This window comes from Macaca thibetana, chromosome 18 (genome assembly GCF_024542745.1).
Source record: "Macaca thibetana thibetana isolate TM-01 chromosome 18, ASM2454274v1, whole genome shotgun sequence".
NCBI classification, from domain to species: domain Eukaryota; kingdom Metazoa; phylum Chordata; class Mammalia; order Primates; family Cercopithecidae; genus Macaca; species Macaca thibetana.
In genome coordinates this window covers 20,870,076-20,941,694 of record NC_065595.1, presented here as the reverse complement: position 1 = coordinate 20,941,694, position 71,619 = coordinate 20,870,076, and the positions used below count along the sequence as shown (strand labels likewise).

The following is a 71,619-nucleotide window of genomic DNA, read 5'->3' as shown; positions in this document are numbered from 1 at the left end:
TACTCAGAGGCCCATGTAAAGTCCTTTTGGATAGTTTTAAAGCCTTGAATCTTTAAGAACAAGAAATAGTCCATCTCCTTTGCTCAAAGCACTCAGGCTGTGATTACAGTTGACAGGCGATTCCTCCCTTTTGTCTGGGCTTCTCTCATCCTTTACTCCTCTCTTTGCCTTGCAACACGAGTGGTTGTTACTGTAACAACATAATTGCTGCTCTGATTCCACTACTGAAATAAACAGAAATGAAAAGGAAATAGAGAGCTTCAAATTGTGTTCTCTTCCACCTGGCAGTTTCCCAAAATGCCTCAGCTAGAGACAGCCCAAATGGACAGGCTGGGGGTTGAACCTGAATTAAGAAATGAAAATAAAAAAACAGGCCCAGAGCAGATTGTAGAGGAAACTCCTTTCTTCCTGCTTAACTCCTGGGGATGGAAGGAGAGGAGAAAGGCGAATAATGTGAAAAACATTTTGAATTCAGTAGTGAAGAATTGGTAGCATGCCGGTCCGATGCTGTTTGTAGATGTGCTGTTTGTCTGGACAGTGTCTTGAAAATTAGAGTTAGTCACAGACATTTAAACACCCAAAGATTTCATATAAAAATCCAGGTTGCAAGCTTTTGCAAAATCAGAAGATCTGCTACTGGGCCTGCTTTCCCAGAAGACAATCAGTGCTGGTGCTGCCCCTGTAAATGGGGGACGCATTTGCAACTTTGCCACATTCCTCACCACACCCTAGTGCACACTTCTGCCTGCTCTGTTTACAGTACCTGCCTGCTCCCTCTAGACATTTGAATTTATGATCCCAGTTTACTATTCTGTATGTCAGGGGAAAGGGGACTGCTCCATGATTTGTTCAATGATACTGTTTAAATTCCTGTTGATGCTTATGATTCTCTACTGTGTGTGCAATTTTTTTTTCTTTTTTTTGAGACAGAGTTTTACTCTTGTTGCCCAGGCTGGAGTGCAGTGGCACAATCTCAGCTTACTACAACCTCCGCCTCCTGGGTTCAAGTGAGTCTCCTTTGTCAGCCTCCTGAGTAGCTGGGATTACAGGTGCTCACCACCATGTCCAGTTAACTTTTTGTATTTTTAGTAGAGACAGGGCTGGTCTCTACTCCAGGCCAGGCTGGTCTCAAACTCCTGATCTCAGATGATCATTCTCTTGATCATCTTGATCTCTTGATCATCTGGGAATCCCACCTTGGCGTTCCCAAAGTGCTGGGATTACAGGGGTGAGCCACCACACTCAGATGTGTAACATCTTACAAGGCATTTTGCCCATGTAATGTTTGCTCCTCCAGATGATTTTGAAGATTCACTCCTTCCCAGGCTGGTCACTGAGATAAGGATGGAAGCCTGTTAAAAAAGAGGTGAGACTGCTGGGCAACGCAACTCACTCTGAAATGCTACTGGTGAGCAGTTCTCAATCAGCGAGCAGAGCCTGGGTGGAACTTCGTGGAGTGTTGGGAGCAGACCATCTGCTTGCGAGATTCACTGGCCAAGAGTTCTCACTGTATCTTGAAACGAACTAAAAAGCAGTTCTTGCATAGAATCATGCTATGTGTGGCCCAAACCGCATCTGATCTCCCTTTGCTCTGTTTCGCCTAATTTTGAGGCACTTTATGTGTTTGTGAGATAACTGAAGGCACAGTTCTCATAAAATGAACAACCATTATGTAGAGATTTTAACTTGGCAAATAGAAGTTTTCACTAGTCTCCTGATAATTAGCTCAAGAGAGAGATTTAACTTGCATGAAGGCTTCAAGCGATTTCATATGATTTTTTTTTTATCATATGGGGTCTCGCTATGTTGCCCAGGCTGGAGTACAGTGGCTATTCACGGGCACCCCATCATCATTCACTAAGCCTCAAACTCCTGAGATCAAGCCATCATCGTCCCAACTACGCAGGAGACCAAGGAAGGATGATTTTTGATAGGTTTAAAATAAAATTTAAAAAAGAGTTACACGGAGAACTTCTTTGTCAAGTTTGAAGACAACAATAAATGTCTCTCTGTCTCTCCTAATTCTGCTCTCCTTGCTGAGGGGCTGGATCCTGAGCTTCATGTTTGACTTATTCCTGCTCCTCCAGGCCCTGAGAGCTGACTTTCTTCATTTTAAGTTGGCCAAAGGCAAAAGTTGCAATCCCAACCACTGCAACCTAAACAAGAAGCCAGGTATTCTTTAAACTGAAAGAACATTTGTTACAGGCAGAAATGCAAGTCAGGTGACCACAGGATTCCAACTGTGTCCCTGGTGGGTCATCAAGGTAACCCAAGCCCTGCCCCATGGGTATTGGTTTCCAGGGCATAATCCAAAAAAGGAAATCCAAAGAGGTTACCCAGTTGGTGAAGTAACCTCTGGATTGGTTTCTTTACACCTGAACCAGGATTTTTCAGTTGGTTTTCCAGTTTCTGCTGAACCAGAAGGTTGACAGTCATAACCTTTATTTATTAAATTCAGGGCTGAGATATAATATTCCTCTGATTGTGCCCTCTCAAGAGTTCAAAATGAACCTCATCACCTGAATCTTTTTCTTGAGGAGGTTGGAGTAGTCCTCCTACCATACTTTCTCTTTCATCACCACCTCCCCAAAATGAGTTACACTCTCCCTTTTTTCATTGAAATTTCGACCACTCAACCCAGCAACCCCATTACTGGGTGTATACCCAAAGGAATATAAATCATTCTACCAAAAAGACACATGCACTCATATGTTCATGGTAGCACTATTCATAATAGCCAAGACATGGAATTAACCTAAATGCCCATCCACAGTGGACTGGATAAAGAAAATGTGATACATATACACCATGGAATACTATGCTGCCAGAAAAAATGAAATAATGTCTTTTACAGCAACATGGATGCAGCTGGAAGCCATTATCCTAAGTAAAGTAGCAGGGGAATAGGAAACCAAATACCGCATGTTCTCACTTATAAATGGGAGCTAAACACTGAAGGCACGTGGACACAAAGAGGGGAAGAGCAAGCACTGGGGCCTACCTGAGGGGGGAGAATGGATGGAGAGTGAGGGCTGAAAGACTACCTGTTGGGTAGTATGCTCATGCTCACTACCCGGGTGATGAAATCATTTATACCCCAAACCCAAATGACATGCAATTTACCCATTAATAAATCTATATATGTACCCTTGAACCTAAAATAAAAGTTGAGAAAAGAAAAGAAAAAACAGAGAGATTCATTTTATACTGTGCCCGGTTTCTTCCAATGGTAACATTTTGCAAAATTATACTACCACCACAGCCAGATACTGAACAATTTCAACACTGCAGGATCCCTGGTGTGGCCCTATTAGAACTACACTCATTCTGGAGTCCATCACCCCCCTTTACTCTGTCCTCCATTTCTAAAATTTGTCATTCAAAAAATATTATATAACTGGAATCATATAGATTACATATCTTTTGTGATTGGCTGCTTTTTACTCAGCATAATTCCTGGTAATTCATTTAAATTGTTGCAGGTATCAATAGTTGGGACTTTTTATTCTAAATAGCATTCCATACTTTGCATGTTCTACAATTTGTTAAACCATTCACCTGTTGAAGGATATCTGGGCCGATGCCAGTTTTTGGCTATTACAAATTAAGCTGCTATGAATATGCAAAAATTATATATGAACATAAATTTCCATTTCTCTGGGATAAATGCCACAGAGTGTGAGTGCGGGGTTGTATGGTAATTACATATTTAGTTTTATTTTTAAAAACCTGCCACTCTGTTTTCCAGAGTGGCTGTATTTTCCATTCCCACCCATACTGTATGAGTAGTCCAGTTACTCATCCCTTGCCAGCATTTGATGTTGTCACTATTTTTTGTTTTAGCCACTCTAAAAGGATACAAGATAAAACACACATAATATTACTCATATTCCTGTATATTAACAAAAACATACAGAAACTGAAATTAAAAGCACAATATCATTTACAATATCATTTTCAACCACTCCAAAGAAAACGAAATACTTGGCAATTCACTACACAAAAATGCATATCTCATTGCAATTTTCATTTTCATTTTCCTGATGGCAAATGGTGTTGAGCATCTTTTTACCTGCTTATTTATCATCTGTATATTCTCATGGGTGAAATGTCTGTTCATATCTTACCCATTTTCTAATTAGACTGTTTTTTTAAAAATTGTTGAATTATATATATATACATATGTGTGTGTGTGTGTCTGTGTATATATATATATATATATATTTTTTTTTTTTTTTTTTTGAGACGGAGTTTTGCTCTTGTTGCCCAGGTTGGAGTGCAATGGTGCAATCTTGGCTCACCACAACCTCCGCCTCCTGGGTTCGAGCGATTCTCCTGCCTCAGCCTCCCGAGTAGATGGTATTACAGGCATGCACCAACATGCCCAGCTAATTTTGTATTTTCAGTAGAGATGGGGTTTCTCCATGTTGGTCAGGCTGGTCTCGAACTCCTGATCTCAGGTGATCCGCTCGCCTCAGCCTCCCAAAGTGCTGGGATTACAGGTGTGAGCCCCCGTGCCCGGCCTCTTTGTATATTTTTGATACCAGTCTTTTCTTGAAGATGTGATTTGCAAGTCTTTTATCTCAGTCTAAACCTTGTGTCTTCAATGTCTTCACATAGGCTTTTTCAGAGCAAAAGTTTTTAATTTTGATGCAGTTCAGTCTATCAATCCTTTCACAGAGCACCCTTCTGGTGTCAAGTCTAAGAATTATTTCTGTCTCTAGATTCCAAGGGTTAATACTTATGGAATTTTTCCTAAAAGTTTATAGTTTTATACCATTTTGAGTTAATTTTTGTGTAAGGAGGGAGACTTAGGTTGAGATTCATTTTATTGCTCATTGTTCCAGCACTGTTTATTTAAAAGGCTAACATTTATTCATTAATTTGCTTTTGTACTTTGTCGAAATTCAGTGAGTGTATCTGTAGGTCTATTTCTGAGTTCTCTGTTCAATTCACTTTGTCTATGTGTCATTCCTCTGCCAATACCACACTGTCTTGATTACTATAGCTATGTATTGGGTAGAGTGACCCTCCCACTTTATTCTTATTTGTCAAGATAGTTTTAGTTATTCTAGGGTCTGTGCCTTTCTGCATAAAATTTAGAATAAGCTTATTTATGTCTACAAAAAGTGTTGCTGGAATTTTTATGGGAATTGCATTAAACCTATAGATTAATTTGAGGAAAATTGACACCCTTACTATGTTGAGTCTTCCAATTCCTGAACATGGTATGTCTCTCCATTTATTTAGGTCTTTTCAATTTCTTTCATCAACATTTTGTAATTTCAGTATGCAGATCCTGTATTTGTTTTGTTAAGTACATACCTAAGTATTTAATTGTATTTGGAGTGATCATAAATAATATTGTGTTTTTTATTTCAGTTTCCATATGTTCTTTGTTAATAAACACAAATGCGATTCATTTTTGTGTGTTTATCTTGTATTCTACAATTTTGTTGAACTCATTCTCCATTTGATAAGGCACTGCTGTAAAAAAATCTACAGTTACCGCCAATCATTTAGCTTGTTGTTGATACGGTGGATCTCACTGATTGATTTTCAAATGTTGAATAAGTTTTTCACACCTGGAATAAACCCCACCTGATCAGGTGCATATCTGATTGCCTCCTTTGGAGAGGCTGATCAGAAACTCCAAACTGGTGTTTATTCTAAGTTCTAAGAGATTTTTAATAGTTTCCTTGAGATTTTCTATGTAGACATGTTATCTGTAAATGAAGAAAACCTTATTTTTTCTTTCTGATTTGTATGTACATTTATTTTCTCAGTTTCTTGCAGTGGCTGAAACTTCCAGTGCTGTGTCGAATAGTAGTGGTGAAAGTAGACATCCTCACCTTGTTCATGATCTTAGGGGGAAAGTATACAGTCTTTCACCATTAAGTATGATGGTAACTGTAGATTTTTTTTTTACAGCGGTGCTTTACCAAATGGAGATAATGCCCCTCTGTTCTTAATTTGCTGGGACTTTTTTTAAAACACCATAAATAGGTGTTAGATTTTGTCAAATGCTTTTTTGCATCAATTAATATGATCACATGATTCTTCTAATTTAGCTTGTTGATATGGTGGATCACAATGACTGATTTTCAAACGTTAGATAAGTCTTGCATACCTGGAATAAACCCCATCTGATCATAGTGCATAATTCTTTTTATACATTGTTGGATTCAGCTTTCTAATATTGTATTGAGGATTTTTGCATCTACACTTATGAGAGATATTGATTTGCAGTTTCCTTCCCTCCCTCCCTCCTCCCTCCCTCCCTCCCTCTCTGTCTTCCTTCCTTCCTTTTTCTCTCTTTCTTTTCTTTTCTTCTTTCTTTCTTTCTTTCTTTCTTTCTTTCTTTCTTTCTTTCTTTCTTTCTTTCTTTCTCTCTCTCTCTCTCTCTCTTTGTTGTTTGGTTTTGGTATTAGGATCATATTGACCTCATAAAGGAGTTAAAAGTACTCTGTTCTCTTTTATTTTCTGGTAGATATTATGTAAAAATGGTGTTTATTCTTCTTTAAATGTTTGATAGAATTCTCCCGTAAAACCATCTGGGTCTGGGGATCTCTTTTTTGTTGGGAGCTTTTGAATTTTTGATTCGATTTCTTTTTCTTTTTCTTTTTTTTGAGACAGAGTCTCGCTCTGTCGCCCAGGCTGGAGTGCGGTGGCGCGATCTCGGCTCACTGCAAGCTCCACCTTCCGTGCTCCCGCCATTCTCCTGCCTTAGCCTCCTGAGTAGCTGGGACTACAGGCGGGTCACCACGCCCGACTAATTTTTTTGTATTTTTAGTAGAGACAGGTTTCACCGTGTTAGCCGGAATGGTTTCGATCTGACCTCGTGATCCGCCCGCCTCGGCCTCCCAAAGTGCTGGGATTACAGGCGCGCCGGGCCAAATTCAATTTCTTCAATGGTTATAAGACTATTTCAAGTGGTTTGAGTTTCAGTAGTTTGTGGATTTTAAGGAATTGGTCCATTTCTTATAAGTTGTCAAATTGTGAACTAAAGTTGTTTGTAGCATTCTCTTATTACCTTAATGTCTGCAGAATCTGTAGTGACACCCCTTACTTGATATCCCTTATCTGTTAGTGATATTCCTATATCCCTTATCTATAGTGATATTCCTACAAATTTGAAGAACCACTGTTTTAGGCACTTCAGGCTGCTAAAGCAAAATGCTTTAGACTGGGTAATTTATTGCTTACAGTCCTTGAGTGTGGAAAGCCCAAGATCAAGATCAAGGTGATGGCAAATGTGGTGTCTGGTAAGGGCCTGTTCCTCCTAGAATGCACCTTCCTGCTGCATCTTCACATGGTGGAAGGACCAAACTCATCCCCTTCAGCTTCTTTTATAAAAGCACAGTCCTATCCATGAGGGTGGGGGCCTCATTATTTCCCAAAGGCCCAACCTCTTGATGTTGTTACGTTGGGGGAGGGTGACACATGTAGACCATAGCAACCAACATTTTGTTTCACTGGTTTTCTCCATCTTCCTATTTCCAATCTCATTGATTACTGCTCTTATGTTGATGATTTCCTTCTTTCTCCCTTCTGCATTTTACAGAAAGCCCCTTACCTTCAGAGGTGCATTTTTGCTCAGGTTTCCTGAGATCTGCTGCTGCCTAATATCTCCTATGTTTCCTTGGGAAACTTTCCCTCGGTGTGGCTTCCAAGTAAACTCTGCCTCACCCTCACTAAATCTCACAGCACTTGCACTCAAAATATAAATGTTTACACATTAGGTGGATCCCTTCACATTCAGAGGTGTATTTTTTGCTGGCAATTTTTGAGATCTGCTACCACTGGGCCATCTTTCTATCTTCTATCTATGTGAAAGGAAAATATCTTGGGCTCTCAAGATTACTAAACTAAAGGGAAGAGTCAAGCTGGGAACTGCTGAGGGCCAACCTGCCTCCCCTTCTATTCGAAGTCACCCTCTGCTCACTGAGATAAGTGTATATCTGATTGCCTCCCTTGGAGAGGCTCATCAGAAACTCAAAAGAATGCAACCCTGTCTCTCATCTGCCTACAACATGGAGGTCCCTTCCCCACTTCCAGCTGTCCTGCCTTTCCAGACAGAACCAATGTTCATCTTACATATGTTAATTGATGTCTCTTGTCTCCCTAATATGTATAAAACAAAACTGTGTTCTGACCACCTTAAGCACATGTTGTCAGGACCTCATGAGGCTGTGTCACAGGCACTCGTCCTCAACCTTGGCAAAACACGCTTTCTAAAATAACTGAGCGCTGTCTTAGATTTTTGGGGCTCACATCTACATATCTTCCATGATAATCTTGGCTATTTGGGGCTGCACTATAAGTTTTCTATTAATGTTCAAGTCATAACTATCTTCCAGTTTCACTGAGGTTGGTGTTTGAAGGTTTTGTTTCTCTTGCATATTATCTAGGAAGGGAAAAGAAGAGAAGGAAAGATGCAGTCTCAAAAATTATGTTTTTAACAGAAACCTTTCTTATGAGATCCTTTAAAAAAGAGGATAAGAAAGATGTGCCTTTGGCTTTTCCAGTAACAAAGGGAGTGGACACCATTTTAGTATAAATAGAAATCTTACCTGGAACCTCCAAGATGATCTAATTTAGTATTTCAGAACAACTCTTAAGGCAGACAGATAATATTATGCAAATTATAAGATTAGTAACTTGAGGTATATAATTAAAGAACTAGCTCAAGGGCACCTGTCTTATAAAATTAATTCTTTCAACTCCAAGGCAAATTCTAGTTTACTATACAACAGCTGTCTGCTACAAATACCCCAGAGTCAAAAAGATAATTCCCTTCCTGAGACCATTAATATCTGTTCTAGGAAGCAAGTGAATGAAAAAAGCAAATCTTTAACATATCTTTTCCTACCTGGGATCCTTAAGTGTCACTAGCGTCTCAGCCACCCATGTGCTATTGGAGAGTGGCCATAAAAATTACTGAACTGCAAAGAATTTTCCCACCAGATGTCTTACACACCTAAAATTCTACTATTAAAGAATGATTCCTTTGGGTTGGTCACTGTGTCCCCAGAAATTTAAAATGCAACTATTTTTAGATGGGTGATATATTAGGATACTTATTAATACCTTGGTATTCAGTGCTAGGTATTAGAGACTAACCTAAGTGGAAATCCCACAGTATATAATGTCTAACGGAAGGACTAAATTTATCCATTTGCTGTGTTTTGAAGGCTCCAGGAAGGGGATAGTATGAATCAAATACTTTTGACTGTGCAGGCACTTAAAATCCTACTCTTGGCTGGGTGTGGTGGCTCACACCTGTAATCCCAGCACTTTGGGAGGCCAAGGTGGGCAAATTGCCTGAGCTCAGGAGTTCAAAACCAGCCTGGGCAACATGGTGAGACCGCATCTCTACTAAAAGTACAAAAAAACAGTCATGGTGGCACACGCTTGTAATCCCAGTTACTTGGGAGGCTGAGGCACGAGAATTGCTTGAACCCAGCAGGCGGAGGTTGCAGTGAGCAGAGATCAGGCACTCCAGCCTGGGCAACGGAGCTAGACTTTGTATCTGAGAAGAAGAAACAAAGAGAGAAAGAAAGAAAGAGAGAGAGAGCGAGAGAGAGAGAGAAAGAAGGAAAGAAAGAAGAGAGAGAAAGAAAGGAAGGAACGAAGAAAGGAAGGGAAAGAGAGAAAGAGAGAGAGAGAGAAAGAAGGAAGGAAGGAAGGAAGGAAGGAAGGAAGGAAGGAAGGAAGGAAGGAAGGAAAAGAAGATTCTACTCTTAGTTGAATTTTTTAAAAAGTGATTAGATTTGAATTAAGAATTGCCCTACTCTAGAGCTCATTTTATTGAAGAAAAAAAGTATTTGTTCATGAGAGTTTCAAAGGTGAAGTCAATCACACTTTGAATAAATTAACTTAAAACCAATTTCTTCCTGATGAGAATTATGGAGCAGCATGAAAACATGGAGGCATAAACTTTCTTAGCCTCCTGATTTTTAAGGTGGCTTTACTGATATAAAAAGCCCGTGGTTGAGTTGACTTCACCTGAGTGGGAATGTGAGTGGAAAAGGAGGAGCTTTTCATCTAAGTGAAGTTCAAGAACTTGGGGGGACTCAGAAGGAAACATAATTTTCTGGCTGAAGCCCTTATTGCTGACGATTGCAAGAGGGATCGAGACATTCTACTAGAAGCGTCTACTGCACACTCAGCAGATGAAGTTCTCAAGATAGCCATCAGATGGCAGCCTCAGCCAAATTTCTGAAGTAAATTTGTTGACCGCATCAGAATTTTGCAGCTGGGAGATATTACAGGTCCTATAATCCAGCCCCTTTATTTCCCAGCCAAGGAACTCTAGCTGGTGTGAAGTCTAGTCTTGCTTAAAGTCACATATCAAGTCAGTAGCAGAACTAGGGTTCCTACTATCTCCCAACAAGGAATCCAGTAATCTCCCTGCGATGGTGATCTGAAAGAAGTGTTCCCTCACCACCCCCCCAAAAAAAGGTATAGAAAAAAAAAAAAAAGAGCTGCCATTTGAGTGCTCAGCCAGCCATTTGAGTTTGAGTACAAAGTCTTACAGGCTAAAATTTGAGCCTTGAGCAGATTTTTGGTCAACTATCAGGCAGTCAAGTTAACTGAGGACCCATTTGCTCAAAAAAAAAAAAAAAAAAAAAAAAAAAAAAAAAGTTGTGTAGGAGGAGATGGGAGGGGTAGGAAGGGGTGGGTCAGGGATAGAAGAAAACCAAGGAGATGTTGGCCGCAGTCATGCACGCCTGTAATCCCAGCACTTTGGGAGGCCGAGGTGGACTGATCACTTAAGGTCAGGAGTTCGAGACCAGCCTGGCCAAAATGGTGAAAGCCCAACTCTGCTAAAACACAAAAAAATTGGCCGGGCGTGATGGCGGGCGCCTGTAATCCCAGCTACTCAGGAGGCTGCAGTGAGCAGAGATCGTGCTACTGCACTACAGTCTGGACGACAGAGCGAGATTTCCTCTCTCAAAAACAAACAAACAAACAACAACAATAATAAAAGCAAAGAGAGACCCCTGGAGGAGATGAGCTTTGAATGAAGACTAGAAAGATGCAATGAGAAGAGAAAAAGCATCCTTCAGAGGAAACATAGTGTGTGCCCAGATAAAGAAGGAAAAACAAACCCGGCATTTCAGCAGGGCTGACCTCTGCAAGTGAAAAGTAAGCGAAGCCTCCCTTGAGGCCAAGCCTCTCTTCTCATACCTGCTCCTCACAGGACCTCCAACCCAAGCCCCATCACTCACTGAGCTATCACTGGCCAAAAAGCAGCTCTAGCCAGTCTTTGCTATTACAGAGTGCATTTAAGTAATTATTCTCTTTCCCAGGATGGCTGGCATTTTAGGCTTGTCTCCAATTTTGGATAAAAAGGCATTGTCCACATCGAGCAATAGTATAGAGGTCAATTGTATGACCTTCGATGCTGTGAAGGTCAGCTGTTCAGAGCAGAGGATCTCTGTTACTAAGAAGATAAATGGGAAACAAGACGGATGAGTGAATCTTGTGGATGAGACTTGAAGGTAGAAAAGGCATTGAGGTTTGAAATTGCAGAATTTTGTGGATGTATTTATCACTGCACTTAGGCTAGTGGACACTCAATATCTGTTAGCTGATCAATATATCTTTATTGACTCTAAATAGGCTGAACTGGTAAGGGAGCAACATGATGAAAATGATACTTAGGAAAAATTTTCCGATGTGAGTATCTGCCTGCAATGTGTGTAAACAGCAAGAACCCGGTGGGAACACTAATTTTGTCTTGTTTTTAACAGCTTTATTGAGAAATAATTCACATACTCATCATTCACCCAAAGTGCACCATCCGGTGATTTTCAGTGTGTTCACAGATACGTGCAACCATCACCACAGTCCATTTTAGAACATTTTAATCACTTCAAGAAGAAACTCCGTATTTTCTACTTCCTATCCCCTCTGTGTCCCCATGTGTCTGTATCCCATCATGAAGCAACCATAAATCTACTTTCTGTCTCTATAGATTTCCCTATTGTGGACTTTCATATGAATTTCCATTCATATAGTGTGTGGTTTTTGGTGACTGACTCCTTTCATTTAACAATGTTTTCAAAGTCTACACATGTTGTAGCATGTTATCAGTACTCATTCCTTTTCATGGCAGAATAATATTCCATCATATGGATGTACCACATTTTATCAGGTCATCTGCTGATGAGCATTGAGTTGCTCCCACCTTTTCACTATTATGAATCCTGCTATTATAAACATTCATGTGCACGTTTCTGTGTGACCATACAGTTTTCATTTCTCTTGGGTGTATCTTACCTGGGAGTGGAGTTGCTGGGTCATGGAGTAATTCTGTGTCACTCATTGGCAGAACTGCCAGAATGTTTTCTGAGGTGGCTGGCCCATTTTATATCACCATCAACAGTATATGAGGGTTCCAATTTTCCACATTCTCACCAATACTTCTTGCTACCTTTTTTATTCTAGCCATCCTAATGTGTGTGTCATGGTATCTCACTGTGATTTTGTTTTGCATTTCTCTGGTGACTAATTATGTCAAGTATTTTTTTCTTGTGCTTATTGGTTATTTATAGATCTTCTTTGAGAAATATCTATACAGGTCCTTTGCCCATTATAAAACTGGGTTACTGATCCTTTTATTATTGAGTTGCAAGTGTTATTTATACGTGCTAGAAACGAGTTCCTTATCTGATATATGATTTGCAAATTTTTCATCCATCCTGTGGGTTGTCCTTTCACTTTGTTAATGGTGTCCTCTGAAGCACACATGTGTGAAATTTCAAAGAAATCCATTTTATCTATTTTTTCTTTTGTTGCCTTTTTTTGGTATCATATTTAAGACTCTTTTGCCATAATCCATGATCATGAAAAAATTTACCCCATGTCTTCTTCTAAGAGCGTTATAGCTTTTTACTCTTACATTTAGGTAGTTTGTCTATTTTGAGTTAATTTTTGTATGTGGTGTGAGGTAAAGGTCCAGCCTCATTCTCTTCATGTGTATATCCAGTTGTTCCAATTGAAAGGACCATTGTTTCCTCATTTAATGGCACTGGCACCCTTTTTGAAAATCAATTGGCCACAGATGTTTGGGCTTATGTATGGATTCTATTCTTTCAGTTGATCTATGTGACAGTTCTTATACCAGTATCACACTATCTTGATTACTATTGCTTTGTAGTAAGTTTTGAAATCAGGCACTGTGAATCCTCTTGATTCTTTTTCAGTATTATTTTTGGATATGCTGGGTTCCTTAAAATTCCACATAGATTTTGGAATCAGCTTGTTAATTTGTACAGGGAAGTTATCTGGGATTCTAATAGGGATCATGTTGAACCTGCAGATCAGTTCGGGACTATCACTCTCCTAACAATGTTGTCTTCTGATCCTTGCACATGGGATGTTTTTCTATTTATTTAGATCTTTTACTTCTTTTAACAAAGTTTTGTAGTTCACGGTGTAAGTTTTGAACTTTTTGTTATATGTATTCCTATTCTATTCTTTTTGGTGTTATTGTGGTTGGAATTGTTTCCCTTATTTCGTTTTTGGATTGCTCATTGCAGTTACGTAGAAATGCAATTGAATTTTGCATATTGATCTCGTATCCTGTAACCTAGCTGAACTCATTTATTTGTTCTAAAGTTCAAAGCCTCAAAGTGAAAAAGTACGTGGCAGTCCAGTGAAAATCAGAGTGCACTGATGTCATTTGTATAGAGAATGAGGAGAGAAAGAAGGTAGAGTGTGAATGCCAGTCACAAGCCTGGAAAGATAGATGAGGTCAAATTTGGGAGAAGCTCAGATGTCATCCTTAGGAGCTTGGCTCTTCTTCTATAGGCCATAATAAATTGTTTTTAAGGAGGGGAATCGTTTGAGACAACTAATTGTGACTACAGTGTGAAAGATAGATTGAAACAATTGAGGAATAAGGAGACCAATGTGGAGGCTGTATTTTTATAGCTCCAAAGCTTAGCAAAAGAGAGCCAGGCTCTTTGGAAGCAACAGACTGAAGGGGTTCTTTGAAAATAAAATTTAGCCAGGCGCAGTGGCTCATGCCTGTAATTCCAGCACTTTGGGAAGCCAAGGCAGGCAAATCACTTGAGGTTAGGAGTTCTAGACCAGCCTGACCAACAAGGTGAAACCCTGTCTGTACTAAAAATACCAAAAATAGTCAGGTGTGGTGTCACATTCCTGTAATCCCAGCTACTCAGGAGGCTGAGGCAGCAGAATTACTTGAACTTGGGAAATGGAGGTTGCAGTGAGCTGAGATCATACCATTGCACTCCAGTCTGGGTGACAGAGTGAGATTCTGTCTGAGAGAGGGAGAGAGAGAGAGAGAGGCGGGGTGGGAGGCCTCAATTAATTAAGAAAGAAATACCATAAAATGGGCCTAGATGCAGGAAGTGCCGCCATAACAGAAGCACTGCATGCCACGGGAGGCCATGCAGCATGAGTGAGATGATAAAGCCTCGAACTGGGAAACTGGCAGGGAGAGGAAAAGCACAGGCAGGTGAATACAGGAGACATTCTGAAGTAAAGCTGATGGGGCTAAGTACTTGACTGCATATAAGGGTTGAAAGAAAGGAATTGGATTTAGGGATGGTTGATAGTGACCCTAAAAATTAGGATCAAAACAGAGCCCGGGTAGTAGTCCAGAGCTAGTATGGTGTTCCACAGTGTCATCAACCTGGATCTGGATCTTTTTTTTTTTTTGACGGAGTCTCGCTCTGTTGCCTAGGCTGGAGTGCAGTGGCGCCATCTCGGCTCACTGCAACCTCTGCCTACTGGGTTTAAGCGATTCTCCTGCCTCAGCCTCCGGAGTAGCTGGGATTACAGGCATGCACCACCACACCCGCCTAATTTTTGTATTTTTAGTAGAGATGCGGTTTCACCATGTTGACCAGGCTGATCTTGAGCTCCTGACCTCAGGTGATACACTCACCTTGGCCTCCCAAAGTGCTAGGATTACAGGCATGAGCCAACATGCCCAGCCTATCTCTTCTTTTTTTTTTTTTCGAGACAGAGTCTCATTCTGTCACCTAGGCTAGAATGCAGTGGTGCAACTTCTGCCTCCCAGGTTCAAGCAATTCTCCTGCCTCAGGCTTCCCAGTAGCTGGGATGACAGGCGCCCTCCACCACACCCAGCTAATTTTTGTGTTTTTAGTAGAGATGGGGTTTCACCATCTTGGCCAGGCTAGTCTCGAACACCTAACCTCAAGTGATCTGCCCGCTTCGGCCTCCCAAATTGCTGGGATTACAAGCGTGAGCCACTGCTCCCAGCCAGGGACCTGGATCTCTTCTATGCTGTTGCTCAACATCCTCACAGTGTGGCTTCATGGCATGAAGATGGCTGCCCCAGCACCTGCATCACGCCTGCCTCAGAGCCAACAGACTGCAGGGGAGGGCATAAGAAGGATTTTCCCTTACATGACATAGGTCATTATTTAATCACATCTAATGGAAAGGGAAGCTGGGAAATGTCTTTATTCAAGACATCCAAGTGATCAGCTAAAATTTGGAAGATATATGGCTGAGAAATAAGGTAGAAAGGAAATTTGGATATAACTTACCTCGAGGGGTTAAGAATTACTCTGAAAAATAATTATTATCATATCCATTGGATGCATATAAATGCTGAAAGAGGAACAAGGGTTTTAAGGAGCTTTTAGGAGCCTACGGAGCAAAAAATAAGAGTTTATTTGAACACATTTGTTTTGGGATAGCTTCTGGAATGTTCAGGTGGAGAAAACCAGTAGGCATTTGGAAATTTATGTACAGTTGGGTCCTTATTTCCCCTCCTTAGGCCATGCTGCTTGAGTGTTGGGACTTTATCATTACAGGCCCACCATGGGGTGGGTGTGTGTGTGTGTGTGTGTGTGTGTGTGTGTGTGTGTATGTGTGTGTGTGTTTTAAGACAGAGTCTTGTTGTAAGACAGAGTCTTGCTGTGTTGCCCAGACTGGAGCGCAGTGGCGTGATCTCGGTTCACTGCAATTCAAGAGATTCTCCTGCCTCAGACTCCTGAGTAGCTGGGATTACAGTGCCCGCCACCATGCCCAGCTAGGCCCACCATGTTTTGTAACAGTCTGCAGATTAGATAAAGACAGCAGGAAGTTAAGATGGTATGAGAAAGAACACAACTAGAGACTCATTTTAAAAAAATATCTCTGGAGGGACTACAGCATCCAGCCACTGTTAGGATTGGAAAAAACATTTTGCAGAGAACTTTGGACAGGAAGACATCCTTGTATGCAATTCATTCAGAACCCACTAACATAAATACACACACTTATACTAAGCACAGAGCAGAGGAACGCTGCTTCTCAAATGAGCTGTCACGTTTTCAGTGTCTATGTTGAAGTAACCAGGGAGCAGAGATCTTAGAGACCTAGTGCTCCAGTGAGGTTTGTTGACAGTACCCTGTTTAAGGTCCCACGAACAGGCAATGTCATAGTCATGACTGGGCCACAGATCTCCTGACTCCCAGGCAGAGGAGCTGCCACTGCACCTGCCATTAAAAAGCTGACAGGCGCAGGGTGCTGGGGAACCCAGCAGTCTCCGCCTCTGCCAGGGTTGGGGGAGACGTGGCCAAGGATCTAGATGATTTAATCCAGTTTACCAAAGGGATTTTATAGTGAGCAATTAAGGCGTGGTAAAGGCATTAATCACTAATGAGTCATTAACTCTGCCCACTATTGTACAGTTAACAAGCGGAGGCCAGATTATTAGAACTTGTCCCCAATAAAAGGGACGACAAGGTCACAGAGAGCACCATCCGCCTCCACAAGGGTCGGGTGCTCCCGTCTGGCGCTGCGGGCTCTCGCCTTTCCCAGGAGGGCAAGAAGGCACCAAGGGGGAGTGCGGAGCTCCGTCTACCCGAGCACAGAAGTGCAGCTTTTAATTACTTTAACTGTATTTTAATAAATGAATTTTAAATTTTATCTTCCCTGACAGTCTTTCCCTGCCCACCTTCTAGAGGCTTGGATTCCATTCATGTAACAAGATTCTGCTGGCGAAAAGAAGCTCTTGGGATGGAGGCTGGAGAAGCTGACTGGGCGAGGCTGGGAGTGGGGCTGGGAGCCTGGGGTGAGGGGCGGAGCTGGAAGGGGTGGATGACGGGGAGAGCATCTCATCAAATGCTGAAACCGCCAGGGCTCTCGGGTCCGCACCCAGGGTGCCCTCACCGTACGCCGACCCTGTGGGGAACGCGCTCTCTGGCTCTCTGGAAGCTGAGTTGGGGGTCCTGGACTCTCTTGCCGCCCCCAACCCCCGCTTCCTGCGCGTGGGCTCCGGCGGTCTGCGCAAAGACTTTGAACTAGCCGGTGAATTTGGACTAGAGAGGGAGGAATTGACCTTCCCTCTACCCTCACCAGATTCTAGATTAACTGGGGCGGCGTGGGGGACAGATAGGGATTGTCTCCACTAGTTTGACAATTCCCATTCCCCAAACATTAAATATATATTTAGGATAAATAAATTCAGCAGGGTGGTCCCAGTTTAATTGCTGACCTCTGGTCAAAGCCCTCCCCTCTTGGGGGTTCTCTTCTAGTCCCTCCACCCCATCCCACCCTCACCAGCCCGGATCACCCTCCTGAGGAGCGCAGATGGGGGCTCAGACCGGCAGGGGATAGAACTGGGTTCGGAACTAGGAAATCCACTAGGGATACACAGCCTGGACCCGTCCAGGGCCGCAGCGCCGAACCCCAGCACCCAGAGCGAGGGCGCCTCCGCGATCCTATGGTTGTTCTCTTAATGTCGAGCCTCTGGAACCCAGGAATCCAGAGTGGCCGAACCCTCAGTCCCCTGCGTCCGTGCAGGAAAGAAATTGGGTTGTGAGCATCGCCAACAGAAGCCGGGAGCCATGGCGCGCACTATGGACACGCCGCCCTCGCGCACAGAGAATGCTCCAGAAAAGGAAAAACGCAAAACTTAAAATGCTCCGACAGGCGCGGTGGCTCACGCCTGTAATCCCAACGCTTTGGGATTTCGAGGCGAGAGGGTCGCTTAAGGCCAGAAGTTGGAGGTCAGCCTGGCACACATAGTGGACCCTCGTCTCTACAAAAAAGTGAAAACAAAAATCATTAGCCGGGCGTGGTGGCGCGCGCCTGTGGTCCCAGCTACTCCAGAGGCTGAGGCAGAAGGATTGCTTGAGGCTGGGAAGTCGAGGCTGCAATGAGCTATGATTGCGCCACTGCACTCCAGTCTCGGCGCCGAGCGAGACCCTGTCTGTAACAAAACAAAACAAAACAAAACAAAAACTGCCGTGGGGCTGGCTGATGGTGGCCACGATCACCGGGGAGGTTCGCTCCCGGCAGGCTCCAGCTCTCTGGGTCAGCGGAGGTTCCCTGAGGCTCAAAGAGCTGTCAGCAACTCACCTCCCGAACAGTGTCTGACTCCGCCCTTCTCTCCGCGCGGTCCAATCCGCGGCGTCCTTCCCCGCCCCGCCCTCGTTGTCTGAGAGCCCCGCCCAACCTGGTTCACAGGAGCGGAAGAGGATCCGGGTCTACAGACCCGCTTGCTTTCCTCCTAGGGCCGGGCAGAGCAGACATTGTCGGGGTTTGGGAAGGAAGCATCTCCAGACCTTTTGAATTGACTGAAACCAATCGAGGCTTGCCCTAGGTCTGTTCTTGGAGCAGCACGGTGCCTTTTCTTCTGGAACCTCGTGAGACCCATGTGGTTCTTGTTTTCCTTCTATGGGCACTGGTGGCATCGCCTGAGCCAAACCTGCAAACTCATTAGGGAAGATTCAAGAACCATTGAATGTGATTCTTGGGAAAGTGATGCAGGCTTCCCTCGGGGTCCCCGAAAGCCTCATGCCCGACAGAGCCAACAGTTTACTTTTGGAAGCTTGTGCCCCAACTTCGGCCAGCGCCTCTGCAAAGAGTATTCTCTAGCCATGGGCTTGAACTGAGAGGCCCCAAGTATTTCAGGGCCGTCGGGGTTTTAATGCTCTTTATCACAAGCTGCTCACCTCCAGTCAGAGTTAAGTACTGGATTCCCGCCCCATCTGCACCCCTACTCCTGGAGCTGGCAGTGAATCTCCCACCCTCAGAGCTGCCCTGCGGGGCTTGGGGACGGGGGAACCCTGGGGCAGATGCTGTGTGCAGATCTCTCCAGGAGGCTCGGGAAAGCACAGCTAGTGCCCACCGCCCAGGATCTCTGTTCCCAATATGGCCTAATGAGCTGTGGTAGAATTGATATAAGGAGCACTTATCAGCAATGTTTTCCCAACACGCACTGTGATGGACACTTCTGGTTATTTCAGTCCTAAACACTTAGAAACAGTGTAAACTGGGACAACCTCTCCGTGCCTCAGTCTCCTTATTTATAAAATGGGGCTGATTGTATCTTCTTGGCAGAATTGTGGTGGGGCTTAACTGAGCCAGTAGACCGTAAACCTCTCAGAAGAGTGCTGGCACATAGTAAGCCTTCAATGATCATTAGCTATTGATATTTTTGTGATCATTTTCCCAGGGCTTGTCTCTGAAATCTGGGTATGGCTCACTCTGTTGATGCCTGGAGAGATGGTTTAGAAGAAAATCTTTTATCGTCTGAAACTAAACAGTAGAAGATGAAGTGGAAGTAGCAGAAAAACATAGGGAAAGAACTGAAAAACAGCACAGAGGAGACGAAATGGATAATCTTGGCAATGATCTAAGGGAAGTGAAGAAGATGTTGATGGTGGCATGCTCAAGGTCACAGGTGCCCAAGACTGCGGTAAGAAGGAGGACAGGGCAAGTGTGGTACTCACTTGGAGCCCACGAAGTGGGAAGTTCTGTAAATAAATCATCCTTCGGGAATGAAAGGATGAAACAAATGATAGGCCAAACACTCATTCTGGTTTTTTTTTGTTTTGTTTTCTTGCTAAGAGGTGATAGCACATGGGCTACTCCATTCGTCTCTCGCAAGGAGGCATACTTGTGAGGGAAAGTGCAGATAGTACTCCCTACCTCTTGGGGGAAATAATTTATTCAGTAAATTTTTACTCATCAGCCTACTGTGTGCAAGGCACCAGCTGGAGGTCTAGGGGTACACAGCCCTGATTATGCAATAGCCTCTCAGAACCCCCAGAGAAAGGACTGGAAACTATGATGAGGCTTCCCCTACTTTCAGCTCCAGTGTGGTCATCCTTTTCCCAAGTCGGTTTCAGGAACCGGAGAACAGTCAGGGAATTTCGGGGAAAGGGGGACCGTGATTACGATCCATATTTCGTCATGCCAGGGTCTTGGTACTTTACACAGTCTTTACGGGTACAGACAGTAGCCAGTTGACGCCAATTAAGGCTCTGGCGGCATCATCCCGAAAGCCCGCTTAGGGACGGGGGTTGTGGGGTAGACGGGGGTGGGGTGGGGTGGGGTGTGGCGAGGACCTGTTGGCAGGCATCCAGGTTCTGCTGGCCGTGGCCCAGCTTCCAGTGTCACCGGTGGATATCGAGCACGCTCAGACGGAAGTCCGGGACTGTCCTTCTTCCAAGAGTCTCAGGAGCTTGTGAAGCGGGCTGAGATTTCGGGATTCCTTCCTCGCCCTAGAACCGGCGCCAAAGAACTGCAGATACTGTCCAGGGCACGCTCGCAAGAACTAGTCCTCGGGGCGGTGCCGCAGGGCGCTCCAGGACACTCTCCGAGCACGGCACCTCACCAGACTCGCCTTTTGCCGAACTCTGGGTTGGCGAGTGTGGAGCGAGTTGGGGAGGTTAGAGTCTCGCGGCTCCGAAAAGGAAAAGCATCTCTTTGTCTCAGTGCTTGTACCGCTAGTCACCAGTCCTGGGTGTTAGGGACTGGCACCGAACCGGAGATCTACCTGGTGAGCTGAGAGGAGCCCTTAGGAGAGCGGGGACGCCAGGGGCCGGGGGACACTTCCTCGCGTCCTAGGGAAATTGGTCTTGACGCTTTCTATTAAAGTCAGACTTCAAAGTATCAGCTGCCGCTGGACTATGGGGCTAGCGGGGGAACTGGGAACGCGCTAGTGGCTGAACCTTAGCCCCTGCCACTTCGGACCCCACGCGCGCACATCCGCTCCAGGGAAGGGCGCCTCGGGTCTAGGCCGCCGAAGCTTTCCGAATGGGGACGATTCTCTGGTGCAGCGAAGTGTCCCTAGAATTTTCACGGGAGAACCCTGAGCTTCTTCTCAGTCGTCCTCTTTCCCTAACGCACCCTGTCCATCAGCGCGCCCTCCTCCCGAACCCCCATATTCACTCCTCTCCCCAAGTCCTAAGCGTGCTTAAACAGAGTCGAAACAAAACAAGCATGCCTTTAATTCTCCTCTCAAATACTTTGAAACTACTTATACAAAAGTTCCTCAACCTCTATTTTTCCGCCGCCCCTGCTTCCCTGTTACGATTATCTGGGGATCTCCAAGTCTCCTGGGAATGGCCAAGTTCAGAAGCTTCAGCCTGTTTGGGCCTGGAGGCTCCAGCGCCTGCGGGGATGGGAGCGGCGTGGCCAGCGGGGCCCGGCAGCTTGCTGGCCTCCAGCTGCAGGGCTGAGGTCCGCGAAATGTGTTGAGGCGGCCAGAGAGCCTCTCCTCAGGCCTGAAAGTGGCCCTTCTTCCCGTGCGTCGGGAGCAGGCACATGGTATGCCTGGCGGGTGGCTTGCAGGCGATAGGAAAAGAGGGGCCGAGTGTGGGGGGAGTCCCTGGTAGAGAGGATGTGGATACGGTGCGCTCGGCCCGGGGTCGGCTCCCAAGACGGTCCCCAGTACCCCTAGAGGGCCTGCCACGGCTTCCCGATGGCCTGGATGTGCTCCTTGGCTTTCAGACGCAGCGCCGCGATGCTGCTGTTGCGCGGGTCCGCCTCGTCCAGCGGGAACTTATCCCCGAAGCCGGGCCCGCACGGGTAGGAGGGCGGCGGCGGCGCAAGAGGCTGCAGGCCGGGGCCCAGCGGTGGGGAGTTCAGGAAGGGCGGCGGCGGCGGCGGCGGCGGCGTGTAACTGGCGGGCAGGCTCTGCGCCGGCGGCCCAAAGCCCGGCAGGCTCTGCAGCGCCGTGGCGCCCCCGCCCGGCAGCGGCGGCCCGAGCCAGGACTCCAGCGGCAGCGCGCCCCCAGCCGGCCCGCCACCGCTGCCCGGGCCCGCCCCGAGGGGCGACAGTGTCGCCGAGGGCGGAGAGCGGCTGAAGGAGAGGAGGGGCGAATCCTGCAGCTTCATGGAGGACACTTCCAGCTTCTCCTGCCGCCGCCACTTAGCCCGTCGGTTCTGGAACCACACCTGCAGAAGAGAGCACAGGGGCTGTCGGGAGGCATCGGAGGCTGAGGCCGCGTCCCCAACCCTGAGCCCGTTCAGCCCGGCAGGTTCCACTCCCTCCTCCTCAAATAAAACTAGGGGCGCAACTGTTAGGCACCTGCGGAGCGGGGGCCCGGATCTTCTTCCTTCCACCCACTCCGACTCCTCCCACCTAGCATTCTCTTTTCTTTTCCACCTTTTTTTTTCTTTTTTTTCTTTTCTTTTTTTTTTTTTTTTTTTTTTTTTTTTTTTTTTTTGTCCCATCCTAGTCCTCCGCGGCGTCCCACCCTTTTCTCTGCTTATCTCATCCATAACTGTGGTTATCTGTTTCCAAATCCTAGTACAGAGCAGGAGCTCAGAAAAAAAGTGAATTTAACTGCAATCGGATCGTAGAACTTTGAAATGAGATCTCACCAATTTTCTGTGACCTGCTGGTTGGCAGCCCCTCCTAACAGTTTAGACTTGCTTCTTCCCTGTATGGTACAGCTCTAAGTTGCTGTAGTTTGGTCTCAGACTTTCTCTGCTTTACCTACCCTTTGTCTCTAAATACAGGTATAAATAAATATTGTTAAGCAGAGTAACTGGCGAGAATGGGGATTAAAATTCACGTATTTTCACGGATTACTGGTTATGATAACTAGATAGGAGCAAGTGGGGTTTATTTTGCCCCAAGCATATTTGAATTGCTGCTTTAATATTTTCATTTTTATTTAATTAATATCTGCTTACTATTTCTGCTGTTTCTTATTACTTTCAAGGGGTATAATCATTCCAGTCTATTATATCTACTTTTACATTACAAAGCTAATTTTGACATTACCCTAAGACCTTAGCTCAATGACAAGGTTTTTTGCTTCTTCTTCTTTGCATATACAAAGTTCTTGCCAAGAGTAACGTCGGGTTTCTTCCAATGAAACTTCATTACTGATTTGATAAAAGCGCTGGAAAATGTGTAATTACATTTTTACTACCAGTTCCACCTTCACAGGCAAGACAGAGAATCCGTTTAGTAGAGAACACAAAAGAACTTCAGCCAAACTGGTGGCTTTAGTGCTATATTTATGAAGGGAAATGGGGAGATTGTCACAACCTCAGAAGGGAGAAAGTAGTTTTCAGTCAATAAAGGCGGAGGACTCCCTAGGACAGCTGAAAGAACAGCAATTCAGCACGTAAGCACCGCAGGGCAAGTGTGTGAGAGGTTGTAATTAGGGAGAAAAAGAGAAACAACAAAAGTGTAAGTACACTGTACCATCCCAGAAAAGATTCAGTTGCATATCTAAGGCCTCAAGTCTTCCTTAAATATTAGATATTTGCCAACAGTAGTGAAAAGAAACACTGATTTTGGTGAGGGATCCTGTCCCACCACCTCCTCAGCTTCCCTGTCTGTCAGCTGTAGCCTTCAGATCCAGTGTCCCGGGTTATAGACAGAAGGATTGAGGTCGGTTATGGCAATGCTCTACTGCTGCCCTCAGTGCGGGAGATCCTGCCTAGTATCTCTACCATCTGATTACATCATAGTCATGTGTTAAGAATGGCCATATGCTGGGTGCTGTGCTGGCCCTGTGGTCACAAAGAAGTCACGGACACTGTTCTCAAGAATCTCACAACTTAGAGAAGAAGCCAAAACCCCTGAACAAGGAATGAGGGAGGATGCAGGTGGGCTCAGGTCCCCAGGGAGCTGAGTCTGCTTTGCTTGAATTCTGTAGGGTACTGGGAGGCTTTGCCTGTCTTCTTTCTCTTGTATTCGTTCCCTCTCCCATCTTTCCTTTCTTGAAAGCAGGTGCTAAAATTTCCATCCCTTCAGTGAAATCATTGCAGCTTTACTGCCCCAAATTAGGAGACATTGAACTGTCCTTGCTGGTTAATCCCAACTCACATTAGGGAATTATATTTTTTAAGCCATGACTTTTACTCATTACTTTCAACTCTTAAACTAAGCAGGAAAAAAAAAAAAAAAAAAAAAAAAAAAAAAAAAAAAAAAAAAAAAAAAAAAAAAGCAGCAGCTTGTCCTCTTTTACTTTTAAGACATGGATAAAAGCTCCGAACACTTGAGTATTCTCATTTCCTGGAAATCTAACTTATTAGACACACACAAAAATCCCATCTTAGTTCCACTGCCTTTCAGATGCAGTGAAATTTGTTCCCAATGTCTGTCTTTCAGCCCTCTGTAAACTCTCCCAATTTGGAAATCCTCCCAGATTTTTCACAGATGACTAGCAAATATTTAAGGCTTTCAAATATTTTAATGATCAGGGATTAAAGATAATTCAGCTTTAATTAAAGCGAAAACCTCTTTACAATAAAAAGAAAAGGCCTTTGCAGCGAGAAGTTTGGTTGGATGTGCACCAGAAAAGGAAAAGTCAGTTTCTTAAACAAATCCGACCAAAGTTTCAACTGCGAGGTGCCAGGCCCTTTGCAAGGAAACAGGGTTTTGGTTTTCAACTCAGTATACGCAGTTAGTGACGAGGGTGGCATTTGCGGCCCCAATCTTGTCACGTTCGATCCCTACCTGCATTCCCTTTCCACACAGCAATCCCCAACCCCTTCCTGGCTATGTCTAATGAGTTGTCGGCTTCTTCATCTTGCAAGTCATTCCCTTCTTCTCTTTTTAGCTTAAAAGAGGGAAACCCCCAAAGGGGAGCTCTTACTACAAACAGGAACATACTACTTGAAGGGTGGTGCACAGGGAACATCGAAGAGCTGTGCCTCTCCCTTGGGACTCTGGGCGTGCCAAGTCGAGGAAGGACAGTAATAAATGCGTGAACGCCCGTGAATTCCGAGAAGCATTGGCTGCAGTTTGGGCCTCGGGCCCTCCCGGATCCCAGTTTCTCAACCTGGGCTTTTTACCTGGACCCGGACCTCGGGTAGGTTGACCTTGCCGGCCAGCTCCTCGCGGCTGTACACGTCCGGGTAGTGGGACTTCTCGAACGCGCGCTCCAGCTCATGCAGCTGGTACGTGGTGAAAGTCGTGCGATTCCGCCGGTGCTTTTTCTTGGGCTGTTCCTCCTCTGACAGTTTCGCTTCGCCGGTGGCTGGCCCGACGGGCAGTCCTGGGCTCGGCCGTGCCTCTCCGGGCTCCTTGGGGCAGTAGGGGCGAGGTCCTGGGGCGACGAGGCCCGGGAGGGTCAGATACACTCCCCAGAACACCCTTGGGGCGACCCCTCCTCGCCGTGGGCGCTGGCCAGCCCGCCTACGGGCTCCGAGATGGCCCGGGGAGGTCCGGGGTGAGGGCGGCAATGCGGTCCTAAGCTTTCTCTGAATGCAAATTGGAAGCTCCCGCCATAAACAGAGTCCCCAACCCCGCGCCCAGGTGCCTTAATAAAAGTTAAGGAAGGGACACTCTCGTCTGGCAAACTCCTAAGCTCGGGCGCCCGAAGGGCCTCGCACAGCCAGGGGTGAGCACTCACCTTCGTACTCTGGGGCCGGCGCCGGGGCTGGCGGCGGGGAGGGTTCGGTGCCTCCCTCGGGCGCCTTGGGGCAGGCGGGCCGCGCGCCCAGCCTCCTATCCCGCTCCTTCGCGCCCCGGGCACCCCGCTCCGCGGGGAAGGTGCCGAGGATCCCGTCGTCCTTGGTAAACCCCAGGATGGCCTCGATGCTGTGCAATCGCGAGGTGCTCCCTCCCGGGCTGCGGAGCAGGTGGCCCGCAAGCGAGAAGCTCCCGTCGGCCATGGCTGGCGCGCAGCCCGGCAGGTGCATGGGGGGCGCCGGGAGGCGGGAGGGCGCTTTGGAGACAGAGAGGAGAGGCTCGAAGCCGGCTCTTTCCCAGTGTGGCGGTGCAACCCGAAGGGTCCGGACCCTAAGTTAAGCTCTGCGGGCGAAGCCCACCCGGGCTGCGCACGCTGGGGGTGGCCGAGCGCTCAGCCCGCTGCCGCCTTAGTCCCAGAAGTCGGAAGTTCGGGCTCGGGGTAGCTGGAGCTCTTGGAGCTAAAGGCGGGGAGCCAACTGGCCCTCGGCTCCGCAGCTATCGCCCGGGACCCAGCCCCTTCTCTAGGCCCCTCCCTCCACAGAGGGGCGTGTCCTTGCCCGGACCAGCCACAGGGTCCTCTCTTGGCCACCCCCAGCACTAGGAACATTCCCCTCCCACCTCTTGATCCGTTTTAAGCTTTACAAACACACTCCGGGGATCGGCGGCGCGATGCTTGATACGCCGGGGAACCTGATCGCGGCGCACCCCTAGTCCTGCCTCAGTGGGGCCGACGCCCTTGGGCTCATCTCTCCCCTTGTCTCCCTGTACCTTGGGCTTGCCCTCTCACTTCAGACTAACCCCTAGGGGTCACCTGGCTCCTTGGACGCACCCCTTCCCAACTTCAGACTCGCCCGTCTCGCCCCCTCTGGCTCACCTCGGCGGGGCCGCCACCCTGGCCTGCGTCCCCTGGAAGCGCGGAGGCCCAGGCGAAGGCTTCCCAGCCCCGCACTACTCCCAGTTTGAATTTCCCCTCGCTGTCTCCCTTTTCTGGACCCACTCCTTCCTTGGCTCGGTTGTACGAAGTCCCAGACCTCGCGTTTAGTTTGTCCGTCTACATTTGTTTTAACTCCTCCCAGTCCCCTCGGACTTGAGCGCCGGCAGCCCTCCTCCCTGCCCCCAGCGCCAACCCCAGGGCCATTTCTGTCCGCAAGTCCGGTGATCTCTAGCGCCCGATTGCCCAGCAGGAGACTGGGAGCCCGGAGTCGGATGTGCAGCCGGGCTTAGGTCCCGCAGGAGACCCACCAGGAATTCCTCGCTCTCACCCACTGTCCTGCGGGGAGGGCGGGATCCTTTACTGAAGTTACAGCGGTGTCGCACTCCCACCTCCCTCCAACACTTCTCCGGACCAAGGATATGGCCCCGAACTGACTCGGGAAGGACCTTCTCCCCGGGAGAAGGCCCCGCGCCTCTCCTAGGGTTCAGGAGTAATCGGCTTGCAGGCTTGCAGTTCTTTCTCCTTTGGACCCCCTCGAGGCTTCCGTGGCCCACAGCGACTGATCGGCCACTCGGAAAGATTTGATAGGGTGAGTGTATTTCACCTGCCGCATTGCGGATGGACAATGGCGCTGTGAACATCGCACCCCTCAAGTCTGAGGCGAGACCCGAGAAGGGCGCTTGGACTTCCCTGAGCTGGTGGCCTGAACCGTGAATTAAAATGCTTTCCTATGAAAGCTCAAGAACCTGGAGGACAACATCCCTAAAATCTCCTTTTCAGCAGGCGCTCTGATCTCCACAGCGGGATAAAGGGGCGTGTTCTTCATCCCGCTTACGTTCAGACAAGCGTTTGCTGCGTCCCTCTAGAGGGCAAGGCAACCGTCGAGGGCCAGGTCGTGGGCATCAAACAAATTGGGAAAGGCCAGGGCCGTTGGCCTGGTGGAGTTTAACATCCAGTCTGGAAGACAAGACAAAGGAAGAGGGAAAACACATACCCTCGGATCCTCCACCCTTAAATTGGTGTTAGAAGGATATTTGCCAAGGACAAGCCAATTCCTCAAGGATCATTCAGTGGTTAATTCCCCGTGATGGGCGTACCTGTTTTTCATAAAACTATATAAAGGCACACCAAAATAAGGGCAAGCATGTGACTGCAGGAGACAGAAACTGAACTAATGCAAGTCAGAAATTAGTTTTTATTTTAAGAAAAAAGCTAAATTAATGAAAGTTAATAGCACTTTACAGTGTTCACATATCACTTTTATTTATTTATTTATTATTTGTTTGTTTGTTTATTTTAGACACAGGGTCCCTGTCTGTCGCCCAGGCTGGAGTGCAGTGGCGTGTTGGTGGCTCACTGCAGCCTGGAGCTCCTGGGCTCAAGCAATTCTCTCAACATGTTGCTTTGTAGTTTTCAGAATCTTCTCACATTCTTCATATCATCTGATCTTCACAACCTTGTGAGGTGAGCAGGACAGATATATTGGTCCCCATTTTACAGAAGAGGAAACTGAGGCTCAAAGTGATACAGCTATTAAGTGGAGGGGTAAGGACTAGAACTCAGGCCACTGACTCCTTGTCCAGTGTTTTCTGCCTGCAGCTCATTTGTAATTATTGTTGTAGATTGTGATCTTTTTGAAAACAATCAAAGCCCATCTTAGCCTGCAGTCTGTCTTTAATCCTTCTCTGAGACTGAATTCTGCATCTAAGAGGCGGAGGTAGAAGCCGTTTAGCTCCCAGAAGAAATAAAGTCAGACCCTATAGAGAGTGGGCTTTGGGCACTGGCATCCAGGGCAAATTAACAAACCCTCTGGAGAGTCCCCTGACAGACCAGGCTTTGCCTCCTCCTCTGCCCCTCCTCCACCTTTCTAGACCCCATAAATGGCCTGGTGGCACCCGATAAGGTCTGACTGCCAGTTACACAGACCAGGTGGCTGATGTGCTGAGGTGCTGGTGAGCAGAGGGCAGCCATGGGGATAATTAATTGGTATTTGTTGTTTCCCCTCTGACCGAGAATGCTTTTTATGCAAACTTCCCAATATTAAATTGATCTTGATAATCACCGCTAAACAAAGATTGGCAGCATTTTCTTAAGCTCCTGCCCACACGCTGCTAAGGGGTTTATGGCCTTGTTTTCCAAAGTTAATTCCTCTGGAACTGCCCAGCTCCTCCTAATAAGTCCAGGTGAGGTTAGCTTTTATTTACTGTTTATTTCAGAGTCTGGGGAGAAAAGCAGAAAAGACTTCAACAGCCACTGGCGAGGGCAGGGGTGGTGGTGATGGGGGTGGGGGAGACAGGGCAGAGGAGGACAAGGGGGAGTTGGGGCTTCCTTTGTGCAGGACATAAAGAGCTAGTCAGTACCATTGTGGGCACGGCGGAGGGTACTCCAAGCAATCAGCCGGGGGTCATTGTTAGGGGCTAATCTACGTGTGTATTTCCCAAGAACTCGATTAGGGAAGATGAATGGACTGGGCCATGTCCCTAATTCTTCTAGCATGAAGCTGCATTTTTCCAGCAGTTAGGCTAGCTCATAATCAGCCCTGCTTCAGCAACAGTAAGAAGCCTGGCTTCTGAACCCCACCTCTGGTTAATTCAGTAATTCATTAGATGGATCAAAGAAACCCCCTCCTTCCATCCCCCACCTGCAGCTAACCTTAAACACAGCTAAAACCCCATTAAACTTGGGATGGTTGGGAGACACACATTTCCAAAAGTGAGGAAGTTGTGGTATAAAGCGGCTCCTTGATCGTGGATGTATGGAGAAGGTCCAATTTCTGGAAGTATTCTGGATGAACAGTCTCACCTACAACACAGAGGAGACATGCATATCCCCATGCACTGGACGGAGAAGGAGAGGGAGACCAGTGAATTAAGGACATTTGGCCACAGCCTCTAGTCATTTCGCCTGTCGGTGATGTTTTACATTAGGGTGAAAGTGTCTGTGGAAAGGCCTATGAGATATCAATTCATAAAGCGTATCAAACCAACTTGATTGTCTGCATGTAGATTGTCCCCATAGCAGATGTATTTTAATCCTGGAATAACTCCCCTTGTGTCATGCCACACTCGAGGACCTCCTCCTCCCACTAGCTCATACATGTGCAAGAAAGGCAAATTACTTTTAGTTTTAGCCAGAGCAAAACACAACTCATATAATCACTAAAACATGCACACATACCATACACACACACTGAAGTTCAACAAATTCAATTGTCAAGAGTTAAGAATACATACAAGAGCTACTATTTATTGAATACTAAGTATATGTCAACAGGTATATGCCATACACTTTTGAGTATTATTTCACATGAATTACCCAATTTAGTTCTTACAATAATCCTATGATGTAGATGCTGTTGTTGTTGTTGTTATTATTATTATTATTAGACACAGAGTCTGGCTCTGTTGCCCAGGCTGGAGTGCAGTGGCATGATCACAGCTCACTGTGGCCTCAAGACACTGCTATTATTATTATTATTAGAGACAGAATCTGGCTCTGTTGCCCAGGCTGGAGTGCAGTAGCATGATCACAGCTCACTGCAGCCTCAACTTCTTGAGCTCAAGCATCCTCCCACCTCAGCTTCCTGCAAAGCTGGGACTACAGGTGCACGCCATCACATCCAGCTAATTTTTGTATTTTTTTTGTAGAGATGGGTTTTTGCCATGTTCCCTAGGCTGGTCTTTAACTCCTGGGCTCAAGCAATGTTCCTGCCTTAGCCTCCAAAAATGCCAGGATTACAGGCTTGAGCCACTGCACCTGGCCGGTAGACACTATTATTATCCCTACTTTACAGATAAGGAAACTGAAATACAGAGAGGTTATGTAACATGTCCAAGGTCACAGAGCTGGTTTCAAGTAGAGCCAAGATCTGAACCGAGGTGTTTTACTCAGGAATGCATCCATCTCCCCACCACGTGTGCTACCCCCAACAAGGTATGCATATTAACGTGCACCATTAATTCTCCAGTGGCCATAAGAGAACCAGCAGATAAATTAAAGCAAGAAAATTTGGGAGTCAAGGGTAACAGGAATAATATAGTTCAGAGTGATGTGGGGATGAGAAAGGTATGATGGATAGCCTATAATTTATTAAGTTATGTAAGATGGTTACAGATTTGCTAAAAAAAAAAAATAAATAAGTATACCATTCAACTTTCCAAGGCTGTCTCATGAAGTTTAGGGAATTTTCCCTGTTCTGAGTTTCAAATCACTCTCAGTGGTTTGTAAAGTATATATTTTTAAGCATCTAAAATATATTTTTTCAGCACTGGCCTTTGATGCTGTGAATTCTCCCCTATATCGTATTATACATTGCATATCATGGGCGAGTTGCTGGCAATGGTCGCAAAAATATCAATAGCTAAACTCTTTTTGACACTGACATTGCATCCAGAGATAAAATACACTATGCTTGTTCATCTCTCACTACCAGATCTCCCTCATTTATGGAATATTAGCTACTTGAAGCAACCCAGAAGGTATATCAGAAAAATGTTCTTAGAGGTGCCTACCAGAACCCCATTTTTACATGTGGGCAACTAACAATGAATATCCTTGGCCACTTTCAGTATATGACCTTGACACAGATGATAAAGACATTTCCTGTATAGTAGTTTACTTCTTACTATGTCAATCTGGATATTCTCTAGCATTTTCAGACTAGATTGAAGCAAATGTTGATATAAGGATTGTATAGTGAATAGTAATCATGGCTGAAACACCATAAACCAACAAAGAGATGGGCCTCATGTAGACATTTTGGGTTGAATTGAGAGCCCTCTCAGATGGGCATATGGAAGCAAACATTTCATCTCATCACAAGATGAAATGAAGGGCAGTTGGGAGCTGTTGTTTCTGAGCAGTAATACCCTGTATGAAAGCCTTCCTTTCACCTAAGAATAGGGACCACAGCTCTCTGCAGACCATCCAGCAATTAGCAAGAAGTCTCCTCCTTGGGAATTTCCATTGCTCCCCGATTATGATGTTTTTGGAAACAACATCACTTAAAACTGCCCTCCCACTTAGTTTCCTGTTATTTCAGGGGATCATATATTGAAGATTTAGAAAAGGAACTTTGATTATTATCTGTTCTGTTCTCTTATTTCTAGTCCCCATTTTAACATTTTAGATGTGAAAATGTGTGGGCCCAGAGAAATTAAGCAGTTAGCCCAAGGTGAGACAGAATGGTTGTACTAGGGCTTGGACTGGAGCCAGGTCCCAGACTCCCAGGCTGTCCACTGGGCACTCTGGCATTAGCACCACCATACTGAGCTCTCAGGCTGTTACACTCAGATGCCCCAGGCTTATAGTTAGAGAAAGTCACTGCATGAATTGTGGAGGAATATATTTGTTGTACAAACACAATGAAGTTACTCTTCACACAACTCCCCCATCATTTACCAACCCAATTATCTTGGTTCTGAGCTTGCTTTTACAACTGATGTAAGTTCAAGTAGCCTCACTGTAGGAGGAAAAATTCCCTTGGCAATAGATTTACAGGGATTTTTGGCAAACAGCTAATACTGCTACCCATTGGTGTGCTGGAATCAGCCCCTTCTGGCTTGTAAGAACTTATGGTTAGCATCTTCCCAGTTCCGAGTTCAGTGATTCACCTTAGTAGCTTGAAATCAGCCATAGTGGTAGTAATTTCACCACAGCAATTGGCAAACACTAAAAATCAGACAGTCCCCCTCTCAACTTAAAAACTAAATGATGTTTAAACATTACTAGCACATTACTGCTCCTACCTCATTAAAAATGAGGAAATCAGGAAGTGTTTATCATTATTATTTATTATTAAAACTAAAACAAAACCATGATTGATGCAGCGAGAGATGTCTAACTTTTTACTCAAAAATGAAAATTTACATCATTATCTCAGAATATATAAACAAAAGAGGGAACTTGGATTTCTGCCAAATAAATGGACTTTTTTTGAGTTGTTAGGAGCAAAGCTATATTAAGATAATTCCTCTTTACTTGTTTTCTAATTAAACTAATTGAATTCAGAGTGTCTAGGGGGAAGCACTAAAGACATTTATCTTGAGGGGATGATGGTCTTGAAGCCTATCAATCCTCTTAGAGTGTTAAGAAGGCAAATCCAAGGATGCCCATTTTGCAGCAGCCTTGACCCAACCCCCACCTGGGGTTTGACCAGCTCTAGTCTTCTTCACAGGAAGGCAGTGTTCTACTGAAAATCATTTGGCTTCCAGTTCTCTACAACCTCCGGTTTTCTTTCTAGCTCACTGGCTGCTCCTCAACAGTATCCTTCCTGGATTCCTCCTCTTGTCCTTGACCTCTCAAAGCCGGAATGCCCGGCCCAGCCCTGGGTCCTGCGCCCTATCTAGACTCACTTCCTTGATGCTCTCCTTGACTTTACTCCAGAACTCTTTTGTGACTCCTGTGGTTGATCGACTGCCTATTAGGCATCTCCATTTACATGTTATTGAGTACATGTTCAAAACAGAGTTTCTGAATAGGACTTCCCTCCTGCACCTGTTCTACCACCGTCTTCCTCATATCTATAAATGGCTGTTTCACTCATGTGTCTCAGGCCCTAAGCCATACATTTCTCTTTCTATCACCCACTTTGTCAGGCAATCCTGTTGGCTGTAGCTTCAACATATAAACAGATTATGATGACTTTTCTCCATCTCCAATCTGATGCAAACCACCATTCATCTCCATAGGGCTCAAGTGATCCTCCTGCCTCAGTCTTCCGAGTAGCTGGGACTAGAGACATGTGCCACCACGTCTGGCTAATTTTTTTGTATTTTTAGTAGAGACAGTGTTTCACCTTTTTGGCCAGGCTGGTTTCCAACTCCTGACCTCAGGTGATCCGCCTGTCTTGGCCCTCCCAAAGTGCTGGGATTACAGGTGTGAGCCACCACACCCAGCCTCCTTTCTATTCAGATAAATAATTATAGCACATCTCTGGTTCAGATCCACAAATATGTGTTGGGTTACTCTCCTTCTCTTCTAATTCAAAGTCAACATACACATTCTTTATTCCCCAAATGGAAGCTGCCTGCTTCTTAAAACAAGATTTTAACATATTCCATTTTATGTTTTAATTTGGAGAGTAAAAAAAACCCAGAATGCACCTAATTCCTGACAAAGCATAAGCTACTCACAAGCAGGAACAATTCAAAGGCCAGGACTGTGTCTCCTACTTCATTTTTAAAAAATATGTGGTTAAATACACATAACTAAAAATGTGCCATTTCAATCATTTTTGAGTATATGGTTCTGTGGCATTAAATACCTTCCTATTGTTGTGCAGTCGTCACCTCCATCCATCTCCAGAACGTTTTAACCTTCCTGAACTACAATTTTGTATCCATTAATCAAAACTCCTCACCACTCCCAGTCCCCAGCCCCCAGCAACCATCTTTCTACTTTCCGTGTCTAGGAATTTGATTACTCTAAGTATCTCATGTGAGTGGAATCATAGAGTATTTGCTTTTTTGTGGCTGGTTTCTTTCATTTAGCATAATGCCTTCAGGTTTATCCATATTGTAGCATGTGCCAGAATTTTCTTTCTTTTTAAGGCCGAATAATATGCCCTTGTATGTATATACTACCTTTTTCTTATCCATTAAGTCTGTTGATAGACACTTGGGTTGCTTTCACCTCTTAGCTGTTGTGAATAATGCTGCTATGAACATTAGTGTGCAAATAATTGTTTGAGTGCCTGCTTTCAATTTTTTCTTTTTTGGGGGACGGAGTCTCTGTTGCCCAGGCTGGAGTATAGTGGCGTGATCTTGGCTTACTGCAACCTCTGCCTGCCAGGTTCAAACGATTATCTTGCCTCAGCCTCCAGAGTAGCTGGGATTACAGGCGTGCGCCACCATGCCCAGCTAATTTTTGTATGTTTAGTAGAGACAGGGTTTCACACTGTTGCCCGGCTGGGCTCAAGTGATCCGCCTGCCTTGGCCTCCCAAAGTGCTGGGATTACAGGCGTGAACCACCACAACTGACCTGCTTTTAATTCTTTTGGGTAAATACCCAGCAGTGGAATTGCTGGATCATATGGTAATCCTATGTTTCAATGCGCAGAACTGCCACACCGTTTTCCACAGCTGTTGCACCGTTTTACATTTCCACCAGCCACACACACAGTAGATTGTGAATCCTTGCCAATTCTTGTCATTGCTTGTTATTTTCTGCTATTTTAAAAATAATAATAACCATCCTAATAGGTGTAAACTGGTATCTCATTGGTTTTGGTTTGCATTTCCCTAATGATTAGTTATATTGTGCCTTTTTGCATTTGCTTATTGTCCATTTGCACATCTTCTTAAGAGAAATATGTTAATAATATTAATTCTTCCAATTCATGAACACAGGATACCTATGTATTTGTGTTTTGTTTATTTTTTTTTTATTAATGGCTTATAGTTTTCAGCATACAGATCTTTCACCTCCTTGGTTAAATTTATTCCTGAGTATTTTATTCTTTTTGATGCCATTGTAAGTGAGATTTTTTCTTAATTCCTTTTTTGATAAGTTTTTTTGTTACAGTATAGAAATACAACTGCTTTTTGTATGTTATTTTGTATCTTGAAACCTTACTGAATTTGTTTATTAGTTCTGACCATTTTTTGGTAGTCTTTAGGGTTTTCTACTCATAAGATTATGTTATCTGTAAACAGAGACAATTTAACTTCTTCCTGCCCAATTTAGATGTCATTATTCAGTTGTTTTTTGTTTGTTTTTTGTTTTTGTTTTGAGACAGAGTTTTGCTCTTGTTGCCCAGGCTGGAGTGCAATGGTGCGATCTCGGCTCACCACAACCTCCACCTTCCGGATTCAAGCGGTTCTCCTGCCTCAGTCTCCTGAGTAGCTGAGATTACAGGCGCCCGCCACCATGCCTGGCTAATTTTTGGTGTCTTTAGTAGAGATGTGTTTTTCCATGTTAGTCAGGCTGGTCTCCAACTCCCGACCTCAGGGTGATCTGCCTGCCTCGGCCTCCCAAAGGGCTGGGATTACAGCCGTGAGCCACCATGCCCGGCTCATTTCTTTGTTTTTTGCCTAATTGCTCTGGCAAGGACTTCCAATACTACATTGAATAGACGTGGTGGACGTGTGCACCCTTGTCTTGCTCTGGATCATAGGGGAACACTGTTGAGAATTATATTACCTGTGGGCTTGTCATATGTGACCTTTATTATGTTGAGGTACATTCTTTCTATGTCTAATTTGCTTAGAGTTTTCATAATAAAGATTAGAGCAGAAATAAATGAAATAGACACTAGAAATAAAATAGAAAAGATTAACAAAACTAAAGGTTGTTTTTTAAAAACAAAATTGACAAATTTTTAACTAGACTAACCAAGGAAAAAAAAGAAAGAAGATCCAATTATAAATAAAAGGGGAGACATTACAACTGATACCAAGGAAATAAAAAGATCATCAGAGACTGCCATGAATTTTTATTATTCTAAGATAACCTAGAAGAAACAAACTCCTAGAAACACACAATTTACCCAGACTGAATCATGAAGTAATAAAAAATCTGGATAGATCAACAAGGAGATGAAATCAATAACTTAAAACCTCCCAGCAACAATATCATCAACAAAGTCCAGAACCAGATAGCATCATGGGAGCTTTAATGCCACCCTTCTGAAATTCTTCAAAAAAAAAAAAAAAAAAAAAAAAATGAAGATAAAGAAACTCTTCCAAATTCATTTTAAAAGGCTAGCATTACTCTCATACCAAAGCCAAATAAGGACAGTATAAAAAAAGATAATGACAGGTCAATATCCCCGATGAACATAGATGAAAATCAAATAAATCAAGTTTAACAGCACATTAAAAAGATCATTCACCATGACCAAGTGGGGTTTACCCTGGGATGCAAGATTGGTTCAACAATAAATCAAATCCCTAATATGATATGCCACATTGAGAGAATGAAGGACAAAAATCACATCATCATCTCAACAGGTACAGAAAAATCATAAGGCAAAAGAACATTCCAATATTCTACATTCTGAAATTTAGTATAAAGCTTGCCTATTTTGTAGACTTTGTCAAGCTTTTGCTACCCTAAAGGCAAGTCAGATAGTTCATGGTCCTACAGGAAAGGGCAAGCCACAATCTCCTCTTCCTTCTCTCCCTTTCTCCTGTTCCTGGCCTTAGTCATTGTCAATGCCATGTTCATCTCAGTAACATTACTGAGCTGGAGACCATGTGTTAACTTGACGTGTGCCATCTCATTTCATTTCAGAGGTCAATATTATTATAATCCTTCTTCCCCGAAGTCTCCATATTCAATGTATGCATGAGTTCCTTTGGCTTTGCTTCTGCACCACCGTGCAGACCACCGTCTTACCTTGCTTGGACAGAGGATTGAATTAGCCTTTTAACTGGTCTCCTTTCTGCTACTCTTAGCTCCCTTCTCTCCACTTGCCACGCAGCAGCCAGATAACTGTTGACAAACATAAATCAGATCATGCCACCCCCTGCATAAAATTTATCCAAAGGCTTACTGTAACAGGATAAAATCCAAACTCCTTGCACTGCTCTAGAAGACTTACTATTTTTCCACTTCTCACAGCTCCTCATTTAACACTTCCAACCCCTTTCCTATCCTTACCAACTTGCTCACTGAGCTGCACCCCCTCTTGACCTCTTTCCTCTTCTTGAAATCCTCCAAGCTCCTTTCTGCCTCAAGACCTTTGCCCTTACTATTCTCTCTGCCTGAAATACCCTCCATCAGATATTCACATGATCTTCTTATAATTCCATTTTTTTATAGCACCTACCACTCTCCAAACCTATCTTCTTTATTTTACTATCCGTCTCCCCTCATTAGAATCTTAGCCACGTGAGAATAGGGACCTTACCTGTTCAATCTCCAGCACCCATAACATATGTTGCACATAGCCGTGGTTGAGTCAATGAATAACTACAAGGAACTCTATTTTTCACATAAGGAAGCAGTTAAGCAACTTGTCTGATTTCACACAGCTATTAATTGGCACAAGCATACATTTTTTCACATTCTTATACTCAGTCATCTGGAGTTTTTCTAAAATATTAATTATTTCCCATGTGTTTGGAAAATGTCAAACTGCTTAGCTTTCCTTCCCAAATAGTCCACAGAAATCATTTGATCACTTTCAAAAGGCATTTCAGTCCACTCCAGTCTTGTTAGCATCAGTGCTGGCTAGGGTTTCCTCCACCGCCTTTGATGTGAGCGTTCATTAAATGAGGAGACAGGGGTTCCCATGCAACGCCATAGCCATCTTGCTCAGAGCCCACACCACTCTAGGGAATGTCATTTTTTCCCCCAAGGCAGCTCCAGCAACTCTGCTGTTTACTTCAGTTTACTTTTACAGTTCACTGTGATTTTATGAACATTTGTTTGTTGATTTTTATTGTGCTTTCTCCTTTGACCCCTTAAGCCCTAAAAATGCTGATCCGGTATGTTCTGATGAATTGAATTAGCCCCTTTTAGCCACCAGATGCTTTCAGTAGGATTTACAAGATGCTCCCCAGAAGCGTCTTCATTCAAGTGTTGGGAGTTTGCCGTGCTTACTGCAGGGCGTGTGCATTGTTTGTTAAATGAATGATCTTTAAAAAAACACAACTTGGAAATCTTTAAGGGTTTCTGAAATGAGTTAAGAAAATAAGTAAACATCATTTTGTACATTTATACTATCTTTCTTTAACTCCAGAAATTTGATGCCATCTAAGAATGATGTTTTTAGCATATAAACAGAGTTGTAAAAATATATTGTTTTCAAGGGCTAGCCACATTTTGGAGTTGGGTAAAGGAGATAAACTTCAGCACAAGTAAATTTTTTATACTAATATTTCTACTTTTGGTTAGGTTTGAAATTTTTCCATAACAAAAAAATATATTTTAAAAGGCAAAAAAGCCACAAGGTTTCTCAATCTGAATTTAATTTGTATGATTTCAAAACTTATTACATTCTCCAAGCATAATTTTTGCAGCTCTCAAAACTGCTCTTTCTAATGTAGACAAGCAAAGGATATTATGGTCCAGGAATTTCACTTCTGAGTGTGTACCCAAAATAATTGAAAGCAGGGACTTGGACAGATATTTGTATACCGATGTTCACAACAGCTTTACTCTTCGTAGGCAAAAGCAACCCAACAGTCCATCAGTGGATACATGGATAAGCAAACCATACAGTCTTGTAAGCGCCTATAAGGATAACAAGACATAAGTTTTCCCTCCAGAAATCTTTTGGTTAGACTGTCACTTTTATTTTATTTTATTTTATTTTATGACAGTGCCTTGCTCTGTCACCCAAGCTACAATGCAGTGGCACGATCTTGGCTTCTTCGCCTCACAGGTTCAAGCGATTCTCATGCTTCAGCCTCACAAGTATCTAGGATTTCAGGCTTAAAGAGGAAGGAAATTCCAACACACGCTACAACAGGGATAAATCCTGAAGCCATTGTGGTAAGTGAAATAAGTCAGTTACAAAAAAAACAAATACTATATGATTCCACTCATGTGAGGTACCTAGAGTAATCAAATTCATAGAGACAGAAAGTAGAAAGATGGTTGCCAGGGTCCAGGTTGAGAGGGTAGTGGGGAGTTATTGTTTAATGGGTATGGAGTTTCAGTTTGTGAAGGTAAAGTTCTGGAAATGGATGATGGTGATGGCTGCACAGCAATGTGAATACTTAATGCCAATGAAATGTACACTTAAACATTTTTAAGATGGTACATTTTATGTTGTGTATATTTTGCTACAATTAAAAAAATTAATAAAATGGTATCTTTTTCTTCTTTCTTTCTCTTTCTCTTTCTTTCTTTTTCTTTCTTTACTTTTCTTTCTTTTTTTTTTGAGACAGGATCTATTTTGTCACCCAGGCTAGAGTGCCATGGTGCAATCATAGTTTATAGCTCACTGCAGCTTCTCTTTTGGGATCAAGCAATCCTCCCATCTTAGCTTCCTGAGTAGCTGAGATTACAGCACGCACCATCACGCCCAACTAACTTTTTTCATTTTCAAGTAGAAACAAAGTCTTGCTATATTGACTAGGCTGGACTCAAACTCCTGAGCTCAAGGGATCCCCCTGCCCCAGCCTCCCAAAGTTCTGGGATTACAGACCTGAGCCACTATGTCCTGACTAGAATTTCTTAAAAGGGAAAAATTAAAACAAAAACAAAAACAGGGAGACTCTGAATTCCACTGCAGCAAACACTCAAAGTCTGTTTACATTCTTCTTTCTTTTAAACTTGTTATTTCTTCAAAGAACCACATTATAGTTTTGGGGTAGAAATTTCTTGTTGAGGTTTTCTAGTGATTTACATGGTATTTTTTAGGGAATACATTTTATTTCTCCAACATCTTCAGGGCACACATGTGGATATAACACCTGCTGATAGTGATTCAAATAAAAACATGGACTGGCCACAGACATGAACAAGAGGAGGGGGAAGAGAAACACAGAAGCCTCCAGGAGCCCCACATCCATGACCAGTGGAACATTCTGGATTTAGCACGGTGCTGGATCTGAAAGTCCACACAAAACATGCTACTTGACGCTTGAATGCTTGGGAGCACTAGTCTTGTAAGTGCCTATAAGGATAACAAGACATAAGTTTTCCCTCCAGAAATCTTTTGGTTAGACTGTCACTTTTATTTTATTTTATTTTGTTTTATTTTATTTTATGACAGTGCCTTGCTCTGTCACCCAAGCTACAATGCAGTGGCGCGATCTTGGCTCCTTCGCCTCACAGGTTCAAGCGATTCTCGTGCTTCAGCCTCACAAGTATCTGGGATTTCAGGTGTGCACCATTATGTCCTGGTAGGTTTTGTATTTTGAGTAGAGATGGGGTTTCGCCATGTTGGCCAGGCTGATCTCGAACTCCTGGTCTCAGGTGATCCACCCATCTTGGCCTCCCAAAGCATATATTTATTTCATTTTAAATATTATGTTTTTAATTGCATTAAGAAATATAAAATTTTTATAGAAATTGGAATTTTTTGGTGAGAGTGATATTTATATATTGTTTAATGCTTTGAATTTTTAAATGAATGTTCTACACATGAATATCAGAATTTGAGACAAATATCTATCTGAACTATTGGGCAGAGGAGAAAATGAGAGCTTAAAAATGCATAGAGCATCCCAAATGTCATTGTATCTTTTTGTTTCCATCTCTCTTCTGATTGTATCTTTTTCACTAGAGCTGTTAACAAGTGGAGAAATTTATTCATTTCAGCTTCATAATTTAATCATAAACTATAAAGCAATTATTAAGAAAAACTTAAAACATGTAGTAAAGTTGAAAGGATTATAAACACCTTGGACTCACCATCTAGATTCTAAAATTAATATTTTTTTCTATATAGTTCTATGACACCTATTTATCTCTCTAACTACTCATCAATCTCTTATTTTTTGTGTGTACTTTTAAAAGTAAGTTGCAGACTTCAGTGCACCTCACTTCCAGATACTTCAGCATGCAATTAATTAGCTAGAGTTCAATTTTTTTTAAGGATACTAGCCTAGTGTGTTAGTTTTAGATGAAACTACTAGAACTTTCCCCAACAATATATAATATATAATATATACAAGAATCCTGATTGCTCCATATTCTTACCAAAACTTGTTGTTGTCAGTCTTTTAAATTTTAACCATTCTAGCAAGTCTGTGGTTAATTTTCATTTTCATTTCCCCAACAATTACTCTGAGCACTCTTTTATGTACTTGTTCATTTGCATACTTTAAGTGTTTGCTCACATTTTCTGCCCTTCAAAAATTTGTTTTAATTTTTTTATTATTGAGTTGTAAGGGTTAATATATATATATATTTTATATAAAAAATATATAAAATAACAGATCTCAGTCCTTTGTCCGATACAAATTTTGCAAATATTTTCTCTCAGTCTGTAACTTGTATGTGGCTTGGCTATTTATTTTCTTAATGATATCCTCTGATGAGGAGGAGTTTTAAATTTTGATAAAGCCTAATTTATGAATTTTAAATTTTTTCTGTTTTCTAAAAAAGCTTTTCTTATTCCAAGATCACAAAAATTTTATTCTGTGTTTTGTTCTAGAAGCTTCACAGATTTAGTTTTATGCTTAGGTCTATGATCTACATTGAATTAAGTTTTTAGATATGGTATGAGATAAGGGTGTAGGTTTGATGGGTTTCAGCACATTAAAAAAATAAGACTCCATTCCTTCATAGGATTGCATTGGTATTTTTGTCAAAAATCAATTGGCCGAGATAGAGGTTAGTGGTTTCTAGGGCTTGGGAGTGGGAAGAGGGAGGATAGATGTGACTATAAAGGAGTTGAATCAGAGAGATCTTTGTGATGATGAAACAGATCTGTATCTTGATTGCAGTGGATGTATGAATCTACACATGTGATAAAATGCCACAGAACTATACACACCCATTATGCCACTGTCAATTTTCTGGTTTTGATATTGCACTGTAATTATATAAGATGCAACCATTGGGAGAAGCTGGGAGAAGTGTACGTGGGACCCTTTCTGTACTATCTTTGCAATTACCCATGAATCTATCATTATTTCCAAATAAAAATTTAGAAAAATCACTTGACATATAAGTGTGAGTCTATTTCTGTACCAGTATCGATTAGTACCAGTATCAGTTGGTACCAATATCACCCTGTCATGGTTACTGTAGCTTTATAGTACAGCCTTAAGCAAGTGGAGTAAATCCTCCAATCTTGTTTTTCTTTTTCAGGATGGCTCTGTATATCCTACTATACTTGCCTTTCCAGTTATATTTTTGAAACAGCTCATCTTTTTCTACATGATAAGATTATGATTGAGACTGCACTGACTCTATAGATCAATTTGGAGTTTGTTGACAGCATGACAATATTGAATCTTCTGATCCATAAACATTTATTTAAGTATTCTTGAATTCTTTCAGGAATGTGTTGCAATTTTCAGTGTACAGGCCGTCTACATCTTTTGCTACATTTATTACTAACAATTTTATGTTTTCATTGCTATTGGCAATAAAATTGTTTTAATTCCATTTTGAATTGTTTGCAGCTAGTATATAAAAATGCAATTGATCATTATATACTGACATTTTTTCTGCAACCCTACTAAATTAACTTATTAATTTAGTGGTGGTTGTTTTATAAATTCCTTATAATTTTCTGTGTTAGTAATCATGTCATATGTGAATAGAGACAGTTTCACATCTTTCTTTCTCACCTTTTCTTTTCTTCCTTTTTTTCTCCCTTATTGCACTGGCTAGGGCCTTGGTACAACGTTGAAAAGAAATAACGAGAGTAAATATCTTTGCCTTGTTCCCATTTCTAGGGGAAAGTATTTAATGTTTTACCATCAAGGATGTTAGCTGTTGGTTTTTCAAAGATGCTCTTTATTGAGTTGATAAAGTTTTATTCTAATCTTAGTTTGCTGGGAGTTTTAAATCAACAATGGGTGTTGGATTTTGATAAATGCCTTCTCTGTTGACATAAATGATTATATGGGGTTTCTTTTTTTATTGTGTTAATATGGTGATTTACATTTATTGAGTTTTGAATGTTAAATCAACCTTGAATTTGTAAGATAAACCTTATTTATTCATGATATATTATCCTTTTTCTGTGTTGCTGAATTTTCTTTTTTTTATTTTTTTTGAGACAGAGTCTCCCTCTGTTGCCCAGGACGGAGTGCAGTGGCACCATCTTGGCTCACTGCAACCTCTGCCTCCTGGGTTCAAGTGATTCTTATGCCTCAGCCTCCCAAGTAGCTGGGACCACAGGTGTACACCACTGTGCCCAGGTAAATTTTTTGTAATTTTAGTAGATATGGGGTTTCACCATGTTGTTCATACTAGTCTCAAACTCCTGATCTCAAATGATCTGCCTACCTCGGCCTCCCAAAGTGCTGGGATTACAGTCATGAGCCACCATGTCCGGCCTGGATTTTATTTTGTATTAGTTGTTAAGAATTTTAAAAATCTAAATTCAACAGAGATATTGGTCTGCAATTTTTTTTAAATAATGTTTTTTTCAGGTTTTGGCATCAGGGTTATATTAGCCTTATAAAATGACTTGAGAATAATTTCTTCCTCTTTCTGAAAGAGTTTGGGTAAGATTGTGCTATTTTCCCTTAAATATTTGATAAAAGACACTAGTGAGGCCACCTAAGCTTGGTGTATTCTTTGTGGGAAGAGTTTTAATCATTATTTCTATTTTTTTAAGACATAGGGTTATTCTATATATCTTGCATCAGTATTTGTGAAGTGCATTTTTTTTTCAAGGAATTTGTTAAGTTCACTTAAATACTTGTCAAGTTTATTAGCATAAAGTTCTCCATAACATTCCCTTATCATCCTTGAATGTCTGTAGGATTTGTAGTGTATTCCCTCCTTCAATTTTGACATTGGTCATTTGTGTACTCTTATTTGTTTCTTAAGCAATTCAGCTAGGTGTCTGTCAAGTTAGTTGATCTTTTAACCAACCAACTTTTGGACTTCTTAATTTTTTCTATTGTTTGTCTGTTTTCTATTTCATTGATTTGTGCTCTGTAGTGTTTCCATCCTTCTACTTACTTTGCTGAGTTCTGTTATGTTTTTCTGAAGATTATTTTCATTTGTTTGTCTGTTTGTTTCATAGTCAGCAAACGTGGCTGGATTCAAACTCAAAACTCTGTTTCTCCTAAGTGGGCAGTAACAGAATTCTTAGTTCAGTTGGTTTAGCCCTCACTGGGCTGCTCAGAGTATGCCTAATCTATGCATAGTTCAGGGATTTGCCAGGATCTTGAACAGACTTCATACACAGAATTTAGAATCCCCCTCCTACGGCTCTCTCCTTTCTAGGATTCGCTCTTTCATTTTGCAGCTGCTGTGGGCATCCCAAACTCTGCTGGTTCTTCAGTACATTAAGGCTGCAGGTTTTCCATCTGAGTTTTAGTTGTCTTACTTGGCTTCAAGTGGGGTCTGCCCTCAGATGAAACTTCTAAGCAAAGGAAAACTCACCAGTGCTTTTTCCTTCTTCCCTGTTCAGGTTTCATTTCCCTCCAGTGTGGACCTACTTTTGGCTGCTTCTAGTGCTTTCAGGCAGTTGTTTCTTTGCATTTTGTTCATAGTTTATAGTTGTTATTTGCAGGAGGGTTGATCCAGTAGGAGCTTATTCTCCATTATCAGAAGCTGTAAGCTCTAGTTTTTTTCACTTTTAATTTCACTCCTCTCCCTGTGTCTGATGGTGCTGTTTGTAAGTAGGAATTTGGCTAAATTTCTAGTGCCAGGAGCAAAACCAAGGTACTTACATAACTCACAAACTAGATCAGTTGGTTTCTGGGTAACTGAGCTTACTATATCAACAGTCTTTCAAAAGTAGAACTCCTGCTTCATTGTACTGTAGGAGCCTATATCTAATTGGGAAAGACTAACTCTAAGCAAAATTGGGAAGTCCATTTAATTTGTCCTCTAGGAATTTATTCTTCAGCACCTCTCCCCAGAGTCACTATGGTTCCTTCTGCCTGGATAGAAATGCCCCCTGGATCTCTAGATTTTTCTCTCCATGGGCAACGCTCTATGTTCTTTATCCCCTCTCTTGCAGCATCTGACTCTCTCTTCCTTCCCGCCACTCCTGGAGCCTGGTGTCCCTTTGCTCAGTTGAAGCTAGTAAAGGGACTGAAACCTAGTTCTGTGGCAGTGACAATGGGCTAATGTGCTCTCTTTCACAAGATAAATATCCACAGTGACCACCCTGAAACCATAGAATGAATTACAGAAAGTACAGTAATCCAGCCCCTTCATTTTCACTGTTGAGAAAGTGGATTTCCAGATAGAATAAATGACTTGTCTAAGGTCATGTCCTAGTGGAATTGGGTCTAAAATCCTCATTCCTGACTATGAGTTGGCTCAGGAATGGCTTCAAGCATCAAGTCCAGTAGCAGGGTGTGAAAGGTGACAGCACTGCTGCCTTCTGCATGGCTGGCTTCACTCCTAGACATCAGCAGTCAGCGCTCAATTACCCAGTCTGTTCACAGTGTTCCTACTGTATGATGAGAATTGACGAAAAGAAGTGAGGATGTTTTCCTGAAAAAGAGAAAACTGAGAGGGGAATATATCAAAGCCTGAGTGGGAATGTAGGCACAATCTGTGTAGTTCCATTCAACGGAACCATGACCGATGGATTAAAGATGCAACCATTTTCAGCTTAAGACAAAGAAGGATTTTCTAACAACTAAAGCTGTCTAAAAATGGAATGGTGGTTGTTAAATTTCCTTGGAGCAGCAGATAGTGAATTCTGTACCACTGGAAGCTTTCAAATAAGGCTCAACTGGGACAACTTGGAAAGGGTCCCTTTATTGTATGGGAGATTAGAATAGATTCCCTCCTAGTCCTTAATAATTGTTGGATTCTAGGTTTTGATGCTGAGAGACTTTTTTGTGCTCATTGACATCATACAGCACAGACACCAATCCACCCTCTAGAGAGAAAAAGGCCTTCTGGATGCCCTAATACATGTCCTCCCTCTCCCAACCCATACACATGTGATTTGGTATTGATTGGGGTGGTGTGGCCGTGTGGTGAGGGGTGGTTTAGTGTGGGGTGGTGTGTTGTGGTGTAATGTGGTATGATAGGTTGTGGTCTGTTGTAATGTGATGTGGGGTACCATTGTGTGGGGTGAGGTGATATACTGGGCTGTGTTGTGGGGTTGTGTGATATGATATGAGAGAAATCATGGTCACAGTCTTCTAGCAGTTGTGCGACTTCATTGAGACAATGACCAAATTGCACTGGAGTAATGTTGGCAGTCAAGAGGAAGTGCCAATTTAGTGATTTCCTTAGCAGAACTGGCTGCATCTTTTACAGAAAGCACGTCTTCTTTGTCATCCTGAGGCTAGTCTGTGGAACAATTTGGCAGTTGTAGTATTTTATGTCATACAAAGTGTACAGACATCAGGCCACATGCAGCACCTCTCACCCATCCATACTACCCACTCCGTCAACTACAGGGCAGAGTAAGGCATTAAACTGAAACTAAATCATATCTATTATATTGTAGTTTTTTAGAAAGTGAGTATTTTAAAGTTTCTGCTATAAAACAAATCACAACTCACATGCCATTTCTGATAAAAGACGAGCAGTTTTAAAATGTGCTCATGGCATCTGGGTTTGTGGACTAGAAGCTAATCAGCCGCAATCATTGCACCAATGTTCTCCCAGGAACTTCCAAGACAGGCTGAACTTTGCCAAGGACCATAGGTTTTAGACCTTTATTCATTTGTTTTATTTGCATATTTTTATTACATAAAACTTCTTGTACAACACATTTGGGAACTCTGGGTTTAGAACAAGTTAGACCCTAAGTTTTTGGTCTCAGTTTCCTTTTCCTTTGATAGATCTTTATTCACCATATGAACAGATTCACTAAAAAAAATCAGTATTTTGTTTTGGTTTGGTGGGCTTTAGCTAAATAGCTTGAAGTGTTTCAGTGGTAACTGTCCTAAGTCTTTTGAATTGTTCCTTTTGAAAGAGAGCAGATATTAGGGAAAAAAAATCAGTGCCTACCCTGAAAGCCTGTGGCACCAAATGACAGTGTGATTTGCTGGAAGGTAGTCTGAAGGGGTGGGATAGGAAGGGACAGGAGAAGGAAAAAAAAAAAGAGACAGGGAGATTGGACAAGAAGGAGGGAAGGGGATGAGAGAGAAATAGGTTGGGAGGAGACAGAGAGAGACAGAGAGAGACTGATTTAACTTCTTAACGCTCTCTGTTAGTCTACCCACTTTGTTTCCATTGCTATCACCAAGTTCAGACAAGGAGAGTTAAGCTCAACTCAAAAAGAGCAGCCATCTCCCTGGTTTCCCTCTGCCTATAATTGTGCCTCCCTCGGTTCCATTCTTCCCATGGCCACTAGAGTGATGATCTCCAATGCAAAGGGCTGGTGAGGTCTATTCCCTGCCTCAATTTCTCATTGTTCACCACATCCCTGCTACCGCCACTTGGCTGAGAAGCATCCAAGGACCAAACTTGATGAGTATCACTGACAAATTCAAGGAGCCTGGAGGTGAGGGGTTGGGGTGGTGACCTTTAATTGCCCTGGAGTCTGTAGCCTCAGCTCCCTGTGGGCAACCCGGCTTCCAGTGGACACCTTGACTCTCCACATCTTTCTCTGAAGGGACCTGGTGTCCTGCGAATAGTTGGACAGGGTGAGAACTTGGCCTCCAAGGAAGAAAGTTGGAGAGGAAATGCCACTTGCTTTTGTTTCTTCTTGGCTCATCTCAAGGTCTTTAAGCAGATACGTGTTCTGCATCATCATTTACACCTGAAAATTTCCAGTTCATCTCATTTATAACTAAAAGGAAAATATGGTTCCTGCTGCAAGGTGCTAGCTAAATGCTCTGCCAGGAATATTTAGAACAACCAAATGATTGTCTATCAATGGATCATCGTGGTTTTCCTTAATGTGTTCACTACATTAAAACATGTACTGCTCGAAACGTCCCACAGGAGAGTGGTCTTTTCCAAGGATGACTGGTTCCCTCCCTCCACCCCTCCCACCCCTCACATCACGGAACACTTCTGCTCCGCTGTCTGCTTGATTTCAGTGAAGGTGGCCTGGGCTTTTTCTTTTATGGTATCCAAGTCCATGTTCTGGAGATTCTGTATCTGCCCAAGAATAGAATCTTTATCTTCTTCCTCTTCTTGATCTTCATTTACCATTTTCCGGAGATCTTCGGGTAAATCCACATCATCTCCAGCCATCTGGATTTGATTCTCATCCATTTCACTCTATGTGAAAAATAAATAGAGATAGATAAATAACTCTAAACCTACTAACTCAGTAACTAAATACATTTTAAAAAGCAGCAGGAGGAAGTCTGTAGAGAATAAAGGAAGTGAGTGGCACACTTGGCCTTGCAGTCAAGCCTGGTCCTGGTGGCAGTCGTGGAGGCTCCTGTAGGGACGTCCCTCCTTCATGGCACCTTGGGTCAATCAGAACCTTCCAGTATGGCGGTTCTCCAAGTGTGGTCCCTGGACAAGCAGCATTAGCATCATCTAGAGCCTGCTGGAACTACAGATTCTTGGGCCCCATCCCAGATCCACTGAAGCAGGCACTCTGGAGGTGGAGTCCAGCCATCTGGATTTTTTTTTTTTTTTTTTTTTTTTTTTTTGCTTGTTTTTTTTGAGAGGGAGTCTTGCTCTGTCACCCAGGCTGGAGTGCAGTGTCTCGATCTCAGCTCACCGCAACCTCTGCCTCCTTGGTTCAAGTGATTCTCCTGCCTCAGCCTCCTTAGCAGCTGGGTTTACAGGCATACACTATCAAAACTTGGCTAATTTTTTGTGTTTTCAGTAGAGATAGGGTTTCACTGTGTTGGCCAGACTGGCCTCGAACTCCTGACCTCAGGTGATCCAACCACCCCGGCCTCCCAACGTGCTGAAATTACAGGCGTGAACCACCACTCCCAACCCAATCTGGATTTTTAAGAAGCCCTTTCTCTCTGTGATGCTTATACACACAAAAGCTGGGGCATCACACCCCAACTCTGCCTAAGGGCAGCTTTCCAAGTCTTGCAGACTCTATCAGGCACATGCCAAGATCCACTCACCTGGTTGACCCCACTCTAAAGGATGAGGTTTCAGTTTATAGTGACTAGACAGTATGCATTAATTCACTCATCACACCTTAGTGGCAACTTTTGCTTAATCATTGCTCTTTTCCTCCCTTCCACTAGACAGGGAGCCCCTGACATGGGCCCTTGTCAGATTCAACTCCACCGTTAGCACCTGAACTGGAGTCTGGCCCACAGCACACATGTATTAAGTGAACCATCAAGTGCATGGCCCCCACTCAGCATCCTGGCAGTCTAGCCTTCGGTGTTGCTGATGCTATCACAAGTGCCTTGCACATTTCATTTTGTGATTCTAGGAGTGTCTGTTCCAGAATTTCTTAGTGCATGCTGCCTGGTCTTTGAGATTCTTTTATTTTTATTTTTATTATTTTTTTTTTTTTAGACAGGGTCTATCTCTTTCACCCAGGCTGAAGTGCAGTGGTGCAATCTTGGCTCATTGTAGCCTTGGCCTTCTAGGCTCAAGCGATCCTCCCACCTCAGCCTTCCACGTAGCTGGGACCACAGGTATGCACCACCATACTCAGTTGAGATTGTTTCACCACTTAGACTGTAAAGCCTCCTGTTCTGTAATGAGAGAGAAGTCTAAAGAAAACCATTCTCTGGGAAAGGTTAACATTAGCTTACATCCCCAGATGGCTGCTGTCAGATTTTTTGGAGATCAGGTTGTAACATGAGGTGACCTGGGTTTCAGGGAAACAGAAGATTAAAAAGAGTGTCAGAAAAGCTAATGAGAGGAAAGATCTATGTTAGAGCCACCTGAATATGTTGTGACCAGCCTTAAATTTGTTACCAAAGCTCATGAAAAATCATATTAAAAAATGATGATCTAAGTCGATCAGACTACATTGTTTTAAGAAAGATTTCTGCACCTGGTGACTTCTGAGGTGGAGTTAAAGACAGCACCTAAAGGGAGATCTGAATTCCCCCTGTCTGGGTGCTGCGTAGGAATGATTGGAAGGAAACATCAGTTGTCTCTAGGTCCAAACGGCACACGAGGGTAACCTGTAAACTTCCTTCTTCATCTGTAAAGTGGGTTGGAAGGACCAGATGGCTGAAATCTTTTCCAGTTCTAACTGTCTGTGGCTCTCTTACTTGGAGGGGCTGAAGCCCAGCAGCCTTTCCTCAGGGCTCTCTTCTTTGATTCGGTTCCCTGGGCAGAGTGACACAGGAACCTGGCTCAAGAAATAGCTTGAGAAGCAGATTTCTGATGCAGGGGGAACCAATGATTTTGGGAAGGACAGTCCTCACCGAGGCCCTCCTTGGAGACCGGGGAGGACAGTCCCACTCCGCGCCAGCCTCCGGAGATGTGAAGCCTCTCCCTGCTCTTGGCCAGGGCCTTGGGCCCTCCAAGTGCTTAACGGATTAATTAGTTCCTGGTCAAACTGTTGTGGGATTAATTAGTTAGTTAATCCCTAGGGGCTCCCAGCCAATTGTGCATTTCTATTTATTTTTTATTTGCCTTCCCTAGCAGCTGCTTTCCTTGCCGATCATCTTCTGGGCCTTTTTGCAGGAAGGAGAGGAAAAGCACAAGGTGGCCGACTCATTCTCAGGTCACGCAAATGTGGGACATCTGCCCTCTCTTATGCATCCTGACATCAAATGCAAGTGATTTGAAAAGACATTCCCAGGAATTCTGGCCCCTTCCCTCAGGTTGGTAGTAAGATCCCCAAGCATGTCGCCAGGTTTGAACCTGGACAGGGTAACTGTTGTGGGCCTGCAGGGACGGGCAGCTAGAGGGGCCAAAGGAAAGCCAGGCAGCCAGCCAGCCAGGGTTATAAAACACTGAACACACTCGCGAGGGCTCACGGGATGGTGCTCGCCTGCCTCCCATTCACAGGGAGACCTCAGCAAGGCCACTCTCTATGGCTCTGCTGTGCTTGAAGAAGCTTCGGGATGGTTTCCTCCTTCAAGGGCGACTCTGAGGTTTGTTTTATCCTTGTGCCTCTTGCTCAGGGAAGCAAGAGCAGTGCAATTCTACGTTGCCTCATGGAGAGGATCTTGATTGCCCTAAGTTTTATCAAAGTGGTTCTCAAAGTGGGTTCTCTAGGCCAACAGCATCAGCATCTTTTGGGACCTCACTAGAGATGCACATGCTGGGACCCTACTCAGACCCACTGATTCAGAAACTCAGGGCGCAGGCCTCACAATCTGTGATTTCACAAGTCCTCCTGGTGATTCGGGGGCTTGCTGAAGTTTGAGAACCACTGCTCCACATTTCTTGAAGACAAAGGCTGTAAGTTACTCATCTTTCTGTCTCATAGCCCAGCAAAGTTTCTGGCATGCAGACACAAAGAATTAAATCTTTACTGAATAGCCGGGCATGGTGGCTCAAGCCAGTAATCCCAGCTCTTTGGGAAGCTGAGGTGGGGGGATCACCTGAGGTCAGGAGTTCAAGACCAGCATGGCCAAATTAGGGAAACCCTGTCTCTAATAATAATGCAAAAAATTAGCAGGGCGTGGTGGCACACGCCTGTAATCCCAGCTACTCGGGAGGCTGAGGCAGGAGAATCGCTTGAACCTGGGAGGCAGAGGTTGCCGTGAGCCAAGATTGCGCCCCTGCCCTCCAGCCTGGGCCAAAGAGAGAGACTATGTCTTAATAAATAAATAAATATTTTCAAAAATTAAAATAAATGTTTACTGAATGATTCAATGAACCTATTGTCAGGGAAGATAACAGCCTTAACAATACTTAAATTTGTAGGTTCTCTTTGCTATAAAGAGCTCTGTTTTCATAGCTACCGGTTTATCTTTGTAATCCTGTTGGGGCATCGCAGACTAAATTGCCTGAGTGAGAACGTTAGTTCTACCACTTACAGGATGGGTGACCTGGGGCACTTTGTATAGCCTCTTTGAGCTCTATTTCCTTGTCTGTATGTGGAGAATTGCATTATTTGCATTAGAGCTGTCGAGGGTTGATTAGATGGTAAATGAGTTATTTAGAATCTGTTAAGCACTCACCCAGTAGTAGTTATTCATAAAAATAAGAGCCTTCAGAGGTGGACAGGGGAATTTACTGTGGGCAATCTTGCACATGGGGTTAGCCCTCTCAGGAGGCTGTGATGTCCTGGCACCTTATCTCTGACCTAGCAGTGACTCCTACCTTCACTCAAATCCTTGGTTTTTCTAACAAGCCAGGCTTAGTCATTTCCTCTTTAGCACTAGGCTTTCCATTCTAGGAGAAAGCTACCTAGCCAGCCCTAGCTCCCCTTACCTCTTGTCGGGCTCACCCCTAATTTTTGTGAATGGTAGAGCACAAGTGCTGATAGAACTTCCTGGCTCACAACCTGGCCCTCTTTTTTCTCCAGTTCCTGGCTCCAGCCCTCACTGGGAAGGGCCTTGGGACCTTGGGAGCATGACCCCTACCCCACTTCTCAGGCCTAGTCTGCCTGGCCACTCTCAGGAGAACAGATCTGCATTGGAGGCCTGGGAAGGCTCTGGAATGCACTTAGGCAGGCCGTTTGGGGTCCTGAGCAGCTTGAGCATGGTCTACAAGAGGGGTGTGGCTCTGCCTGGTCTAGGCCCTTTGGCCCACAGACTCTTCACCCCATGTGAAAGAGGGTGGCTAGAAGAGAGACCAGAGCCCTCTAAAACATGGGCCGCAGGGCAGTGGCCTCAGATGTCCAGGTCCAAAGACAGCATTGGATGTAGTCAATGGCTTTGGTCAGAGAGTCCTCCACTCACCGTTGATCTAGAAGGACAAGGCTACTGGCCCTCCCCCAGAGCATGACTGCTTCCAGAGATGATTCTAGTCTTGAAACTGATTACTCTGGGCTGAGGCCTGTGCTATGGAAATCTTATGACTAAAGGTAGGACAACTAGACAAGGCTGTTGAGTGGCTAGAGGAGAAAATCATGCCCTCTGGAACCAAATGTGGGCCTGTAGCCTTGTTAGCTCTGGATCCTAACTAATTGAGCTAGCCCTAGACCTAGAACTGGCTAAGTATTCAAGTGTCTCCTTTGTAAAAAGCTGCAGCCTATCCAGACCGTTCTCCTGCCAGAGGTGGCCTAGGAGAACGAAAGATTGTGTGATTTGGAGTTAGACATGGGTTCGAGTCCCAGATCTGTCATTCACCAATGCATGACCTTGGGCAAGTCAACTTATGTTTCTGATGTCCAATGGAAGGGCCACTTAGAGGACTGTTGAGCAGATTGAATGAGACATGCTGTGAAACAGCCTCGCAAGCATCTAAGCTCTGGATAAGTGGTAGTGGTGGTTATGAATATTTTAGAGGAAAGAGGGCAGCTCAGTGTCAAGATCCCTGCTGAAAGGATCCCTGGGATAAAGAAGGCATGGACAGTGAAAGAGACGGGGTGGGAGAGTATTGGCCCTTAAGAGAAAGATCCGGGACAGAGCAAGCAATTAAGAAGCATAAATGGGATTTATACAGTGGACACAGCAGCCTTGTTTCCTCTCTTCCTAATGAACCACCCTGCTGACAGGACCTTGTCTGCAGTTCAAACAATGAATGTCTTGTCCACACGTTCTGCTGCCCATTGACAAATCTTGGGTTGGGGAGACCAGGAATATTTGGACACAGTTCACACTTCAAGGAAAAGAAGTAATGGCTCATTACAATCCCCAAATACAAGTGCAGTTACAGCCAATGTGAATCAGCATCACTACGGGCCGGAAGCAGCTCCAGGGAGGGAAGGAAGGCTCAAGGATGAGAACCGTGGCGTGAATGAATGAATGAGTGAGCCAGAACATAATTAGGGGACTTATAGGCTATACTTTGTTCTCAGAGGCTCTGTTTCAGAGATCTTCTCATTTCTAGAAATCTTATCAATTTGGGATATTGTTTAATGCAGTTAAGAGCTAATTATTTTTATGCCAGCTGATGAGAAATCCGTTTTAATCTCTTGTTTTTAACCAGACTTATTATCTTTATGGCCACTGCTGAATACCCCATTATTTGAATAGCTCCATATCCTACCATTGTCATTTCCTGTGATTGATGCATGACCATTCACCAAAAGATAAACGTGACCCTGGATTTCAAGACTTACTACTTCCTAGACCTGGATAAACTGGCGTTCTCTTTTCACCAAACTTGAGATACCATGATAAATTATCTTAGATGGTTATGTCTTCAAAAAGCTGAGCATTCTCCTCTTGTCAGAGTCCAGTTAGCTAAGGGTGGTGTATAAGCAAATGCCAGTGTGATTGACACTAGGTAGATTTGATTTTGTTTTTAGTTTATTCACTTATCGTTGCCCACAGGATACCAAAAGCTAAAAGAATGGATTTCTTTCACATGGAGGAGTTCATGTAGCGTGAGATTGACATAATTGTGAGGATCATGGACTTGAGCAGTCAGGTACTTGTCTTCATAAACCACGCTCACTGTCCTGGTTATGAGTGGGGCTGCTGCCCTCAGAAGGTAGTGTGTGGCTGGTGTGAAGGCCTTGGGCTGGGGCGTGCTGGCTGCTCCTTCTGCTGTGCCCCGCTGCTGCTCTTCCCTCTTCAGCTACTTAAAGACCCCTCAGCACCCGCAGATTAGGACAGATGGTGTGGATTTGTCTTCTTGAGGAATAGGCATCGGTTTTCAATTTGATTGAAAGTGTGCATGCGTCAGGAGCTACAGGGAATGAGAATTTCTAGATACCAGCTGTGCACATCTCATACCTCTTTCCCTTATGAAGACATTCCACAGGGACTCAAGAAGCTCCTGGAGGCCGCATATCCAAGCCCCTCATTTACAGATGAGGCAAGTGAGGTCTCGAGAGGTAATGATTCTTCAAAAATGTCATTCTGCTTTTTAGGGCATAAGAACCTAACACAGCTGCCAGAAGGGTCTAGCAAGAAAACATGGCCTGTGGACTCGGATTGTCTCGTGGTAGAGTCTTGTTCTGCCATTTACTGGCTCTGTGACCTTGGAAAGTCACTTTCCCTCTCTGAGCCGGTGTTCTCATCTGTAAAGTCGAGGTGATATCTACCTACCTTACAGGGCGCTTGTGAAGATGACATGACAAAGCTGGTGTGGCCAAGCAACACGTCTTGAAATCCTGCTTCACTAGTGTCCAGTGACTCCTTCCCATCCCCGTGCTCCCTGTAGACATGCAGTCCATTGCTCTTTCAAGGGCATAAGTAGGAGGAGCAAACCGAACTGGGGCAGGGTGAGGAGAGGAAGGAAGAGATGGCGGCTGATGGGGCCTCTGATGGCCTCCCCGCCGCCTGGCCACCAGAAACAGCTGCTCAGAAAGCAGGAGGTTTCGGTGTCTCAGACCCTGCTGGGCAGCCCCAAGAGCTCCTAATCTGAAGGGGTCTGGCAAAGGAAGGTTCACACAATCATCTTTGTTTTTTTTTTTTTTAAGAGGCAGATTTTAAATTCAACTGTAATGGAGCTTTCAATGTGACACATTTAATGACAACTCTGTTGAGTTTCTCCTATATGCATCTTTATTCGAAATGAATGGTGCCCTTAATACGGCAGACAAACACCAGGTGTAACTAAATCATATAGCTCAGCAGGGGTCACAACATTATTTTTCAATGACTAACCTAGATTGACAATTCTGTTAATAGGATTAGGGTTCATTGTGGAACTGTTTTCTCTTATTAATTTAGCTTGACTTACATATACATTTTAAATTGGCCAGGGAGAGGGACACATTTGCTTTTAGAAAGAATCTTGTAGCTTTATTTAAAACATATTACTTCCTCTACTTGAAGAGATATGGTGTTTTACTTATAAAACAAGGAAACCTTTGTGTTTTATACAAAACTACAATGTTGAATCTGGACTTGTTCTTTTCATAAAATTGTAGTTTAATGTAACTCTAATGGCGGGTAAATTTTTCTGCTGTTTTTGATACTTTGTTCTTTGGGTGTTTCTATTTTATTTTATTTTATTTTATTTTATTTTATTAAGATGGAGTCTCGCTGTGTTGCCAGGCTGGAGTGCTATGGCGCGATTTCTGCTCACTGCAACCTCCAGCTTCCTGGTTCAAGAGATTCTCCTGCCTCAGCCTCCCTAGTAGCTGGGATTACAGGCACGCACCACCACGCCCAGATAATTTGTGTATTTTTAGTAGAGACATGGTTTCACCATATTGACCAGGATGGTCTTGATCTCCTGACCTCGTGATCCGCCCACCTCGGCTTCCCAAAGTGCTGGGATTATAGGCGTGAGCCACTGCACCCAGCTGGGCATTTTTCTTTCTTTTCTTTTTCCCCAATAACACCCATTTACTCAGCAATCACTGTGTGTGTGTGAGTGTGTGTGTGTGTGTGCCATTTTCTATATCCCAGTCACCTTGCTAGGCACTGAGCAGAGAGATTTAAAAGTCAGCACACAGTAGGTGCAGATATTTAGGGTCATAAGATGATGTAGGAGACATGGACTCAAGATATATGGGAACATGGAGGAGGATGACCAAATCCAGAATTAGGTAGGGGGAGGGAGATCATGGAAGGCCCTGGAAGAAGTGGCACTAACCAGAGTCTTACAGAAAGGCCACAGGGAGCACGGAACAGAGCAGGAGGAAGCGCTAGTCCAGGCAGGGAGTAGTAGCAAGAGGTGAAGTTGGAGAGACAGGAGCCATATCATGGCATACAGGACAAGGAGTTTGGATTTTATTCTAAAAGACATAGTGGCCTTAAAAAAACAACAACAACAACAACAAAAAAAAAAAAAAAAAAAAAAAAAACAGGGAAGAAAGAGGATCAGATTTGCATTTTAGAAACCTCAGTGTGGAGAGGGACAAGACTCCAAGTAGAAAAGCTATGGTGAATTGAGAACTATTCAGAAGTGAATTAAGATGACCTGGCGATTTACTGGACATGCAGCTGGAGCAAGGAGGGAAGAGGCAGTGGTGACATCTGGTAGCCAGCCTGGGAGATGGGCTTGTTGGGAGAGTCACCCATGGAAGTGGAGCCTATAGGAGGAGCAGGTTTAGAGGGAGTATGAGCAAGTAAGTTTTGGATATGAGCTGGTTCTATCTGTGAAGTGTCCAAGTAAACGTAGCTGCAGTTGGGAAATTTGGGGAGAAGATGTGGTCTGGAAGTACAGATTTGAGAATCATCAACATGTAGGTGGTAGCAGAAAGCAACGGCAAGGTGCAGCCCTCGTGGACAATGTTCAGGCTTGAGTGAGAAGAAGAGCCAGCCAAGGGGGCACCCTAGAATATCCCACAATTTGGAGGCAGACAGAGAAAGATAACTCATGAAGAAGAAGCAGTACAAGAACAAGAACAAGAACCAGAGGGTGATGTCTGCAAGCTGAGGAGAAAGTGGGCTTTAAGGAAGAAGCGACCATCAGTGCTAGAAGAAACAAGGAGGCCCCAAGAGAAATTAAGGGAACCACCCACTGTATTTAGACAGACGCTGAACATCTGGAAGAAGAAGGTTTCAGCAGAGCAGTGAGAACTAGTCATTTAAGGGAAGATACCTAAAAAGCCATGTTTACTCAGAAAGTACTGTTTGCTTGTTTTAGATGGGAGAGATTTGACCTCTTTTATTAAGGAGAGGCCAATGAAGAAGGAGAAACTGAAGATACAGGGTCCGGAATAATTAGTGGTGTGTGATCCAAATCTAACGTAAGCATCAAGGATGACTTTAGGCATTTTAAGTCCTCTGATGACCTATAATTTGACAACTAGAGGATATCGACATAATCTGGATATGTGTACATGGACATTATAATGACTGGTATAGATACATATACATATACATACTGCAGATAACTGCAATTTGTTTACTGCACTTATTTAATTACTTATCTGATTACCGAAATTAACAATGGTCATCAAAAGACATTGGCATAGCAAATAGTATTGTCACTAACAATTAATAAACTTGAGACCCAAGACCTTTTATTGTTTATCTAGAGGGCTATGGCTTGTGTTGTTCCTTTTCAAAGAGTCTACATTTGCTTTTCCCTGTCAGCAAGAGTGAAACTCTTTTTCAGAGGAAACACCAGCCAAATAATTTCTTTAGAAAATACAGTTCTAATTCCAAAATGTGACATAGTTATCCTCATTAGACCTGACAGCTCCTGGGAAGACATTTTCTCAGATCTGCTCCCTGTCGGGCCTTGGTCAGGGGAAGGGTCTAGAACTGAATCCTGCTGTTATGTAAGCGCTGTGGCGGTGACCCTGGGGAATTGTGAATGAGGTACCCAGGGGGTCATCCCTCATTAGCTGGAGGACGTGTTAAATTCGTCCAGTTCCCTGTGGGCTGTTAATACTATTACTATGAATGCTTACCCAATATGGGCTTTAGAAGATGGCACAGGCTAAGTATTCTGCAAACCTGGCAGGGAGGGGAAAGTTATTAGGAGCCCACTAGAGTCCCAGGGATCCCTGCTTTCTGTCCTGTGCCATTTTCTTTGTTAGACAGTGTGTTCAGTTCTAAAGTCTACCACCAGGAATCTGATGCCCAGTCTAAAGGGATATGAGGAGAAGGGGGGACGAAAAAGTAGTGGATGAAGAGTAAGGAGGCTTGAGTCTCCATTTGTCACAGCAAGCTTTGTGACCTTCGGCATGTCCCTAAATGTATACGATCCTTATGGTTATGTATAGAGTGCACACATATGGGATGTTCTTTTCCGGACGTAAAAAAGTAAGTCTATTGAAAAGAGAAACAGCACTCAGACACTGGTGTCAAGGAACCAAAGTATTGTGGTCATCCAGGAACCTGAACCTGTTCTAGGAAAAGAACTTAGAGGGTTGGAGGGGAGTGATGGTTGGCATGTTCTTCAGATGACCTCGGAAGCCAAGCCCCATGGAGGGGACTCATAAGGACCTGGGAATCTGTTGCTCTGTTTCCCACGGAATACAGCAGTTCCTTTGCTTCAGCCCTGAGTCAGCCCTCCCCTGGCCGCAGTAAGAGGCAGCACTGGCAGGCCTGCCTCTCCTCTCCTTTCCTCCAGTTCTTTGGACAGAGCACCATGCCTTGGGCTTCTCAATTACATCTCCTAGTGACCCAGATGGGCACTGTCTGGCCTTCCAGGGCCTCCTTGCTCCTTAATGAAGCATCTAGGAGACAAAACCCTACACCTCGCATCCCCACCATGTTTTTCTGATGGCTTTTTATTTTTTATTTTTATTTATTTATTTATTTATTTATTTATTTATTTATTTTTTGAGATGGAGTCTTGCTCTATCGCGGAGGCTGGAGTGCAGTGGCCCGATCTCAGCTCACTGCAGCCTCTGCCTCCCGGGTTCCAGCAATTCTCTTGCCTCAGCCTCCTGGGTAGCTGGAATTACAGTGGCCCGCCACCATGCCCAGCTAATTTTTTTTTGTATGTTTAGTAGAGACAGGATTTCACCATGTTGGCCAGGCTCGTTTTGAACTCTTGACCTCAGGTGATCCGCCCGCCTTGGTCTCTTAAAGAGCTGGGATTACAGGTGTGAGCCACCGTGCCCGGCCTCTCTCTGAGAATGGCTCTCTAAAGGTTCCGTTGCGGAGATTCCTCTGCATAATGAGGCAGACCTTAGGTACCTACAGTTCAAACAACCAGCAGCCAAGCGACTGGGTAAGTTGGCTGAATTCAGCATTAGAATAAAAAGCATGGCACTGGAGGCCTGGGGCATGATTCTGCCCCCATAAGCTTCATTTATTCAGTCATATCCTCTCAAGGCTGAAGATTCCAACTCCTTCAGCCCGCCCTCGATTGCTGTCGTTTCAGAATCTCTCTCCAGCACGGTCACTGCGGAGACAGCGGAAACTCGGCTGTTTGCGAGCTCCCTCTCCCGTTATGCCATGGGAGGATAGGAAACGCACGAGTAGGTCCTCAATAACAAAATAATATGACTTTTTTTTTCTTTTCTTTCTTTGTTGTTATTTTGTTTTTCCCCCATTCCATCCAATGACCTATCAAGACTTTTTTTTTTTTTAAGTCACCTCTGGAAATTGGCTTCTGCCCCGCCCTGGTCCTGCCACCACCCGCAGCCCGGGTTCCCCCTCCCGCGGGTGCCAGTGGCCGCGGCGCTAGGAACACCAGGGGGCGCCGGCGTCGAGGATTCGGGGCCCGCGCTGGCGGCCGCGGCGCCCTCCGCGCTCCAGCCGGGATCTGACTTGGAGGGGAGCGGCTGTTCTGCACAGCCTGGGCAGACGTTAGCCTGGGAAACGTGTCTGTCCCCCGGAGCCTCTTTTTCGCCACATGGGCCATCGAAGGGTCCCCGTACCCAGAGCCTCGTCGGTGGAGGGGACGCGGGCGGGAGGGTAACGTGTGACAAGTGACAGCGCGGGAGGCAGAGGAGGCTCCCAAGGGTGGGGCTGGTTTGCAAGCGCAAGGTGTTGCACTGGGGTAGGGGAAGTTAGCCACAGCTGGTGATAACTGGACTGAGTGGAATACGATCCAGCTGATTTTTAAAATTTTTTTAATTTTAGTTTTTAAACTGCTCTTTGCAGAGCAGGGCTAACTCATAGGCAGTGTGCCCAGAGTAGCTGATTTTTCTTATCGTGTAGTTTTATTAGGTGCTGTTTTTATGGCTAGCTATACGGGATTAGAATTTCTATGTGGTTTACAAAAAGCAGACAATTGTATTATTGGTATTTGTAGTATCTTCCATACCATAGGCACAGTTTTGAAACACTGTGTGTAGAATCCATTGTTACGAATGCAACCAAATATAAAAACGACCCTTTCAGGTACACCAATCAGACGTAGATGTGGTCTTTTCACATAGTCCCATATTTCTTGGAGGCTTTGTTCACTTCTTTTTACACTTTTTTCTCTAAACTTCTCTTCTCGCTTCATTTCATTCATTTGATCTTCAATCACTGATACCCTTGATCAGTGTTGATTGAATCGGCTACTGAAGCTTGTGCATGCGTCATGTAGTTCTCGTGCCATGATTTTCAGCTCCATCAGGTCATTTAAGAGGTCGTCTCTATGCTGTTTATTCTAGTTAGCCATTTGTCCAATCTTTTTTCAAGGTTTTTAGCTTCTTTGTGATGGGTTCGAACATCCTCCTTTAGCTTGGATTAAAGACTTAAATGTCAGACCTAAAACCATAAAAACCCTAGAAGAAAACCTAGGCAATACCATTCAGGACATAGGCATGGACAAGGACTTCATGTCTAAAACACCAAAAGCAATGGCAACAAAAGCCAAAATTGACAAATGGGATCTAATTAAACTAAAGAGCTTCTGCACAGCAAAAGAAACTACCATCAGAGTGAACAGGTAACCTACAGAATGGGAGAACATTTTTGCAATCTACTCATCTGACAAAGGGCTAATATCCAGAATCTACAAAGAACTTAAACAAATTTACAGGAAAAAAGCAAATGACCCCATCACAAAGTGGGCAAAGGATATGAACAGACATTTCTCAAAAGAAGCCTTTTATGCAGCCAACAGACACATGAAAAAATGCTCGTCATCTCTGGCCATCAGAGAAATGCAAATCAAAACCACAATGAGATGCCATCTCACACCAGTTAGAATGGCAATCATTAAAAAGTCAGGAAACAACAGGTGCTGGAGAGGATGTGGAGAAATAGGAACACTTTTACACTGTTGGTGGGACTGTAAATTAGTTCAACCATTGTGGAAGACAGTGTGGGTATTCCTCAAGGATCTAGAACTAGAAATACCATTTGACCCAGGCATCCCATTATTAGGTATATACCCAAAGGATTATAAATCATATTGCTATAAAGACACATGACACATATGTTTATTGCGGCACTATTCACAATAGGAAAGACTTGGAACCAACCCAGATGTCCATCAATGATAGACTGAATTAAGAAAATATGGCACACATACACCATGGAATACTATGCAGCCATAAAAAAGGATGAGTTCATGTCCTTTGTAGGAACATGGATGCAGCTGGAAACCATCATTCTGAGCAAACTAGCACATGGACAGAAAACCAAACACCGCATGTTCTCACTCATAGGTGGGAATTGAACAATGAGAACACTTGGGCACAGGGTGGGGAACACCACACACCGGGGCCTGTCGTGGGGTGGGGGAGTGGGGGAGGGATAGCATTAGGAGATATACCTAAGGTAAATGACAAGTTAATGGGTGCAGCACACCAACATGGCACGTGTATACATATGTAATACACGTTGTGCACATGTACCCTAGAACTTAAACAAAAAATGCCCTTGGAGAAGGGGGTCCCCGCCTGGACGTAAACTGCAGTGAATGATGGTGTGTACAATGTTTTCAAGTGAGATCCTCATCTGTTTGTTTGGATTGTATTTGGAATTTAGACAGCTGCTTGCAGATCTAGGGTCAAACTGTTAGACAACACAGGAGAAAGAATATATTCCCATTTTTTTTTAAGCCACATGGAATTCAAAACTGCCCTAAAATTTTGGGTAAAATATTTACCCAAAGTAAAAAGAGGCCAGGCGTGGTAGCTCACGCCTGTAATCCCAGCACTTTCAGAGGCTGAGGCAGGCGGATCACAAGGTCAGGAGATCGAGACCATCTGGCTAACACAGTGAAACCCCATCTCTACTAAAAATACAAAAAATTAGCTGGGCATGGTGGCGGGCGCCTGTAGTCCCAGCTACTCAGGAGGCTGAGGCAGGAGAATGGCGTGAACCTGGGAGGCAGAGCTTGCAGTGAGCTGAGATTGTGCCACTGCACTCCAGCCTGGGCAACAGGCAACAGACCCCGTCTCAAAAAAAAAAAAAAAAAAAAAAAAGAAAAGAAGTAGAAAGAACAAATGCCTTGAGACGGGGAGCTTTGTCAAAGTCCTTTTGTGAACAAACTGCTCTTTTTCATGGTTGTGGGGCCTGAGTTCCAATCCTGAGTCTGTCACAGAAGATGTGGCTTATTGCAAAGCTACTTAACCCCCCTGGGCTGCAGTTTCCCCAGGTATAAAATGACGCAGTGGTATGAGATTATTAGATGAGCTTTATGGTCTCTTTCATGGTCTATGAGGAAATCAGATGGGGTCTCAAATGCATTATGCATTTGAAACAGCTATAGAAAAGGGGATATATGAACATCAGTAAGCCAGGCAGTGAAAGACACTGGTAAGCTCTACTGTTCATTCATCAACGTCCTTCATGTCGGTCCCTCCCGCTAGCTGGCTTTAGGGAGCAGTAGCCTATGCAGGTATAGCCGCAATCATTCTCCGGGGAGGACCTGGATTTGTGCATTTCATGGCTATCATTTTTTCCTTTTTCCATAGTTTCTGTTGGAAAGGCTTTTGTTTCAAAGGATACCCAGGCACAGAGATTTGAGAATTATTTTTCTCAAAAGAGCACTTAAACCTTACTGCTAAGTCTAAGGGTGTTCACTCCTGAGGATCTGGAAGTCAGCAAGACTGCTGATTCACCATTAGTGGAGAAAAAGATAAAAGGCTTGGGGCCTTGAGGCTCAGGAAACTCCATTGTTGCATTGATTACACACCTAAGGACTGGCGGTCCTCAAGACCCCTGGTTGTTATTATCAGGAAATAAGACTTTTGTGCCCAGAGATCATAATGTCAACAATAAGAGCTCTATTGTCAGGTGCTGTACTAGGTTCTTTATATTACATTATCTCAGACAAAGATCCTATGAAGTTAGGTACTTCAGCCCTCATTTTATAGATGAGGATACTGAGGCTCAGATTTTTTTTTTCTATTCCTGCTGCGTAAGAGACTCAGATATTTTTTAAAACCATGTGATACTGTGTCACAGAGCCACAACTGAACCCCAGTTCTCCCTAGATCCCTACAGAAGAATAACAGTTGTCAAAAATAAATCTTTAAAAAGCTCTACCATTCTGGACGATGCACACCCAGCCAATCGTGTGTGTGTGTGTGTGTGTGTGTGTGTGTGTGTGTGTATGTGACATTTCTGCTTCATCCCAACAAGATTGATGGTGCCTTAATCAGATGGCACAAGAGCAGAGGCCAGAGCTTCAGTGAAGCAGCATGAATCTGAGTCAAGTTTCCTGCCTAGGGGGAGGCCACATTGCTAAAGAGAGCCAGTGACATCCAGGGAGTTTCAGGAAAGTCACCAGACAATGAAAGTGGAAAGGACAGTGTTTAGAAGTGCTTCACTCTTCCAAAATGCAAGCACAGTGGGGAAAAGTTATTAAACCTGAATGGAGGGTGGGATAGGAAAAGCAAGGCATTCTTTTACAAGTTCATTGGTTGTGGATGAAATAAGCTTACATTTTGTTGTGGGTTTTCCTTCTCTTATTAAGAACAGAACCCGGGTTCCTTGGGAACCTTAGGGATCAACCTCTACCATGTTTAAGTCTTTGGTGATTTCATCAGTGACCTTGAATAGACAGTGGACTCTCCCTTGTTTCATGCTTATAGTTTCTAAAACCAGTTTTTTTTGGGGGGATCTGCTGGGGATCAATGGAAGGAGTTGGTTTAGCAGCACTTTCTAAACCACCCGGATTTGGAGGTGGCTCTCATACTTGGGATCATGCCCTTTGGAGGATCTTTTTCTTTGGCTTCTCCAGACAGAAGATGTTCTTTAAGGGATGGTGCATCTTTGGAATATGAAGTTGAATGACCAACCCAGAAGTTGAAGGTGGAGTCATTTAGTCAGGTGGACAGGTAGTAAAGCTGGAGTCAGGTGGTATGAGTCAGAGTAGCAAGTGACAGGCCCTCTGTCATTACTGGATGCAAGCCCTGGAATAGTACATCTAAGACATGTTCTACAACATGTCAAGGCATTCCCTTCCCACCAGGAGACCAACGACTCACTCGGCCACAACCTACAGCAGTCATCCTCAGCCAGTGCTGAGATGCATAAGATGGTGCTGGGTGATGACTGTCTCTACTACATTATTCCCCAAACCAGCAATCGATGGTTCATTTTAAATAGAGGTGGAATATCATAGAAATCAGGACCATGGGCTCTGCCTTTCCTGGCTGTCTGGCCCATGGCAGGAGGGTACCTACTTTCTTCATGCCTGTGTTTCCTCTATGGTAAGGCAGAGATGAACAGAACCTAAATGAATTCATACACACAAAGCACAGTGCCTGGTACCTAGAAAGAGCTCAACCAATGTCAGCTATGATTATTGTCCCCATTGTGTATTTACATAGAGAAGTTCGAGAATCTTTAGATAAATTTATGGTAAAATGTCATTTATAGGTATTAACTCCTTTTTTTTTTTTAGCAACAGTGGAAGTTCATAGAAGTTAGGTTAAAAAATGGAATCAAGATTTTATGAACTCCTCGTTCAGTTCCCTTTTCACTATATCAAACATCTCAGTTACAATTAGGATATATTCAGCATGCTCCCTTGTGGATAATCAAGTATGACTTCCCATTTTTTGGCAATTAAGAAATGATTAGCTGTTTCCTGTGTTCAGAGTGTCTTACCTTTGGGAGCCTGTATTTTTCTCTGAGATGAACTCTGAGGCATGCCCTCTCAGCCTTTTTCTGTGTAAATGCAGCATCTCTTTCCATCCTAAAAGTTAAAGAATAAAGGATCAGAAGGATACAGAGAGCTGAAGACATTCCCACCCGTGCATAGAGGAGCCAGATATTGGGTTACACCCTCTGAGATGCCACTGCTGGCAGACACTTGGGAAATACGGGATTTTTTTCCTAGGTCCCCAAACGTCTGCCTGTCTGTCACTCTACTGTCATAACTTTCAGTATATACCCCTAAGTCCCAAAGACAATTTGGTCCTAGGCATCTCTTTATGATGCGAACCAGGAGAGGGGCCAGGGTGATTATTCCCAACATAGAGTTTTCCATGGACTGTTCAGCCAAGGACCATGAGCCTCAGAATCACCTGGTGCACTTATGACGAATGCAGCTTCCTGGGCCTGATCCTAGCCCTGCTGCATCAGAATCTCGGGGTGCAGGGGAGGGGAAGCTACATTTTTAGCAAGCTTCCCGAGCGATTCTTATGCAAACTAAAATAGGGTCACAGTGTCCAGAACCAGGCAGTTCTTTGAAGACCATTGGTGTTGGGGGATATAATATAAACCTGTCTCCCTTCATTGTTACTCTCTCCAGACCCCAATTTAGGCATGGCATTTTCTTCCTGGTTTGGAAGGAGGTAGCCCCAAACAAGGTAGGGTATGTTTCCAGAATGCCAGACTGGGATCCTGCTGTGTGAATGATCTAATTGGACTCACGGTTATGCTGGTTTGAAATGGACATTCCTGCTAATGATGATCCAGACAAAAGCAGACACCTTTGGGGATGCCTGCAAGCTCACAAGCACCACCACCCTTCCCTGCTGCCCACAGAAGTGCTTTATTGGTAGCTGAATTTATATACACGGCCCTGCCCTCTGGCTATATGGGGTTAGACCAAGCTCAGTAAATGAAATCTCTTCTTTGAAAATATAGGATTGGTGCTAAGAATGACAGACACTTGCAATGTGGCTGGCAAAATAACAGATGAACTTGGTAGCCATTGGCTGTCATTTTCCACCAACCTTGTAGTCTGGCTGCTGAGGAAGAACAAAGCAGTCGCGCCCAGATAGAAGCTCGTGGCCTCTCAACAGCCTCCTGCTTCCTGGTTTAGGCCCATGTGAGGCCTGACGGGAATTCTACCCGTGGATCTGGTGAACTGTCTTTGAGGAAAGCAGTATCTGCTTAAAACAAATCCCCTGTTTTTATTTTCAGGTGAAAACTGGTTTCTATGTCTTGACTCTGAGTTTGGAAATAATCTTCACCATTACGCAAACAGCTAAGTGTTAAGGAAGGAGCTGCAGCAAACGATCAGGTTAAACTACTGATCACAGGCCCTGGGCTCAGGTGCTCTCTGAACTCATTTCCAGCCCCAGAATGTCAGGTCTGGAGCGGGCATGAGAAAGCATCGAGTTCAACCTTCTAGTTTTGGAGAGGGACACCGAATAAAGTAACCTGTCCAGGAGATTAGCGACCTGTGGCGTGGACAAGCAGCAGACCTTTTCTCCCCACATTTTACTGTAAAAACTTCCAAACATACAGAAAAGTTGAAAGAATTTTAATATCAAATCCATATAGATTCTAAAATTTGCATCTCACGGTACGTTTTTATCACATCTATTCCTCTCTTTATCCACGTTTTACTTTTTTGATACATCTCAAAGTTGCAGAAATCAGTAACATTTCCCCCAAACTCTTCAATATGCATGTCATTAACTAGCGTGAAATGTTTGTTTATAGCTTCTCTTTTCTTCTTGGGAAGCAAAAGTTGTATGCAATGTAATGCACAAACCTCTTAAGCACACCATTCAAAGAGTCCCCAAAATGCACACACCTGTGTAACCCAAAACCCTCTCAAGATAGAAAACATTACTCTCACCTGGGAAAATTTCCCCAACCCCATTCCTGATCAAGGCCTACCCCCTAGCCCTAGAGGCAATCACCACACCTTTTCTACCATAGATTGGTTTTGCCTGTTCTAGAACTTCATAAAATGGAACCATACAGTTCATGTTTGTGTAAGGCCTCTTTCACTCAGCGTAAAATACTTTTGAGATTTCATTTTGTTGTTTTATGTATTAGTAGCTGGTTCCTTTTTATTGCTGAGTGGTAAGTATTCTATTGTTTGCACAAATACAATCACCGTTTGTCTAATCATTTTTCTGTTAATGAACACTGGAATCATTTCCCATTTGGGGCTACAGTGAGTAAAGCTGATTTGAATATTGTTGTTCTAGTTTTTATTGTGGACATCTATTTTAATTTCTACTAGGTAAATAACTAGGCATGGAATTTGCTGAGTTCTAGGGTGACTTACTGGGATACATTTAGTTTTATAAGAGACAGCAAGACCTTTCTCCAAAGTGGTCATACTAGTTTATGTCTCAACGATTGAAACAAGAGTTCTAGTGGTTTCACATTTTGGCAACATCTAATATTTTTTGTCTTTTTGATTTTAGTCATACTGGTATTTATGGAGTGCTACTTTACTGTGATTTACATTTTTTCCATTTCCAAGACAACTAATGATATCAGGCAGCTTTTCATGTACTTTCACGTAAGATTTTCATGTACTTAATTGGCCATATATCTATCTTTCTGAAGTAGTTGTTCCAACTTTTCCCTTTTTTTTTTGCTTTTATTATTGAGTTTTAGGAGTTCGTCATATTTCCTAGATCCCAGTCCTCTGTCAGATATATTTTCCAAATATATCCTCTCAGTCTGGCTTACCCATTTATTTTCTTAATGGCATCTTTTAACGTATAAAAGTTTTCAACTTAGAGTTGAATTTATCATTTAATAATTTTATGGTCATTGATAAGGTCATTCCCAATCTGGGTCATGATAAAGAAACCTTCATCCACTTTCAAGTTGCAAAGATATTCTCCTACTTTTTTTCTTGAAAAGCTTTATAATTTTGGCTTTTATGTTTATGTGTATGCCACATAACAAATTAATTTTTGTGTAGTGTCAAGTAGGGTTCGAAGTTCAATGTTTTCCGGTTGTTTAGCACCATTTGTTGAAAAGACTTTCCGTTCCTGGTCTGATTATTTTGGCGCCTTTGTTGAAAATCAGATAACTATAAACCGCATTGATCCATTTGTTGATACTAATGCCACACAGAGTTAGATTCCAGTCCTCTAGAGCCAGTCTACAAATCACACAGAAAAACTGGTTGCTCCGTTTATAGTCACATGCAGCTAGCTAGTCTCCCCGTAAAGTGTAAATTCCTGCAGAAGAAAACCCGTCTGTTCCATTTCGGTACATTCCTCACAATGCTATGCTCATACTAGACGTCCAAACAATTACTGAATAAAACAAAGGTCAGAGTCAAGTTACAAATGGTATTGTAGAAACTGCTGAAGCATAAGTAAGGCAAAGAAACATTTTAATATAATTGAGAAAATGTAGGGATAAACAGACTATTGTTTTATTTCCTTTCCAGATAGTCTATTTATGTTTAGACCTCTTTCAGTACTAATGTTACCAGTGGTGTGTGCGCACACACACACACACACACACACACGCACATTGAACACAGAAGGAAAAGAAAAATGAATGTGCATTATTAGAGTGCATTGCTAAATAGTTTTTTATTTATAATTCATATAGTCAATCTCCCCACTTCCTAAAATGATGAGGATGGGTTTAGGTAGGAGGCTTTTATTTGCTAACATTCATTTTAATTATTATATATACTCTACTGTTTGTAGCTATCTCTGTGTTTATCTTGTGGTGAATTATTTTTAATGCCTACTACATATTGCATTCTAGGTGGTGAAACTCTTGAAAATTCAAACAATGGACTGAAAGTCATCCCTCTGTATCATAGGGAAGCCGAATGCCCCATTGTCCTGACACTATTTCTTAAACTGAGTGACTACACAAATATATAATATTCTCACACACACGTACGCAAAAAGCTGAGTAGCTGACAACTCAATCTACTGATTGACTGTATGATTTGGCCATTTTGAGCTTTGATCTGTCCAGATATAAAATTAAGGAAAACTAGGACATTAGGTAATCAAATAGATGCCTTATCTGCAGTCAGATCTGCTGCTTGAACATATTAAATGATATTTTGTATGCTTACAACTGTAGTCTACATTGTTGTTTTCATTAGCCTTCTTGATCTGAGAATGTTTGATGCTGATGTTTGTCTTCTATTCTCCATTACACAGTACTTATTTTGCTTTTACAGCTTTTTGTTGTTTTGCATACCATAGGTAAAATCAGCCAATATTCAAGGAATGCTGCTTCTTGTGCCCAAGTCTTAGCACCAACATCATTTTTACTAGTTGCATTGACATTTTTTAAAAAAACCAACTTTAACTTACTGCAGAACCAAGCATAATGTATTCTAGGTAGTTTATAAGCCATGATTTCTTTCAAAAGAATACAATAGACAAGGTTTCCGCTAAATGTAGTCTTTGTACTTTCTTTGTTTCCTCCAGGTCATTAACCTTTTCACCTATAATCATCTTAGCGATAGGATTTAGGCAACTATTATGTAATTGATCATTAGCAAAAGAGCCCAGGTGGCAAAAAAGAAATACTTTTCTTTTGAAACATATGATAAACATTTAACCTATAGATTGATGTTTCATTTCTTAACTGATTATTAAAAGAACTTTAATTCTACCTTAAACATTAAAAAATTACACAAAGATTACATTTATTTCAGAATCAGTCTTCAAGTGGCGAAAAGTTGTTGGTGATATTCACATTCTATAATACTCAACTAAAATGTTGCTTATATTTTATATTTGTTATATTTTATATAGCCAAGAGAATGCCTTTATTTTTTGGAGGAAGGTGGCTGAAGTATTTAGGGGTGAAGTATATGGCATCTGTAATTTACTTTAAAAACTATTATCTACCACCTATCTATTTAATCTATAAACAAATATAGCAAACTGTAAGCTGTTGATTTTATGTCATAGGTATATATGGGTATTCATCCTACTATTCTACTTTTCTGTATGTTTAGAATTTCCATATTAAACAGTCCACAAATCTATTCATAGTCTTTGATAAGCCAAGTCTTATGACATAATTGTCATGTTATGCTTTCTGGGCTTTTTTTTTTCTCTCACATGCAAGATCAAGGAAGCTACACTATGTTCTTTTAGGCCCTTTTCTAGGTATAAGGTCTGAATTCTTACAATTTGAAGACTTTCTACTTGCTAGGAGGGTGAAGTTTAGAAAGAATGTAAAGATAGTTAAACCCACCATTTTTTGTCTAAATGATTAAATTGAGGTCAATCAAAACATGCCTAGACCAGAAAGTGTTAAGCTGCTTTAAGAACAACATATAGATTAATTTATTATTGTTCATTTCCATTCATATATGTAGAATATAGAACACAGAACATAGTAGCTGCTGATGTTAGGGAACTGTTTACTTTAGAAGAACAACCTTTCCTTGGTTTAGAGGTAAATGGCAAAAGGAAAGGCATCTTAAAAAGCAAAGAGAAATAAACTGGAGAACTGAAGAAGGTATGGCCAGAATGAATTTCCTTTGCTTTTTAAGGGAAATGAAGTAGCATGTACTCACTTCTCCTCAATCATTTGCTTTTGATACTCCTCATACTCCTCTCTAGTCATCCCTTGAGCTGCTGCAGGATCAGATGCACCTCCTTCTTCTTTATTTTCTTCAGACCCACCACCAAATCCTAAATTCTTTACCTGGTTACTTATCATACTTTTCATAAGGAAAGCCATTTTCTCTGCTCCAGAAAAATAAAACCAAAATTAGACAAAAGCTGAAGAAACAAAATCCAAACAAACCCAAGAGAAAACCTCCAAATATTCTCAATGACAGCAATACATTTAAGAGCAAAGGACTTTGCACAGCCTCATCTATTCAAGGGCATACTGATAGAGAAGAGTGGTTTGTCGGCCGTAAGCTGGATTAAAGTGGTGAACTCCTTAGTATATAGAGGCAGATGGTTCAGATTACTAAAGCATACAATCAGAGGCAACTGCCTACCTTCTGAATTAATACACTCTGCTAATTTCACAGGAAAAAGAAACCCCCACATCATTTACCCCTCTCCCTACCCGTTTCTAAATTTTTAATTATAAGCACAGCAGGGCTTCATCAAGAGTCCTGTTTCAATTAAATTAATCAG

General features: G+C 43.3%; 2 protein-coding genes across 2 annotated transcripts; both read right to left on the bottom strand.

Moving 5' to 3' along the window:
- Nucleotides 1–21,212: 21,212 nt before the first annotated feature.
- Nucleotides 21,213–26,083, bottom strand: RAX (retina and anterior neural fold homeobox). Its single transcript, XM_050767195.1, has 3 exons — nucleotides 25,608–26,083; nucleotides 25,048–25,301; nucleotides 21,213–22,185 (listed from the first exon to the last, which is right to left on the bottom strand). The coding sequence occupies exons 1-3, from the start codon at nucleotides 25,894–25,896 to the stop codon at nucleotides 21,685–21,687; spliced, it is 1,044 nt and encodes a 347-aa protein (XP_050623152.1). The 5' UTR covers nucleotides 25,897–26,083; the 3' UTR covers nucleotides 21,213–21,684.
- A 20,750-nt stretch (nucleotides 26,084–46,833) lies between these two features.
- CPLX4 (complexin 4) lies at nucleotides 46,834–71,396 on the bottom strand. The gene is made up of 3 exons (XM_050767189.1): nucleotides 71,043–71,396; nucleotides 65,435–65,522; nucleotides 46,834–48,338 (listed from the first exon to the last, which is right to left on the bottom strand). Exons 1-3 carry the CDS (start codon nucleotides 71,207–71,209, stop codon nucleotides 48,111–48,113), a joined length of 483 nt encoding a protein of 160 aa, XP_050623146.1. The 5' UTR covers nucleotides 71,210–71,396; the 3' UTR covers nucleotides 46,834–48,110.
- Between the last annotated feature and the right edge of the window lie 223 nt (nucleotides 71,397–71,619).

Excerpts from the sequence above, each read along its gene's own strand:
- RAX (XM_050767195.1), bottom strand. The coding sequence starts at position 25,896 with ATGCACCTGCCGGGCTGCGCGCCAGCCATGGCCGACGGGAGCTTCTCG. Across the intron at positions 25,302-25,607 it reads GCCGGCCCCAGAGTACGAAG|GACCTCGCCCCTACTGCCCC; the intron begins GTGAGTGCTCAC and ends TCGTCGCCCCAG. Across the intron at positions 22,186-25,047 it reads TACCCGAGGTCCGGGTCCAG|GTGTGGTTCCAGAACCGACG; the intron begins GTAAAAAGCCCA and ends TCTCTTCTGCAG.
- CPLX4 (XM_050767189.1), bottom strand. The coding sequence starts at position 71,209 with ATGGCTTTCCTTATGAAAAGTATGATAAGTAACCAGGTAAAGAATTTA. Across the intron at positions 65,523-71,042 it reads AAGCAAATGATTGAGGAGAA|GATGGAAAGAGATGCTGCAT; the intron begins GTGAGTACATGC and ends TTTAACTTTTAG. Across the intron at positions 48,339-65,434 it reads AAAAATACAGGCTCCCAAAG|AGTGAAATGGATGAGAATCA; the intron begins GTAAGACACTCT and ends TTTTTCACATAG.